Genomic DNA, 72,089 nt, shown 5'->3' with positions numbered 1-72,089 from the left:
TCGATCCCAGATTCACTTCATACATGTGTTATGTCACAGTGCTGCTGTCAGATCACTCTATCACGGTGCAGGTGTCACTGCTCTATATCACGGTGCTGGTGTCAGTGCTTTATGTCACGCTGCTGATGTCAGTGCTCTCTATCACGGTGCTGGTGTCAGTGCTGTATATCACTGTGCTGGTGTCAGTGCTTTATGTCACGCTGCTGATGTCAGTGCTCTCATTCACGGTGCTGGTGTCAGATCACTCTATCACGGTGCAGGTGTCATTGCTGTATGTCACGCTGCTGATGTCAGTGCAGTATATCACGGTGCTGGTGTCAGTGCTGTATATCACGGTGCTGGTGTCAGTGCTGTATATCACAGTGCTGGTGTCATTGCTGTATGTCATGCTGCTGATGTCAGTGCTCTCTATCACGGTGCTGGTGTCAGATCACTCTATCACGGTGCAGGGGTCATTGCTGTATGTCACGCTGCTGGTGATCATCTCCTGCACCCTCTTCTTTGCCTACCCAGACCTTCCCTCTCCTCCATTGCCTTCATGCGCTCCACAGTCTTGAATTGTCACAACAATTTCACATATAAAAAAAGAATGCTTGTAGTTGTCGATCCCAGATTCACCTCATACATGTTTTATGTCATTGGCCATGTGGTGGGACTATGTTTGCACAGCTAGTAATTATTTTGTGGCTGCAAATTTGACCTGTAGGTTTGCAAAGTTCGCCTCCCATTGAAGTCAATGGGGCCCACCGCGAACGTTACGGTTCGCGAACTATCGGCCGCGTTCGCGGTACGCGTTCGTGAAACGTCCCGTCGGAAGTTCGTCCATCACTAGTCACCATATAGTAAAGATCTAACCAATCATGGAGCACTACATGTGCCCTTCTAAAAGTCCACTACATGCCTCCTTCAACTCAGGCAATCTAGTTTCTGACCCACCCCTGCCTTATATACTGTATCTCAGTCAATTAAGCACTCTCTCAAGCAGGCTGTCTCAAGAAAAAAAAACTATAATCATTATCTTATATCGTCATGATATCATAGTGAGTAGATGAGTATTGACATTACAATGCCACCTTCACCAATGGTGAAAACGGTGAAAAGCATATAACAATATACAATAAGTATTGCGTCTCTTTCATTGTGCACTGGTTACATTTCTTCAGGATAGATGCAGGACAGGGCATGTCAGTGAAGCTGGTGGTGCTGCCCCATTTATTGCACCTTAATGATGGCTGACTGTTGTCTCTCCTTTTCAAAATGTGGCATACCAACAATTCTTAAATACTGCCTAGGCAGTGAGTACAATATTTTTAAAAATTTCTGGGAGATATATCATGTGATTGTGGATTTTGAGGGCTGAAGAACTACATGTCGTATGTCCTTTTGAAACTGTGACCCACTACAACTGTTTACATACTGCCTATGTAATATGTATGTACAGTGTACCCTTTAAAAGGGGTTTTGGCTCTCAATAGATGCGGAGAAGGCGTTCGACAGGGTCCAGTGGTAATATATGGAAGCGGCATTAAGGAAATTCAGCTTCCAAAATGAAGCCCTGTTGGCTATCTTGGCGCTTTACTCCAATCCTTCTGCCCAAGACTTTCCTCTAGGGCTCTTATCCAAAACCTTTATTATATCGAATGGCACCCGCCAGGGGTGTCCCTTGTCACCTCTCATTTTCAACCTGATGATAGAACCCCTGGCGGAGGCCATTAGATCCCACCCACACATTTCAGGACTCAAAGTCAAGCGAAAGGAACACATAGTTAACCTGTTCGCGGATTATATCATTCTTTTCTTATCGAATCCGGTAGTGTCTCTCCCGTTCACTCATGAAATGTTAGAAGCATTTGGACAGATATCTTATTATAAGGTAAATTTTACCAAGTCCCTCATATTAGATCTAGGCTTGAATCCCCACGTGAGCTCATACCTTAAACAAACATTCCCCTATGTATGGGCCGCTAAACAGATTCCCTATCTCGGCATACAGTTGACGACAAACCTGTCCCAGATAGCAGATGTCAACATAAAAGCTCTTCTACAAGACGTTAAAAAAACCCTTTCCAAAATCTCACTAACTGAATTATCGTGGACAGGGAGAATAGCATCATATAAAATGTTAATCCTACCGAAAATTCTCTACATATTCAGAACCCTCCCAATACCATATAAAGCCTCACACTTTCAAGAATTGACCAAACTTCTCAAGCAGTATATCTGGCAGGGTAAAAGAGCCAGATGCCCAATTAGCAAACTTATAATGCATAGGAAAGCGGGAGGCATGGGCCTTCCTGACATCAAGGAATATTATTGGGCAGCCATATTGGCATAAGCCAAACTTTGGTTTCTCCCGAATCCTGAACCATTATGGGTAAACATTGAAGCGTCTATAGCAAACACCCAACATAAAGTCTTCTCCTTTTAGCAGATACTTGGAAACCAAGATCTTTAACATGCTTATCCCCAACTATCACAGCGACCATAGTAGCATGGAGACATCTTCGACAGCAGCAACTGCTGGGAAATCTCCGCACTACTGTTAGAATCCCAATCCAATCTTTGGAAATACTGCTCCCGTACAGTACTGTTACTAATTGGAAAGAAAATGGAATAGAATGGGTGGATGATTTATATATACAGGGAACGCTAAGATCATTTGACTCCTTAAAATCTAGTTTCAATATACCCCAAACTAGTAAATTTCTATACAATCAGGTGTCATCTTTTCTATTGAGGTCTCCTCCACCAAATATTGAAATACATAACCTCATATGGCAATATTATATGTCTCCCAATACCAGAGATAAAGGCATCTCACTTTTATACAACACCTTGCAGCACAACTATTGGTGAAATCCTCCTCTATGCTCACTTGGGAGAAAACTTTAAACCAAATCTACGAAGTCAATCAATGGAGCAATGCCCTCAGATATAATTACAAAGCCTCACATTGCGTTAGCCACTGGGAGCTCACTCAGAAGATATTACATAAGTGGTATAGAACTCCTCATCAACTAGCAAGAATGTTTTCTACACACTCTTCTCTCTGTTGGAGAGACTGTGGCAGTGTAGGCACTATATTGCATATATTTTGGCATTGCAAAAACGTCTCTAGCTATTGGAGGAAGCTATTTAGCATACTTGCAGAAATCACGGGAGTGCTGCAGTCCCCAAACCCAGCTCTAGCAGTTCTCCACCTCGGTATTGATAATTACCCGCCTATGTTTCGCATAGTAGTGACACACATCCTGATCACGGCTAAATTAGTTATAGCCCGACATTGGAAAAGCGCATTGTCCCCAAACCCATCTGAAGTTCTAGTCCAGGTGAACCTAAACTTTCACTATGAAAGATTGTTAGCTCTTAGGAAATCTTGTGGCAAAAAATTTGACTCACAGTGGAAATGTTGGACAGAGTGGTACAAGAAATGATTTCTATGTTCCTTAGTAGTGGGAATCTCTGAACAGGTCCCAAAATAGACCCCCCACACCATGTTGTGTATAGATATCTACTCTTTGTATAGAGACTAGTCCCTTTCAATCACTACCCAATCTTGGACATTAATAGGATAAGAACCTGATTGATACAACTGACGTCATCCAGCTACACTCTGGATGGCCCCTCCGACACAGCGTGATCCCAATTTGGGGTGCGGAGGGAGCCACTCAGAGATCCAGGTGCCATAAGGTTGTTCTAATTACCTGAAAATATTGGTCCGATCTCCAATTTGAATGATTGAGTTCATAGTAATAGATACGTATGTAAAGCCAGTGGAAGGAGAATGTACTTACACTTGTGAGCGTATTTTTGATCTGTATCATTTATCGTTCTGTACCATTTATTGTAGCTTATTGCTACCTGTATTTGTTTTTTCTTTTTTTCCTTGTTGTATCGTTTGGAAAATTCTAATAAAAATGATTTAAAAAAAAAAAAAGGGGTTTTGGCTGAAAAGCTACAGGCAATGTCATTTTGAAAATGCTTTTTAATGTATGATGGTTTATGTCATTTTGAAAATGCTTGTTAATGCATGAGGGTTTCTGAAGATGGAGGGTAATAGTTTGCCAAGGGGAATATTCTATTAATTACTATTATATGTGAGAAGGCTTTTCACATATGCCTGAGTTTGTTTAACTGCTTAAGGACCACCTCCTGCACATATACGTCGGCAGAATGGCACGGCTGGGCACAATCACGTACCTGTATGTGGCTCTTTAAGTGCCCAGCCATGGGTCGACCCGGTCCTGAGCTCCATGACCGTGGCCGCGGGACCAGCGGACCCGATCGCCGCTGGTGTCCTGCGATCGGGTCACAGAGCTGAAGAACGAAGAGAGGTCTGTGTAAACAAACCTCTCCCCGTGCTTCCTACTGTGGCTGTCACCAATCATCTGTTCCCTGTTATAGGGAAAGACGATCAGTGACATCACATGCCAGGCCACGCCCCCTACAATAAAATAAAAACACATAACGTCACACATAACCCCTCCTCACCCCCTAGTGGTTAACTCCTTCACTGCCAGTGTCATTTACACAGGAATCAGTGCATTTAAATAGCACTGATTACTGTATAAACGACAATGGTCCCAAAAATGTGTCAAAAATGTCCGATGTATCCGCCATAATGTTGCAGTCACAATAAAAATTGCTGATCGCTGCCATTACTAGTAAAAAAAAATATTAATAAAAATGCTATAAAATGATCCCCTATTTTGTAAACGCTATAACTTTTGCGCAAACCAATCAATAATCGCTAATTGCGTTTTTTTTACCAAAAATATGTAGAAGAATACGAATCGACCTAAGCTGAGGAAAATAATTTTTTTATATATATTTTTGTGGATATTTATTATAGCAAAAAGTAAAAAATATTGCATTGTTTTCAACATTTTTGCTCTATTTTTGTTTATAGCGCAAAAAATACTGCAGAGGTGATCAAATACCACCAAAAGAAAGCTCTATTTGCGGGAAAATTTTGTTTGGGAGCCACATTGCACGCAATTGTCAGTTAAAGCAACGCAGTGCCGAATCGCAAAAAGGGGCTTGGTCCTTTGGCTGCAAATTGGTCCGGGGCTTAAGTGGTTAACTGAACAATGGAAACCAAACCTATTTTGTTTTACTTGTATCCGCTTCAAATGATCTCTCTGTTTAGATATGCAATGAGGATGGCCATCCTTTCATGAATACCTAATTTTCCCACCATAAAGGTCATGAACTTGTGCATGCTTAATTTTCCCTCCAAAAAGATTGTGTTAAGGATTTGTCTTAAAGGGGGTGGCTTATGCTTACTACAGGGGATTGGTCCAAACAGTCCAATCCTTGAGAGATTAGACATATTTGAACAGATGAATTAGATACGCCCCCCAATCAGGATTGCCCCATGCAAACCAATTTAGGTGAGGCTGATTTCAGTCCAGACAGTTAAAGTATTGGGAGGGTGTTTGGAACACCAGTTACCATAATATGGCCCTCATGCACAGTTTAATGGTAATTATGAAATATATCCCTGCCACTTATCTAAATATTTGCCATATGTATTTTCTTTATTACTGTTTGTATATGGTACTAAGTTAGAGTTTGCTTAAAAGAGATGAGCCCTATGTTTGGTATGGACTTCCCCCAGGTACGAAATTTAACCACTTGAGATCCGTGCTATAGCCAAATGACGGCTACAGCGCGGATCTCCTTTTCCGGGACTACGTCTATTGACGTAGTCCCGTGTACGAGCGGCCTGCGTGACCCCTGAGGGGCGCGCGCGGCGCGCTCTGTGATCGGCGAGTCCATGAGACTCGCCTGATCACCGATCCGTGCAAGGGGTCGATCCCGACCCTTATCACGTGATCAGCTGTCAGCCAATGACAGCTGATCAGGTGACATAACGGAGCCGGCAATCGGCTAGTATTCCTCCTCGCACTGACAGCGCGAGGAGAAAAAAAAAAGCCGATCACCGGCGGCCAGCAATGCAAGCGCCCACCTGCCCCCTGCCAGTGCCCACCTGCCCCCTGCAGTGCCACCCTAATAAAAAGTAAGTGCCCCCCGTCAGTGCCACCCAGCAGTGCCACCCACAGTGCCCACAATCTGCCTCAAAGGTGCTGCACCCCAGTGCCGCCCATCAGTGCCCAGCAGTGCCGCCCATCAGTGCCCAGCAGTGCCGCCCATCAGTGCCCAGCAGTGCCACCTATCAGAGCCACCTATCAGTGCCCATCAGTCCCATCTATCAGTGGTACATATCAATGCCCATCCGTGCCACCCATCCGTGCCACCCATCCGTGCCATCTTATCTGTGCCCATCTTTGCCCATCAGTGCCGCCTTATCTGTGCCCATCGTTGCCGCCTTATCTGTGCCTATTAGTGCCGCCTTAACTATGCCTATCAGTGCCCACCAGTGCAGCCTATCAGTGCCCACCAATGCAGCCTATCAGTGCCCACCAATGCAGCCTATCAGTGCCGCCTAATCAGCGCACTTCAATGAAGGAGAAAAATGACCCGTTTGCAAAATTTTATAACAAACTCCGAGCTGTAACTAAATACCACCAAAAGAAAGCTCTATTTGTGGGAAAAAAATGATAAAAATTTCATTTGGGTACAGTGTTGTATGCCCGCGCAATTGTCATTCAAAGTGCATCAGCGCTGAAAGCTGAAAATTGGTCTGGGACTGAGGGGGGTTTAAGTGCCCAGTAAGCAAGTGGTTAAAGTAACATTTCACTTTTATTGTTTCACTTTAAGCATTATTAAAATCACTGCTCCCGTAAAATGGCCATTTTTAAAACTTTTTTTGCATTGATACGTATGTGACCTGGGCCGGACCCAGGTCCCCAAACACATTTTATGACAATAACATGCATATTAGCCTTTCAAATTAGCACTTTTGATTATTCATTAACGTGTCATGTTCGTGTCCCATAGACTTTAGCGATGTTTGCGCGTTCAAACACATTTTTTGCCTGTTCACATGTTCTGCTGTGAACCGAACTGGGGGGGTGTTCGACTCACCCCTGTGGAGCTTTTTACTATTTGCCAATACATTTCTATTGTCATGCTGAACCGTAAACTCTCCAGCCACTGTAATGTGTGGATATTTTTTCTGGAATGTGGGGATGTTCTTTTGAAAATGTTTAAATTTTTGCCACTGGCCAAGTTGAGTGCTTTGACATTATTTAGCATATTAAACTTTTATAGATTTTAGATCTGTTGTGGTTGGTACTTTCACTGTTCAATCCTACTAAATAAAAAATTAGGCATCACAGCAAAAAGTATCTAACATGTTTTTTATTTTTTCAATTTGAAATGGGCGTCCTGCTGCTTTATTTATGTCATGCAATAATGTAACAGAAAAAAAGTAATATGCAAAACATGTAATGACACAATACAGTGTCACTAACACTGTCCATGAGCATCGTACTGTTCCGTAACACCACATTAAGCTTACAGGCATCTCCCAAGCATTCATTAGAAAGGAATGGTGCTTTTCCTAAGTCAGGTAAGAAGAAGCACCCTCTCTGCATTGGCACTCTATAGTATTAAAAAAAAACGTACAAGTAACTATTCCTTTTTCATACCATTCCAATAGTTATCTCCAAAGGTACTTACATAAGCTTCAATCCCTTTGCGCCCAATTTATTTGGCAGGGGAAAAAACCAAGATGAGTCCTCTCAATCTTGGAGAAACGTACTATAGTAGATGGTATGACCTCACCTAATCTTTACTATTGCTATATTTCAACTCTTCTAGACCAATCATGCTACTGATGGAATGGTGATCCAAATAAAATGTGGTCCTCCCTCAAAACAACAGCTCCTCTACCCTTAGACCCAAAGAATTTACTATTGGCAGTCTTGAACAATGATGTCATACCTAAAACCCTCTACCCGGCCATTACAGCCACAATATACACCTTTCACATACTTGCTAAATCCTTTCCATGTTCTCTTACAACCAATAAATGATCTCTCCTTTTTTACTTACTGTATATCCCAAACCATATACCTCATCTTATTCTACATAATTGGACACGGCTTGGCATCCTTTACGTAGCAGACATCTTACAAGATAGTACTCTTGTTCATTTTTACATACTAAGTTTGGGCTGCCACTATAATAATTCTATAGTTATATTCACATAAAAAGCTTAATTCAACGTAAGAATTTCTCCACAACTCTTCATATGCTGACTTGTCTAGTCCATTTTTTTGACCTATGACATATAGTGAATGGGGGTATTTCTCTCATTTTTTTTTTTGAAAATTATTGAGTGGTTCATTTAACTTTACCAAAACTACAACACTGTCTAAATGGGAACATGACCTAAATATGACATTTCCTGACCAAAGCTGGCAATCAGCTATAAAGCAAACTTTCTGTGTGTAGACCACAAGGAATTATATCTTTAATAAAAAGATTGATATTAAAAATCAACATGTGCCTCATGGCAATGCCCAGTTCCCAGGCCTTTTTCTGGACATCCCCTTCCTTATTAACTGGCCCATGAATTAAATGGCCAGAAATCATTTTCAATTTTCACCCCTTATTGCCTTTAATCGGGTTCTGAATAAAGTAGGTCTTTTACAATAGGTTTGATGAACAGCCCATGAGGTTAAACCAAGCCAATTTGTTCTTCCCTATTATTGTCCATTTGATTACTTGCTCATCTTTTTATTTTTACCAAGAAAATCAATGTGACACTGACTTTGAAACAGGATATCCCTTACCATCTTTATATATTTCTTTTTACCAGTTTCCACTAGCACATACTTCAAAAACTGGAAAAAGATTGGGAATTAAAGGGAACACATTGATGTGGTGATGAATGAGGGAGCTTTACAGCTCAAACAGTTGTCTTATGGGCTCATGGTAAGTCTGACCATAAAAAAGGCAAGGCAGGAAAGGCAGGCATAGATTCTGTAAGTCTCCATAGTAAAGCAAGTTGAAATGAGCAAATTGAATTCAGTTTTGGGTCAGTATAATCGATGAAAAATGAAAATAAACATTTCCTAACCCAGTGATGTTTAATCTACATAGTTTTTTTTTTTTACATTTCCCACCAATAGGCAAAGCAGCTTTGCACACTAGGTACTGTATCTGTTCTATTTTGAGAGCTCATGCAATAGTTTAGTTAACTGGTGAACTAGTAATCGATTTATTCTATAGGAAACTATTTGGTTACATTCAAAAGTATTAAATTATATTAAAATATAAAAAAATATAAGTATTAAAGTTTTTTTTTCTAATAAAATAATGTCATACTTACCTGCTCTGTGCAATGGTTTTGCTTAACCACTTGCCGCCCGCCCTATAGGCAATTGACGGTGGCAAAGTGGTTGCATAATCCTGATCGGATGTCATATGACGTGATCAGGATTATGAGCCGCTGCGCGCCCCCGGGGACGCGCATCGCAGCGATCGTTGTTGCGGGGTGTCAGTCTGACACCCGGTAACTACGATCTTGGTAAAGAGTCTCCAACGGAGACTCTTTACCACGTGATCAGCCGTGTCCAATCACGGCTGATCACAGTGTAAATAGGAAGAGCCAGTGATCGGCTTTTCCTCACTCGCGTCTGTCACACGCGAGTAGAGGAGAGCCGATCGGCTGCTCCTCTGACAGGGGGGTCTGTGCTGATCGATTATTAGCACAGCCCCCCCCGAGGATGCCCACACTGGACCACCAGGGATGCCACCAGACCACCAGGGATGCCAAGCAAGAGGTAATCCTCCCTAGACCACCAGGGATGCCAGTCAGTGCCACAATGGATGCCAATCAGTGTCCATAATGGATGCCAATCAGTGCCCACAATGGGCATCACTGATTGGCATGCATTATTGTTTGGCACTGATTGGCATCCATTAGTACAGTAAAACACCAATGCCGCCTATGAGTGCCCACCTGTGCCGCCTATGAGTGCCAACCTGCGCCGCCTATCAGTGCCCACCTGTGCCGCCTATCAGTGCCCATCTGTGCCACCTATCAGTGCCCACTCATGCCCATCTGTGCCGCCTATCCATGCCCATCTGTTCCGCCTATCCATGCCCACCTGTGCCACCCATCCATGCCAATCTGTGCCAGCTATCAGTGCCAATTTGTGCCACCTATCAGTGCCCATCTGTGTCCCCAATCAGTGCCACCCATCAGTGCCGCTTATCAGTGCCCATCAGTGCCACCTATCAGTGCCACATATCAGTGTCCATCAATGCCACCTCATCAGTGCCACTTCATTGGTGCCACATCATTGGTGCCCATCAGTGCCACCTTATCAGTGCCCATCAGTGTAGCCTCATCAGTGCCCATCAGTGAAGGAGAAAACGTACTTATTTACAAAGTTTTGAAACTGAAACAAAAAAAACATTTTTTTTCAAAATTTTCGGTATTTTTTTTATTTGTAGCGCAAAAAATAAAAACCGTAGAGGTGATCAAATACCACCAAAAGAAAGCTCTATTTGTGGGAAAAAATTATAGAAATTTAATTTGGGTACAGTGTAGCATGACCGCGCAATTGTCATTCAAATTGCGACAGCGCAGAAAGTTCAAAATTGGTCTGGGCAGGAAGGTGTTTAACCACTTAACAACCGCCCATTGCCGATTAACGGCTTCAGGGCGGTTGTTTAACTCTGAGAGGCTGTTAATTAACGGCCTCCCAGAATTCTGCTCTCGCGCGCCCCCTGGGGCGCGCACACGAGAGCATCCGTGACCGCTGGGTCCAGTGGACCCGGCGCATCACGAATCACGGTAAACGGCCGCTCATCGCGGCCGTTTACCACGTGATCGCTCCGTCAAATGACGGAGTGATCACTTGTAAACAAGCCGATCGGTACAGCGGAGGGGGAAGAGATCGGTGTCAGCAGCGATGTGGGCTGCATCTGCAGTGCCCACATCGCTGCTCACCGAAAATTAACCCCTCGATTCCCTGCATTACTCTGCAATACCCTGCCATTACTCTGCATTACTCTGCAATGCCCTGCAACACTCTGCAATGCCCTGCAACACTCCGCAATGCCCTGCAACACTCCGCAATACCTTGCAACACTCCGCAATGCCCTGCAACACTCTGCAATACCCTGCAACACTCCGCAACACCTTGCAACACTCCGCAATACCCTGCAACACTCCGCAACACTCTGCAATACTCCGCAACACTCTGCAACACCCTGCAACACTCTGCAACACCTTGCAACACTCCGCAATACCCTGCAATACTCTGCAACACTCTGCAATACTCTGCAACACTCTGCAACACCCTGCAACACCCTGCAACACCTTGCAACACTCCGCAATACCCTGCAATACTCTGCAATACTCTGCAACACTCTGCAATACTCTGCAACACTCTGCAATACTCTGCAACACCCTGCAACACCCTGCAACACTCTGCAACACTCTGCAATACCCTGCAACACTCTGCAATACCCTGCAACACTCTGCAACACTCCGCAATACCCTGCAACACTCTGCAACACCCGCCAATACCCTGCAACACTCTGCAATGCTCTGCAACACCCGCCAATACCCTGCAACACTCTGCAATGCTCTGCAACACCCGCCAATACCCTGCAACACTCTGCAATGCTCTGCAACACCCGCCAATACCCTGCAACACTCTGCAATGCTCTGCAACACCCGCCAATACCCTGCAATGCTCTGCAACGCAGTACTCTGCAACGCCATACTCTGAGATACCCAGCCATACTCTGAGATACCCAGCCATAGTCGGTGATACCCTGCAATACCCAGCCATAGACACCCCCCCCCTCCCGCCGCCCTCCGCCCTCCGGTGCTTCTACCGAATCGCTAATACGATCAAAGCCAGAATCTTTTTTTTTTTTTCAGGCTTCCCAGCTTAGAGGTGAGATGCGGGGTCTTATTGACCCCACATCTCACTGTAAAGAGGACCTGTCATGCCATATTCCTATTACAAGGGATGTTTACATTCCTTGTAATAGGAATAAAAGGGAAAAGGGAAAAAAATGTCAAACTAAAATAAATAAAGTAAAATGAACAATAAAAAAAAATGTTTTCTTTAAAGCGCCCCTGTCCCCATGTGCTCGCATGCAGAAGCGAACGCATACGTAAGTCCCGCCCACATATGAAAACGGTGTTCAAACCACACATGTGAGGTATCGCTGCGAACGTTAGAGCGAGAGCAATAATTCTAGCCCTACACCTCCTCTGTAACTCAAAACATATAACCAGTAAAAAAAATTAAATCCTCGCCTATGGGGATTTTTAAGTAGCGACGTTTGGCGCCATTCCACGAGCGTGTGCAATTTTGAAGAGTGACATATTAGGTATCTATTTACTCAGCGTAACTTCATCTTTCACATTATGCAAAAATTGGGCTAACTTTACTGTGTTTTTTTTTTTAAGCACAAAACTGTTTTTTTTCCAAAAAAAAGCATTCGAAAAATTACTGCGCAAATACCGTGCGAGATAAAAAGTTGCAAAGACCACCATTGTATTCTCCAGGGTGTTTGCTAAAAAAAACATATATAATGTTTCGGAGTTCTATGTAATTTTCTAGCAAATAAATGATGATTTTTACATGTAGGAGAGAAATGTCAGAATTGTCCTGGGTGCTCCAGAACACCTGATGGCGCTCCATGCATGTTGGGCCTCTGTATGTGGCCACACTGTGTAAAAGTCTCACACATGTGGTATCGCCATACTCGGGAGTAATAGCAGAATGTGTTTTGGGGTGTAATTTGTGGTATGCATATGCTGTGTGTGAGAAATAACCTGATAATATGACAATTTTGTGAAAAAAAAAGTAGAAAGAATCTTGATTTTGCAAAGAATTTTGGGAAAAAATGACAACTTCAAAAAACTCATCATGCCTCTTACTAAATACCTTGGAATGTCTTCTTTCCAAAAAGGGGTCATTTGGGGGGTATTTGTACTTTTCTGGCATGTTAGGGTCTCAAGAATTGAAATAGGCCGTCAGTACTTCAGGTGTGATCAATTTTCAGATATTGGCACCATAGCTTGTGGACTCTATAACTTTCACAAAGACCAAATAATATCCACCAATTTGTACTTATTTTTACCAAAGATATGTAGTGGTATAAATTTTGGCCAAAATTTATGAAGAAAAAATTACTAATCTGCTAAATTTTCTAACAGAAACAAAGAAAAATTCATTTTTTTACAGAATTTTCGGTATTTTTTCTTTTATAGCACAAAAAATAAAAAAACCCAGCGGTGATTAAATACCACCAAAAGAAAGCTCTATTTGTGTGAAAAAAAGGACAAAAATTTCATATAGGTCCAGTGTTGCATGACTGAGTAATTGTCATTCAAAATGCGAGAGCACCGAAAGCTGAAAATTGGTCTGGTTATTAAGGGTGTTTAAGTGCCCAGTGATCAAGTGGTTAAGTGCCCTGTATTGAAGTGGTTAAAGCAGTCCAGTCCTCTTCTCAGGTCCCCTAGGTCCTCCACTTTGGCGAGTGTTCTCATAGAAATCCACTTTCTATGGGGGCACTGTGTTTCACAGACACAGCAGATCACAAGTTGGGGTACAGGGCTGCTGTGATTTGCCCTGTACCATGTGACCACTGTGACCAGTCATAGCGATCACATTACCAGTAGTAAGCAAATTCTGTCATTCATACATGCATTGTTTACTACGTTGATCGCTGTGATTGGTCAGATCAATCACATGGTACAGAACTAATCACAGTAACCTGGTACTATGTGATGGCTGTTAATAATCACAGTGATCACAGTAGTAAGGAAAGACTGCATGAATGACAGTCTTTAAGCAAATGGTGTTAGGGAATTGTAACAAAAGTGTAAAAAAAAAAAAGAATCTGGTCAACCCCTCTCCCATCCTAGAGCATAGTGACACTGAACTGCTCGGGTGACAGTATGTATTGAAAAAAAAAATGTACAATGGCTGGCTGCTCTGATTTCACTGTATGTCAGTCCTGCCACCATTGTCTCTGATCACTGCCACAGCAGTACAGCGTCACAAGACAGTGCTGCCAGTTCCTGCAGTGCCCCTAATCACCTCCGCACCAGTCAGTGTCCCTAATCACAGCCACACCAGTCACAGTGTACCTGATCACTACCACGCCACCGTGTCCCTAATCACTAGCAGTGTTCCTAATCACTGCCACACCACTCACAGGGTTTGATTTACTAAAACTGGAGCGTGCAAAATCTGGTGCAGCATAGAAACTTCCATCTTTCAGGATTTTTTTTTTGTCAAAGCTTAATTGAACAAGCTGAAATTAGAAGATGATTGGCTATCATGCACAGCTGCACCAGATTTTGCACAAACGGTTTTAGTAGATCAACCCCGCAATGTTCCTAATTACTGCCACAACAGTGACAGTGTCCATGATCACTGCCATACCAGTCACAATGTCCCTAATCACCATCCTACCAGTCATGGTGTCACCATAAGGACTTGTTCAATGCATTCTGAAGAGTGATTCATGTTTGAAATGCTCTTCGGAGAACATTTAAAAGGCAGTGAGTAGGTGTTGCACTGCTTCCTCACCATCTTTTTTAACCCTTTGGACACCACACAAGCACCCCCATTCACTTGAATGGGTTGTGATTAGCAGGGGTACAGGGGATATTCTCCGCAGTGGGGCCATATACAGGAATTGAAACCATTCAAGCATTCATAGATGCATAGTGCATCTTTCCCATTAAATACTAAAAACAGACATTTATTTAAATAGCTCCAAAAAAGTTTTCTGCATTTGCTTTATTGCTTTTGTGTCTTTATTTATTTTCACAATTATTAACACACCATGTTACTCCTAATGGATATTGGTGCAATATAAGAATATTACCCCAGCAGAGCCAAAATAAACTTTCCCTTCTCTTGGCTCACATATGCATGTCATCTCCATCTTACTGTATTACTATTTTACTCCAATGTCATCACTATTTTGACTCAATATTTCCTCTTTTATACTTGTTCTTAGACTTCTATTGCTGATAATTTCTTCTTTTGAAACATTCTCAGTAATATACCTCATATAGTGCTCCCCCAAAATCAATCCTACATTTCTCACCACTGTTCATGGCTCGATCAGGGTTACCAAGTGCTAAAGTGCAAGTGCATTGTACAAACAGTACATTAAAAGTGTAATATTAGTGAAGGCTCTTCTCCTATCTATAGTTCCCCCTCTATTTGAGTGCTCATCTCTGTCTTGCCTAACCATGTTGTGTGACTATGTACACATGATACGTCACTACAGATTATGTTTTGTAGTCTTTGTTCTGCTGGGGAGACCCCTTCACATCCTGATTTGGAGATGTAAAACAGAGTGATAGGAAATGTTTACAAAGTAAGGTGAATTCTCATCTCAGACAGTTGTCAGTGGAACATTGCAAGGTTTTCCTTCACAACTCAATTTTTAGAGGATTTTCCCTAACTTTCCTTCTAGCTGACCATGTTCACTGGAGTGATTCTACCTAGTGGGGACAATGAGAGCAATACAAACTTGGAAGAGGGTCTAACCGTTTACTACATTACCCAAATTATCCGAAAATAAAATCTTGGCTTAAAATCACTTTAAAGTACAGTTGTTATTTAACCATATTTGTTTTCTTTTGTAATATCCTTGAAAATAACGACTTTTCTGTTCAGTACTGAGAAGTGGAAAACCAGCTAAAACTTTTTCTAATTTTAGATAATTAGAGTATTATTATTAGTATTATTTGGATGCCCACACCTCTTTCTGGGTGAGGACACTTCCTTTTGTTTGTACAGTTATGGAGTTCTTTCAGGTCCAGAATACTGCAGCAGCATGCTGACATAACAAAGAGAGAAGTGATCAGGTAGGAATCTTAAATTTGCTTAGAAAGGGGAGTAAAGTGGTTCTAAAGGCAGAATTTTTTTTTAACTTAATGCATTAAGATAAAAAACCTTCGATGTGCAGCAACCACCCTTTAGTCCCCCTTATTCCTTACCTGAGCCCCATCTCGATCCAGCGATGTTACAAAAGAGCCTCAGCTGTCCAGGACTTTCCCTCCTGATTAGCTGATATAGCTGCTGTCAATTAAAGTCAGTGAGCCAATGAGGAGAGAGGGGGTGGGGCCAAGCCATGGCTTCATGTCTGAATGGACACACAGAGCAGTGGCTCGGCTTGGGTGCTCTCATAGCAAGCTACTTGCTATGGGGGCACTCGGCAGGAGGGAAGGGCCAAGAGCACCAGCGAGGGACCCAAGAAGAGGAGGATCCAGGTTGCTCTGTGCAAAACCACCAAAAAAAAACAAGACATTAATATCACTTTGTGATTCCTGTCAGTTTCCTGATGGCAACAGTTACTGCAAAGGAAACCCTGGACACTTAGTGAAAGGCCTGGAGCATATTCCTTGGGTGCCAGGGTTTAGCAATGGTCCTGCACTCAAACAAATAATTGTAAACAGCATTTGTATGTTGCCACCAGTGTTGCTTATAAGTGGATGTGGGAAAGAGGCTACTTCCATGTTATAACTGCAAAGTGAGAAGCTTCTTTCTAGTTCTAAACCCATTCTACATAACAATATTCACCACCATTTGTATGCAAAATGTATATATTTATTGTAAATAACTTTACAATGTGTCTGTTTTACTGTAGCTATATTTTTAACATCAGTGTACAGTATATAGCCTAAATGTAGTTAATGGCAAACATGTGTAAAACAAAAGAGCAGCTGCTACCAAAGTACAATCCCCAAACCATTATTTATAGCAACAGCTTTCTCTTGACTAAACCCTTGAGCAAGCTTTTAACAGTACACCATACAGCAGTCTCATTCACTCATATGTCAGCAAGCTGTGGGTGATAAATTAGAACAGAAAAAATGTTGAGTAAAAACACCTTGGTCTCAAATGAATCATTTTCCAGTAATTTTCTGGCAGATGGCCTGAAATGACCCTCTATTACTTTAGTGTTATTTGCACTGTTATTCTTTGAGTTGATTTTGTGGAGAGTGTAAAAAGGACCGAGCCTGAGTCAATCAGGCTGCATACAGGTATTGTGAATTAACCTCTGCTCATTTAAGGTGGTTTTAATACATCATTAACTGTGTGCCACCATGCTTTTCAGTTTGACTAAAATGTAATAGAGTGTGTGAGTATATTTAATAGAATGTTAACCTGAAATTCTGCTGGTGTTAATTAATTCTACTTGGACTGGAGATAAAAGCATGACATTTCGCAGTTATTTTCTTTCTGTAATAAATACATGTTGTTCATTTTAAATTGATATATACACCCATGTGTAGCTTTGACAAATGCTAAATTTAGCCTAAATTTGTTTTAGTTAACTGTATTAACATAATATAATGTATACAATATAAAATAATGCCAAAACACCTTCAATAGTACTGTTCCACAACCCAATCCCTGCTAAAGTAATATACTTGCTTAGAATGCTAAAGATTTGCAAATCATTAATAATAATGTTGCAACCAAAGCTGTAAACACATAATAACAAAAAAACTATGCATAATTGTAATTGTTTCTGCTCACTTTAAAAGGGAAGATGCACTTTGCAAGGGCATTTACCCCAGAGCTGGATGAGGTAAAGCTGCTAATGCCATCATTCAATCATGTGCAAGAAAAAAAAAAATCATCTTCCATACCCACAATCAGATATTCTTTTGCAAAGTGAAATTTTACCACATTCACCAAGCTGGGGAAAACTCCCTTGCAGTTATGCAACTTCCCTCACAAACGTAAAAGACTATTTGCCTTTACAACATCAACCCCAGTGTATTTACTTTATATACTGAAATGTCTAACTGCAAAACTGGGTTCAGAAAATTTGTTTTTCATTCTAAGCCCCTTTCACATGAATGGTTCAATGAGGTCCGCCTGTCAGTTTTTCAGGTTTGGACCCTCCATTTATTCCTATGGACTGGTGGATGTAAGCAGACTTGTTGTGCCTATTTATACCCACCTACCTCCAATCAGATCCAGTCTGAAAACAAATGGAAGGAGACCCCCCTCCCTTTGTCTAGGCTGATCGGAGGGCAGTCGGGTGTAAACGAACAGGCTGAGATGTCCACTGTGCAGAAACTGAGAGGACATGAACCTATCATCTGCCCGCTCTACTTTGATCAGCAGGGGATCAGCAGACAGATCCTCAGCTGATCTAATAGGAGTCAACCCTGTGTGGAATGGGCCTTAGATCCAAACTTTTAACAGTTACCAGAACATCAGCTGTAATTAAATAAAATGCTGCCCTTTTCTGTGTGCCTTGCAGCAATAAACATGTTTTCATATTCAAAAGATCTATTGCTACATGTATACTGTCAGGGTATTTTCTTAGTTCATGACATCATCTACTTCAGCCGCCTCTTCACTCCAACCAATCAGAGATTATGTGAATCGCTAAAACCACAGATGCTGGGGCTGAGAGCACTGGTATGATGACTCACAATGGTTGTAATTAAATAATAATAATAAGTTACACATATATTTTAAATCAGAACTGCCTCATAAGTAATACTGGTTGGTGAATCTGGAGGGATGGATCAGGATAATAAAATCGTCCTCACAAAGGGCTGCTCTTCTCCAAAGTGAAGTCAAATTGAGATCAATATATAAAAGCAAAAAAACAGAAAAGCGCCTCTGAGTGAAGTATTTATTCAATAAGGCAGAAAATTAATAAGCACTTACATTAAAATAAGTCTAGGAATATTCATCAGGAAGGGCAATGTCCTAAGGATCTGCTGGGGTCAGTGGCATGTTTCCTGGAGGTACAAAGTCCTGGCTCCATGAGCCACAAGGAGCTGGAGAGGAAGCTGCCTATGTCCTGTAGGGGAGAGGTAACAAACGGCTCATGGAAAACAGCAAATAGTGTGATACCCATCACATTCTGTTTCTCTGGTTCCTTGGGGCTCGCGGAGCCGGGACTTGATACCTCTGGGAAACATGCCAGTGACACTGGCCAGATCCTTAGGACATTGCCCTTTCTGAGGAGTATTCCTGTACTTATTTTAATGTAAGCATTTATTCATTTTCTGCCTTATTGAATAAATAATTCACTCAGAGGCACTTTTCTGTCTTTTGCTTTCCTGTGAGTGGCTGACCAGTTCTCAGCCTGTTTCAATGTTGGTCTGCCAGCAGACAGGAAGTCCCCAATCCCACTGTCAATACACAGCACTGTATACTGTATGTAGCTGATGCTACATACAGTTTATACAGTGCTCACAGTGGCCACATCAGTTAGTAAAGTAAATAGTTAATTTGGGCCAGTTTGGCCCAAACAAACAATTTGAAAATAACGTAAACATGGAGTTAGGTTTTAAATCTCCATGGACCAAACATTCCAAATTTAACTCATCACATAATGTATAAATAGGTGTGTTAACAATCTCCAGTATTGTTTTTCTTTTTTTCTTAGCAAATAATCAAATACTTTCTGAATGTAAAATGTTTAACTTCAAATTTGGAAAAATCCAAATAATCTAAACTGGCATTATATATAAAGGACAAATTCCAAATTATAATTAATAAGCTTCTATCAGTGACATAAGATAACATAATCATTCATTTTCATAACCAATTAAAATACATCTGTGTTTCTGGCAGTGACTTTAGCTTTTCCTCATTAGTGGGAGTTCTTAAATTGCTTTGTGGAAAGATTGTTATGCATTGATGACCTTTGTCTCCTTCATTATTGATGAAGTCTCTTCCATTGATGTCTAGAGCTTCCTTTAGAAAACAATGATGGTAAACTCTATTTTTAAATGATGCTTGTTTAAGGAGGCTGCCATTGCTGACCTCTTATTTTGAAAACACTAGTTCCCTGGCTGTTTTCCTGATCCAATATCTAGAGCACTTTCTGAATCACTGATTTGGAAAAAGTATGCACATTAGGAGTTCTGGCTTTATTCCCATTGTTCCAATCTGCTTGTTTCCAAATCAGTGTCTCAGAAAGTATTGGAAACAGAAACAGCCAGGCAACAAGCATCATTAGAAAGGGTTCTAAATTGCACTCTCCATGTTCCTCTTTGTATAGATGTTAACAAATCAAGATAAACATCACACCGTTATCAGTAGCCTTTGTTTCAATTATTTTTATTAAGCAGTTATGAAAATGTTTTACAAACAATAACATATTCAGCATTGCCGTAATTTCCAGAATATTATTCATGTTAAAACTATTGTAAACTGTATAGTAAAATATGTGTTTCTTTTTCCTTATCAAACATTACTTTCTGGATATGTCAAAATGTTACATTTAACGAATATATGAATAGAGAATAGAGAGGAACCTCCCTCCAAGGCACCTATGGAACCTAGCTGTGACCTTGGAAGGGGGTCTCCACCCTTTTTGTCATACTTGTAACTCTCTATGTGGTCAACTATTTTACAAAAGTAACACCATATATTGAATGCAAGTTGTTTATATCTACTTAAAGATAAAGAAGAAGGGTTTACATGAAAATTTTAACTACTACTCAGGTAGCCACGGTGTGAGAAGAAGGGGACCAGTTAGTTTCAAACTTGAGTGATATTCCATGTCTGTATGCTAATATCTGTTCATATTCAGCTATTGCGTCTATTTTAGCTGTGATGTCCCTTATGTTAGGGATGTCCAAATACTTCCATCTATACATTATTGCTAATCGAGCTGCCAGCAAAAAATGTGTAGCTATAGCTCTAATTGTGGCTGGAAATTAATCCATATTGGGGAATCGAAGCCGGAAGTGCTGAGAGATGGCCACGTGAAAGGAGAGCTCCTGAGCACTACAGCGGTTCCCGGCCAGACTTAGCAACTTCCATACCGACAGAACACACCTCCATGAGCCTGCTGGACAGAGGTACTAGGCTTCACACAATGGGGAAATGCAAAACTCAATGCCACAGAGGCCCGCTTGCTTAAAGATGGCGCCTATCTTGAACTGACACGCTCTCCAGTGAGGCACAGCACACCGATGGGAGCCCAAAACAGGAGCGCCAGCTGCTCTCCTTCAGGGGAATTGCCAAGCAACAGCCCTCTTAAGACAAATGCAAAGAAATCTCCAGAGCATCAATATGCAGGTGAGAGCTGAAACACTGTGACATGACAGAAGACTCCATGAGGGAGTTTATTGAATGCATAGATGATTACCCAGCGGTGGGGCAGCCCTTGTCAGACAAAACTTTAAAAGACATGCTGGTATCATTGAGAGGGTCTCTCCACAAAGACATGCTCTCTATTCTCAACCATATTAGAAAAGACATAGAAGAAATAAGAGAGAGAGTGCAACATGTGGAGGATAAAATGGGGGACTTTGAGGTGGTACACAACGAGTTGGTAGATGCGCATAATGAGGCAGAAGATGAGGCTACAAGCCATTAAAGCCAAACTTGTAGATTTAGAAGACCGTTCCAGGAGGAACAATCTCAAATTCAGGGGGGTTGCAGAGTCTGTTCTGCCTGCAGAATTATGCCATTACATTCAGAAACTGATTGTCTCTCTGCTGCCTGACATGCCAAAAAGGGAACTCATAGTGGATAGGGCTCATAGACTCCCCAAACCACCATTTCTGACAGACACGGTCCCACGGTATGTCATTGCCCATATTCACTTTTATCATGTGAAGGAAGAGATGATGCAGAGGGTCAGAAAGGAACCTAACCTACCGGAACTGTATATGGTTGTCACACTATTTGCCGACTTATCCAAATACACGATGCAAGCACGCAATAAATTGGTGCCACTTACCAAGCTTTATCGGAATGATTGGGTGATTTACCGCTGGGGCTTTCCGGCCAAACTGTTTGTCACCTGGAAAGGTAAGATCCATATGGTATTTAAAGTAGAAGCAGGCATGGAATTAGCGGAAGAATGGGGCCTTTTACCAAAGGACCAGCAACCGTTTCCAAGAGGTTCGTCCACACCTACGGTGGACCCCCTCTGGAACAGTGTTCCTGGATGAGTATTATGATGGCCATAACAGGAATATGCGCCATTTCAAATTCTGGGAACCCTGTAGCTCAGCTATGCTGATTCCCCCCAGTAAACTAGAAGCAGCTATGACTGCCTTTGTTCATTTTTACAACACTACCTATGTTATGACTTTCTCTTGTTGTTTTTTAGTTTTTTTTTTTAAGTTTGTGCGCTGCCACCTCCGATGCTACGCTTAATCTTGAGATCATTCAGACACCAGCAGCAACTCGTCTGAAACCTACAACCTACAGACCGAAGGAAGAAACCTTCGCTACCAGGTACTCAATGATTTACATACCACAATAATGCCGCTCAAGTTTGTCTCACTAAATGCTCATGGTTTAAATAGTCCATTTAAGAGCAAAGCTATGTGGCAAGAGGGAACCGCTTTACAAGGGGATGTCATCTGCATACAGGAGACTAATTTTTCTTCTTCTAACCCTCCCAAATGCACACATAAATTATTCCCACATGTATATATGGTGAATGCAGTGGTTAAAAAAAGAGGAACCATGATTGCAATAAGAAACTCTGTGACCTTCCAGCTACATTCGCAGATATCTGATCACAGTGGGCGATACCTTATTCTGGTGTGCAAAATAGACAATGTCACATATACAATAATGAATATATATGCACCCAGTACTCACCAGATCGCGTTTGTACACAAGCTACTAAAAAAAATCCGACAAGTCAGAGTGGGATCACTCCTCTGTCTCCAGCTGTGGAGACTTTAATGCCATAGTGGACAATCATATGGATATGACAGCTAAACTGCATAAACGCCCGACTTTACAACAAGTTTTACATAAGAAAGATATGTATGATGTGTGGCACTGTTTAAATCCTATGGAGAGGGATTTTACGTTTTACTCAGCCCTGCACAGGGTCTATACCCGGATTGACCTTTTTATCACGGATATACATTCCTTTACTAAAGTAACAGATGCAAAGATTCATTCTATCCTGTGGTCAGACCATGCCCCTATCACAATGGTAATCAAAGAGGCTCAAGCTTCCAAACCTGTGTATATATGGGGACACAATATAAGCCTTTTCTCTTGGCTGCCTTTCCGAAAAGACCTAGAGGAAAAAATTCAGGAATTATTTTCCAAAAATACCACACCAGACATACCCTTCTCAACAATTTGTAATATGTAAGGGGTCTATTATTGCAGAAGGCAGCCAGGGAGAAAAGATGGAAAGCTATAGCTATGTCCTCATTTTTGTCGAAAATCAAGTAGAATATCAACACAAAAATACACTGGCATTAGATAAGTGGCAAGAATTAACAAATTTAAGAAACCAATTCAAAGAATTACTAGAGAGGTAGCATGCGAACGCTTTGAGAAAACTGAAAGCTTTGCAATATTCCCAAGGGAATAAGGCGTGCAAATTCTTAGCCCAGTATCTTAAGCAAAGAAAATCCAAGGCTAAATTAACTTTGATTATAGACCCTAAAACTCAAACAAAGGTTTTCCACCCAGAGCATATTGCTGAGGCCTTTCATACATATTATGAGGGCCTCTACAATCTGTCTACAGATCCATCAATGCCCCAACCTACTGAGTCAATGATAACTACATTTCTAGACTCAATATCTTTGCCAAAGGGGAGACATTGTGCTCCCCTATTGGACAAGATTAGATTCTGGCTGTCATTAAATCTATGCAAAATAAAAAGGCACCTGGAGTGGATGGGTTCTCTGCAGAGTATTATAAAGCTTTTCAGAATATACTTGTCCCTCACTTAGATAAATTATTCAACCAAGCAGCATCTACTGCATCGTTTCCTCCTGAGATGCTCAATGCTACTATAGTGACACTGCCGAAACCAGGAAAGACCCCAGATTGCCCACAAAACTTTCACCCTATCTCACTGCTGAATTCAGATCTCAAGATCTATGCAAAGGTCTTGGCAAAGGATAGCAAAAGTTACACCAAACTTAATTAAAATAGATCAGGTTGGATTTGTCCAGGGCAGACAGGCCCCAGACGGTACCCGTCGCATGCTTAATCTTACTTTCCTGGCTCTCTATGCCGAAAAGGCATTTGATAGGGTGCACTGGGGGTATTTACAGGCTGTCCTGGACAAGTTCAGACTTTCAGGACCCATTCAAACAATCCCTCAGCAAACATTTATACCTCCAATACACTGTCTGCACCCTTCCGGGTCTCCAATGGGGCTCGGCAGGGATGCCTTCTGTCCCCCTTTATTTTTACCCTTATGATGGAGCCCTTAGCAGAAGCCGTTAGAATTAACCCCAAAATTTCAGGAATAAAGATTGCAGACCAACATCATAAGATAGGTCTTTTTGCGGCCGACGTAGTACTGACCCTCACCAACCCAGAAACATCGCTCAAAGCAGTGAAAACCACTATAGATGCATTTAGTAAAATTTCCTACTATAAACTAAACAAAACTAAATCCACTATTTTACCAATAAATATTAGCAATACAAAACTAGCCAGGCTAAAAACTAAATTCCCCTTTCCATGGGAGCGTAATAAATTACCCTACCTAGGTATATCCCCAACAACCCCCGCAGCTAACATGTATACATCCAATTTCCATCCACTTATACAAACCATTTCTCAGGATACCCAACGAATCGCAAATTACGAATTAAATAGGTTAGGTCGTATTGTGGCGTTTAAAATTATAATTCTCCCCAAGATATTTTATTTCTTCAGAACAATTTCCATTATATTACCACTTAGTTTTTTTTTTTAAGAAAATTTACTCCCTACTTAAAAAATTTATTTGGCAAGGGAAGATTCCTAGACTTACATACAAAACACTGCAGAAGTCGAGGCAGAATGGAGGAGTTGGTCTACCGGTCTTGAGTGAGTACCACACGGCAGCACTAGTGGACCAACTTCCTTCTTGGTTTGACAGTAACTCGGGTAAGTTCTGGGTAGAGATCAAGAAAAATATGACGACATCTTCGGATCTACCGGCGTTGCTACTTGCAGCTAGGACCGACCTATCAATACACATACCTAGTCTTTCAACAATTTAGGCCTCCATTTATGCTTGAAATAGAAGTCACCAAAAGCAGTGCACTAAGCAAGGGCATCTCAGGATTAAAACCCTGATCACTAGTTTGGAATACTTAATCCCATCCCTTAATGTGCGCCCCTGGCTCGCCCAGGGAATCTACCATATCAAGGACTTAAATACTAAACAACTAGAGTATAACTATTATGAAACCCTTCAGGTTAGGCACTTACTTAAGAACAGTGATATAAGGCATGTAGAAGTGGATAATGAGTTGTGGCAAGAACTTCAGAGTAGGCCATATAGAAAAGGAGGCATCTCTAGATTCTATACTAAACTACAGTTAAATTAGGAGAATATTAAAACAACTCATATGAGGACGTGGATGGGAGATTGCAGAAGTCAGTTTAGTAATGAAGAATGTAAACAAGCTAGACAGGCAACATTTGAACCCTCCATATGCGTTAATCAATGGGACAATTTATTGAAAATGTCCAATAGAAACTACTACAGTAGTCCCTCTTAAATTGTCCAAGATCTTCCCCTCTTCGGATTCTAGGTGCTGGAGAGGGTGTGGAGAAACTGGATCAGTGTCCTGGTTATGCAAATGCCTGCGTAGCTTTTGGAATGCGATATTCTCCTTAATTTCCACAGTTACGGGGTATCTTTATATCCCCACAAGCAGAGTTAGCCCTCCTTCATTTAAGGATAGAGAGTGTTCCCAAGCAATTTCGCCATTTTACCATACAAATCCTTACCGCAGCTCGAATGACAATACCATTACTCTGGAAATCCAACAAAGCCCCTAACATGTCAGATAAAATAAAAAGAGTACAAAACTCTGCCCTGCGTGAAAAAATGTTGGCGTGCAATCAGGGCTCTACAAAAAAATTTAATGATATCTGGAAATTCTGGTGAAGTGAATTCCCACAATCAAACAATTAGATAATGAGTCATAAGAGGAATTGACTTTGGTTATAAAAAAACTCAATAAATTCAGTGGAAGTGTCGAGTGGTGGTCAGCTTAAGTTGATTTTGTTTTAGTTAATACTGTTTACTTTCCTTTGTTATTTTTTTTTTCTTTTTTTCTTTTTTGTCTCTTTGTTTTTATGATCAAAGATGACTTGTTATCTATGCATAAGCAGTCTGGGAGAAATAGATCCGGGTGCCCGTGTGGGTACACTCATTTTGGGTGACCTGCAGTGAGTTGGATCAAAGAAGCTCCCAGGGATACAAAGGGTCAGCCTATTAATATAGAATGGATTTGCATTTGCTAGAAGTATAGGTGAACTGGGGGGGGGGGGGGGCATTGCTCTGCACTCCATGGCACCGTAAGTTCCCATTGGGGTAGCTGAGTGCATGGGGAGTGTCAACCTCAAACAGATCCGACATGCAATTAATAATTGGATATCAATGATGACTGTACCTGGTGTGTATCCAAGGTGATGTACATGTGCTTGTTTAATGTATAGTAATTGTGAGCTCTTAAACAACAATTCTACATTGTTATATATATGTATGTTAACCTTTGAAACCTTAATAAAAATGTATTTAAAAAAAAAGAAATTGATCCATATTTATACTAAGGATGGCTTGTTCTATGTTTGGTTTCAAATGGATTCCTGTTAGCTTTGATAATAAGTTGTAAATTGCTTGCCAGAAACTTTGAAGGTTAGGACAAGACCACATCATGTGTACCGGGGTACCCATCTGTCCACATCCCCTCCAGCACAGGTTTGAGATATTTTTTAAGAATTTTGCCATAATATAAGGAGTGAAATACCACCTCAACATAAGTTTTTGTGTCAGCTCTTCATAATTTGAGCATCTAGAGAACTAATTATTACATTTGAATGCTTTTTCCACTGGAGATTCGCAAATTCCTTACCAAGTTCTTTTTCCCAATTCACTAATGCCCTGTACACATGGTCGGACATTCTGATCACAAAATCTGTCTGATTTTTTCTGACGGATTTTGTCCAAAACTTGTGTTGCATACACACGGTCGAACAAAGTTGTCGGAAAATGCGATCGTTCAGAACGAGGTGACATTTGCGTACAACGGGACTTCATAGAGGCTAGTAGCCAATAGCTTTGGTCTCGTAATTTAATCTGAGCATGTGTGGCACTTTGTCCGTCAGAAAGCTCTACAAACGATTGGAAAAAGTCAGATCGGATTTTGTTGTCGGAAAATTTTAGATCCAGCTCTCAAACTTTTTCTTTCAGAAAATTTCCAACGGAAAAAGTCTGATAGAGCCCACAAGCCCTCGGATTTTCTGACAACATAATCCGATCTGACTTTTTCCATCTGAAAGTCCGACCGTGTGTACAGGGCATAAGGGTTTGTGCTTGGTAAATGCATCCTTTGAATTCAGTAAGTTGTAAATTAGTGTAATGTCTTTCAGTTTGGGGTTACATGACTGGGTGTATTTCCCTACTTTTTCTATAATCGAGATATGAGTGATCTTCGTCTTTTGGTAGTAGGAGGAAATTTGGGTGTAAGTAAGGTATTCTGAGTTTCAGATGTTGAATTTCTGTTATATGGTTATGAAGAGCAGCAGGTTATCTCCCCTGGTAATATTTGTTAAATTTAGGATGTTGTTTCTTAACCATTTATGTAGCCGTATGCTGGGCATCACCCATTGGAGTTATTTTAGAGGGATGGGGATATTAATCGTCAGGTAGAATTAATTCCCTTTGGATTTAAGTTCAGACCAGGCCTGAACCATTGCTTGTATAGTGGGGTGATTTGTAATTTTGTTATTTTTAGATACGTAGGATGCTGTACTAAGTGAAAGTGGAGTTTTACTGTTTAGCCATGCTAGTTCTACTTGACACCAGGGTTTTAAGGTGGGATTGGTGAACCAGTTTTGGAGTTGGTCAGAAACAGCTGCCATGTGGTAGTCTTTTCATAGTGGTAAACCCATACCATCCATAGATTTGTGTCTACTCTATAAGTGAGGAGAGCATCTGGCCCTCTTCCCCTCCCACACAAAGTTTGATATTTGTTTCTGCGTTGTGGTGAAGAATGAGGAGGGTATTTGAATTGGCAAAGCTCTGAAGTAGTATATCAGTTTTGGGAGTATTAACATTTTGTACACTGCTAAACGTCCAGACCAGGTTAGGAAAAAGTTTTGGATTCTAGAGAGTTCTTTTTGGAAGGTATTTACCAGTGGGGTGTAATTGATATTGTATATATTTGCGACGGGGGATGTGAGTTTAATTCCTAAATATGTGATGGAATCTTTGGTCCAGAGGTATGGAAGGTTAATTTTGAGGGACATTTCTAGCTTTTTATCTATATGCATTCCTAATATGTGAGATTTGGTTGCGTTACCTTGTAATAGGATACTGTGCTGAACAGGTTTAGTATATCGTGTGCTGCGGGTAATGATATGGCTAGGTTAGTCAAGGAGAGAATAACGTCATCCGCAAACAATGATTTTTTATGTTGGTGTTCTTGAGCCATAATGCCCTGTATTTTCGGGTCTGACCTTATTTTCTCCGCTAAAGGATCCATAAGCAGGGTAAAAATTATAGGGGACAGGGGACACCCGTGTCTGGTCCCATTCATGATTTGGAATGTTTTAGAAACCATTCCTTCTGTAAAAACCAATGCTTATGGTGAAGAATACAGTGCTAATATTGCTCTTTGTATTGGGCTGGTCATTCCAAATTTCTCCAATACTCTGCCCAGGTACCCCCAATGTACTCTATCGAAAGCCTTCTCTGCTTCTAATGTGAGAAGCAGAGAAGGCTCCCTTTTCTGTTCAACCAAAGTGCAAGAGGTTCAGAATTCTCCTGGTGGCATCCGTGGTCTGACGGCCCAACACAAAGCCCACTTGATCATAATTTATCAGTTTTGGTAACAAATTTGTTAGTGTATTTTCTATCAATTTGGCATGTAGTTTCACATCTACGCTTAATAAAGATATTGGCCTAAAGTTTTTTTGCAGTAAGTTAGATTCTTTGCCTGATTTGGGAAGGGTAATTATTGTGGCTGTGAGCATTTCCAAGGGAATTTTCTCCTTTCTCCTAGATGTAGCTGTTTCAAAGACTGGAGCTGAATGACTGGTAATATTCAGAAGAATATCCATCCGGTCCAGGGGCCTTGTTATGGAAGAGATTTTTAATAGTTGTTTCTTTTTCTTGTATTGTGAAGGGTTGGTTCAAGTAGGATAAGTCAATTTGAGAGATTTTAGGCAGATTCACTGAGGCTAAGAATTCAAATATTATGGTTGCATTGGGTTGAACCGTATCGGGGTTGTTTTTAAGATTGTAAAGTGTTTCATAGTAATCACTAAAAGCATCTGCAATTTCTTTGGGGTTCGTGACTTTCATTTTGGATTTAGGATTTGTGATGTAGGGAATTTTTTGTTTGATTGTTTTTTTTCTTTAAGTTGAGTAGCTAGAAGTGTTCCTGCTTTATTCCCATATCTGTATGACTGTGCTTTTAATGAATGCATCTGATAGTGATGTTGAGCTATCAGATGGGTTCTCAATTCCTGTCTTGTTTTGAACAGTAAATCCTTCATTTTTTGTGTTGTTTTCTGCTTGTTGAAAGTTTATAAATTAAGGATTCTAGCTAATAACTCATTTAGATGTTCTGTCCTTTGCTTCTTTATTTTTGCGCTTATCTGTATGATCAAGCCTCTGATATAGACTTTGTAGGTGTTCCACACCGTGAAAGGATCATCGACTGAGGGGGAATTAATGACAAAGAATTCTTTAAGAGCATTCTTAATTTGTTCTGAGTTGTGAGGTTGAGATAGGGTGTAGATGTCATTACGCCATCTGTTAGCCCTGGTCCCGGTACGATGATCCCCCATGCCAATGGATATCGGAACATGGTCCGACCGTGTAATACAATGTAGTTCTGATTTTAAAACTTTTTGCTAAATAAATTTGTCTACCAAAAACAGGTCTATGTAAGTGTATGAGTGATGTACACTAGAATAGAACATAAAGTCCTTTTCTAATGAATGTTGGCATCTCCACACATCATAAAGACCCGATGAGGTAATAAATCGGTCCAGAGTTGCTCTGGGCTGTTGGTGTCTTGTGTCACTGGATAAGTCCAGATCTTTGTCAGGGATTTCATTAAATTATATTTCCTTGTCTCATTGTGGAGACTTTCTTCTATCTTGTTTAAAAAAGATATTTGTTTAGTATTGGGGAGATACACATTAACTAATGTGTATTTGGTGTTGTTGAGATCACAAACAAGGATTATATATCTTCCCGACGTGTCCAAATGAACATTTAAGCTTTTAAATTGGATGTTTTTGTTGGCTATTGCCACGTCTATCTTTTTGGAAGGACTTTTCACTTGAAAAATGTGGGGAAATTAATGGTGTGGAAAGGTAGGTGGTTTGTGGGAAGCAAAGTGAGTTTCTTGGAAACATATCACATCACTGTGAAGTTTTTTGGCTTCCTTCCACGCCATTTGACTCTTATGAGAGCTGTTCAGTCCCTTAACATTGAAGGGTGTGATTCTGAGTGGCATGCTGAACTCATTTGGAAGTCAATGTATGGTTTGAGTGGTGAGTAACTGGTGTAGTATGAAATTACCTCGTTCTGGGTGAGATGTGGAGATGATCCTGGCAGCCAGATGGCCGTTTGATGATGATAGGCAGTCCACCGTAGCAATGCACCAAGATGATTGGGTCCTTAGGAAAAACTTTCAGGAAGAACAATTATATGAGGTTCAGAGAAAGATAACAAAATAACGTACGATTCTGGGGAGAATCTGTGCGGTAGTAACAACCGCTCAACTTGTGGGGGTAACTGAAAAAAAAGAAAAGAGAATGCGGCAATCCCCTGGGCCATCAGGGAACAGTTAGAAACATGGGATTTGTGAAAATTATTCAGCCTGTTTCAGCTACGTATTAGCTGCTGGTTGATGCTGGTGAGACGATATTCTTTTCATCCCTGCCGTCAGAAGAAATGATTTGCCATTCCCGCATGAGTTGGAGGCCTTCTTTAATTTTAGAGATTAGATGTATGGTGCCATCTTTTGTTACCAGGAGCTTTGCTGGGTGTAGCCAATGATAAGTGCTTTGGTGGTTTTTAAGGGGCTTAATAATAGTGGCCAGTTGTCTACACTGCTGCATGGTGAAGGCCGAAAGGTCGGCAAAGAAGGAAAGGTCTTTCAGGTCTGAGGGTAGCGAATCTTAGTATCTAGTTGCTGCCATAAAATGATATTTAGTGTGGTAAAAGTGGATTCTGACAATAGTGTTCCCTGGCAGATGGGAGGCAATATGTTCAGGTCTTGGTAGCCTGTGGATGCGGTCAATGAGGAATTCTTCTTGGGGTGCATCAGGGAGGACTACTTTCATAATGTTGATGAGATAGTCCTTCAGATCAGGAGGTTTAACCATCTCAATGATCCCCCCTTATTTTAACATTGTTCCTCCTTGATCTGTCCTCTAAATTTGGCAGTTTGATTTTTTTAATTGCAGCATTTCATCTTCCCTGTCATTATAGACATCCACTAAGTCATTAAATGTAGAGGCAAATTCATAAATTTTTGTCTCCACATGTGATACTCTCTTATTCACTGTGGAAATATCTGACTTGAATTGCCGGGTTAATGCTAAAATGTCTGCATGTAAAGTGGATCTTAGGGACACTAACAACTAACCTTCAGAGTTGTGTCCATAACTGGTGTATTAGCAGTGGGAAAGCCAGTTATTGAGTCCTGTAATTCCCTGGTATAATCTAGTGATACTCTAGATCTTCCTCTTCAGAACAGTCCAGCCTCTGTTTACTTTTGACCAGGCTAGAAGAAGCTGATGTAGGTGGAGAGAAGTTCCCCTTTCCAGGCTTGTTGTTTTAGCATCCGGTGAACATTGCTGGTGCCGTGCTGCACTGTGTGTGAGAGCCGTGTGCTCTCCCTGCATGCCACCACTATCTTGGTCTGGGTGATGGCGCTGCAGCATGAAGTAGTCTGGCAGTTTGCCTGGTTGTGTGCCCTCCTTTCTTTTTCGGGATGGCATCCTGGGATGCCCCCGGAGTCCTGCAGCGCTGTCGATGTCCAGAAACAAGTCTTTCAGTTGGCGCTATTATTCCTGATGGCCCGTGGCAGAGAGGAGCTCTCTCAGTGAGCGTGCATTCACTCCGCTGGCTAGCCACGCCCCCCCCCCCCCCCCCGTTATCAGTAGCTGTTGACTTGCAATAATTATGGGATTCTATGTCTTATAGAACTTAGTAGGAAAAAGGGAATATAATATTGACTCATGAGAAATTAACCCTTTCACACAGATAACCACCAAGATTGTCAGTTCTTAAAATACAACTAGATTTTGACTGGGGATAATTGTGAGGTTCAATGGCATTTTTGGATGGGGTAGGAAGAAAAGGTGTGGACAAAATATAGATCTATTAGGAAAATGTTGATAGTTTTCGATAGCTTAATACAGTATTTAGTGCAAACTAGATCCCTGATCTTTCAAAATACTGATGTTGTGACCTGAACATTTTTAAGATGAAAAAAAATATTTTGAGCTAAAAGAACAAATGCTATTAAAATAATTTATACAGCTTAATCAAATATTTTTTACTTAACAGGTATTTTTTAGTCTTGGATGACCTTCTAAATGAAAGTGAAATCTTTATGAACAAACTGCTTGAAATTCTTCACAAGGCTTGTATGAATGTGATGCTGTAGATGTAGAATACTGACAGGAAAATGCCTTCATGATTGTTTGGCAACAGGCTAGCTACTCCAGTGATGAAGTCCATAGCTGTTTCAGGGACTTTTATTGCTAAAATGTTGTAACATAGGAATATTGTGTGCCAACACCCAACAAATATCAAGGAACACCACCAATGTGATTTAACAAATGGTTAAAACCCCTTTTTGCTGGGCTTTAATAAAAATTTATAAATGTTGATGTTAGATTATTTAACCACTTACAGACCGGACCATTTTGCTGGTCAAAGACCAGACCACTTTTTGCGATTCGGCACTGCGTCACTTTAACTGACAATTGCGCGGTCGTGCGACGTGGCTCCCAAACAAAATTGACGTCCTTTTTTCCCCACAAATAGAGCTTCTTTTGGGGGTATTTGATCACCCCTGTGGGGTTTTTTTTGCGCTATAAACAAAAATAGAGCGACAATTTTGAAAAAAACGCATTATTTTTTACTTTTTGTTATAATAAATATCCTCCAAAAATATATATAAAAAAATTTTTTTCCCACAGTTTAAGCCGATATGTATTCTTCTACATATTTTTGGTAAAACAAATAAGCGATTATTGATTGGTTTTCGCAAAAGTTATAGCGTTTACAAAATATGGATAGTTTTATGGCATTTTTATTAATAATTTTTTATTATTTATTTTTACTAGTAATGGCGGCGATCAGCAATTTTTATTGGGACTGTGACATTATGACGGACACATCAGACATTTTTGACACATTTTTGGGACCATTGTCAGTTATACAGCAATCACTCCTATATAAATGCAGTGATTCCTGTGTAAATGACACTGGCAGTGAAGGGGTTAAGCAGTGGGTGGCAGTGTAGGGGTTAAGTGTTCCTAGGGTTGTGTTACTAACTTTGGGGGATTGGGCTTTCATTTAGTGAACACTGATCTCTGCTCCAATCACATGGAGCAGAGATCAACGTCACTAGTTGCTAGGCAGAATGGAGAAATGCTGTTTACAACAGCATTTCTCCATTCAGCCGTCCCGTGAGAAGATCGCGGGTATGCCTGTGGCGATCGAGTCCACGGGACCCGCGACCAGACTCACGGGGGTCCCGACCGGCACGCAAACGCGCCGCCGGCGGCACGCTCGCAATGGCAGGGCGGCATTGAAGATTGGACGTACCTGTACACCAATATGCCTGCCCGCGCCATTCTGCCGACGTACATCGGCGTGCGCTGGTCGGGAACCGGTTAATGCGGACAAGTCCACAGGTAGAAATCATTGAACTTCTTTCACCAGTATTTATATAGGCACTGCTGACCATTAAAAGATCATCCATAGTACTTGGGAGCACAGAACACCCTTCTGTTGAATAGAAGAGCTCAAAAGAAATTCCTCCATCCCTCAGATGTGCTCAGCTGAACTAGGAATATCATAATAGATAGATTCACCAGCTTCAGAGCTAAGACTCAAGCTGCCCATAGATAGATCAAAATCCAGCCAGTTTAGCAGGGACAGGCTGCATTTCGATCCAATTACAGGCACTATGGAAAATTGATCAGTGCTGCAGGCTATAGCCTGCATCATTGATCAGTGTATGCTGATTGTTAGGAAGCCTCCCCGCTGTCAGAATACAATGGCACAGCAGGAGGATTCCCCCCATCCACCTCAAATGTGTGTATGGGGGAATAAGGTCAGCTTTTTTCATTCAAGCCACTGGTTGATTGAAAAAAACGGACTCATCTATGGACAGCTCTAGACCATTATACTTGGGTGCATTAAAAGGTGTCAAGAGAACAAAGCAGCAGTTCTAACAAAATATTTGTAGTGATAGGCAGCAAAACAAGTGTTCAACACATTAGATAATAAAGGTGGACTAAGAACAGTAGCAGTGAATCAAAGGCTGAGTTGGAGTACCAGACCTCCAAAGCCAGATTCAATAAATGCATAAGTAACAGATTATAGCTTCAGTTGGGAGTGTATTCTAATTCATAAAGAAAATTAATATAACTCCTTTTAAAGTAACTGCAAAAAAATCAGCAAATTTTAGTAGGTGGGGGGGATGCTGAGGGTGTTGTTTGGGCAGCAGCTGGGATGGATATAAGAAACTAAATAGACACTGGATAAATATCAGCAGCCAGTACAGGAGTTTGGGCTGCCATCAGATAGGAACTAGAGTAAATAATGTATTATGTTGCTGGCAGCAGGGTGATAATCACACAGCATCTCGGGTACCATTGGAATTCGGTATTTTGGCTTACATTCTTTTGCATATACTGTAGAGGTTGCTAATAAATTCCACTCATCCTGGAAGGGGGAAAAGGTATTCTGAAGCTCATGCAACCATAGAAACAAGATTCAAATTAACTTTGGGACCTTCGCAAGCTGGGTATATGGATAGCGGATTGAGCAAAAAAACAAAGAGATCTATACATTAACAAAAGCAATGTTTATGCAGGAATCTCTTCCTGTTTTATTTTTTTCCAAAACCAGGGACTCCCCCATCTCTATCAGAATACACAGATCAGTGTTTGCAGCCATTGGCTGGGAGCACTGATGAAATGCTGGTTATCCAGCATGACTATTCGACAGAAACCAGTCATTAGACTGGCTTCTATTGAAAGGACAGCAGTGTAGCCTTATGAGTTTATGTGAAATCTCCATTAATACCTGTACAATATTGTAATTAGAAATATATTTCCATTAGATTTAAATATATATTTAAAGTATTGAGTGTTTGTGTTGGTGTTACTGTAATTGGTTCAACTTCAAAGCTTGGCCGTTTTTTTTCCCTGATAACATCTCACCTGGGAAGTAAACAACAGCTTTCGTTGACTCATCCAATCAGGCTGTTCTTTTGTACAAGATCTCTCAGATCTAGATATGTATATGTCCATACTACTACAATGATTGAGGTGTATGCACATAATCATAAATAATAGTCAACAAATGGCGACCACGAAGGGACAGGAAAAATTGGTGGTCTCTTTCAGCAATATCTCAAGGGGTTGCAATATCTACAAAAGGCACACTAGGAAAGGGTTTTTCATCTGAATGCTAAAAAGTAACATTGGGTGATCTATGTGCTCAATATAGAAATGGGCTATAAAAAAACAGCTGTGTTGTACAGTGTGTGATCATTAGGAAGCCTACTGTTAGTATACTAAGGAACACATCACTTATGTTAAAAGCTAAATATAATATAGAATTTGTACATGAAGAGTCCAGATACATTAGAAGGAGATGAAAACAGCTGTTGCCCAATGTTTCTATGCATGAAGATTCAGTCGATTAAAAAAAAAAAAAAAAGTTTAAAAGATGGTTCCTGCAGTGAATGAATGAATGAAGTGCATGTAACAGGAATGGAGAGTACAGCACAAAAGATGGATAGGGAGGACAGACAGTCTTTAGAAAATATGCTACTTGTAGCTAACAATATTGGCAAACTATTGCCAGGAGTGCACATAACATTTCATGCAGATAATGTCTTGCAACGATGTAAATTGCTGGGAGTTGCCAACTCCAGAGATCAGGTTAAAGTTTTACTATTAACAGTTAACTTAGACACATGGTCTTCCTTACCAGACCATGTTAAAGAAGGAAGAGCAGATTACAATGAAACTGTAGATGAACTGCTAAAAATATTATATCCCTTTGACCTAGGCTTAATAGCAGCGTTTAGAACAAAACAGGAAAATAATGAGAATCCACTTCTTTATGCAAACAGGCTATGGTCAGCTTACTATGTAGGCAAACGGAGAAATGTAAACAGAGAGGACCCAGAGTACAAAACCCTCCTAATATCTAATGCCCATCCAAAATTTAAAATTCAATGTGGATTTTTTATAAATCCTCTCAAAGATTCATATCAAAGTATCATGGATTGTATGCACAATTATTTTCATGTAGCCAGAAGGTCTAATTCTGTGAAATCAAAGATTTATCACCAGCGTACAAACAAAAATACCTATTTAGCAAGTCACACTACAGGAGAATTGGCCACCTTTTCAAACAGAAAGAGACATCATTACAATTACAATGCCTCCAAAGATAAGATCTATAGGCATGGCTCCACAGTTACTAGTCAAAGGCAAATAGCCTCATGCTCCCCTTTGAATGTAAATACCATGGAAAGCGATCTCAGATTACAGCACAGGAGATCAGTTCTGAAAGAACTTACGTTAATAACCACAATTACGTCTCTTGAAAATGAGATAGAGCTACTGAAGTCACATATTCATAATTGGGAAAATACCAATAAAATAATGGAAACATCACAACATGTTCTTAAGGAAAAATATGAAGCATGCCATGCAGATGTGGTACAGTGTAATAAAGAACTGAAAGAAATAAAACAATCTTTTGATCAAATTGTTAAGATCCCACAGAAAACCGTCTATTTCATTCAAACAGAAAATACAGGAGGGAGGCCCAATCTATCTATATTATCTGCTAGGACTTCCTCTTACGGGGAACAAAACTTAAATATAAGCAATGTAGAAACAGTGAAAGAAGTACCAGATCTAATGTGTCATTCAGATGTCTATGATCTGAGTAATTTATTTTCACCAGATCCAAGTGCGGATGCCAGTGAACATATACCAATGTAAATGTAACAATGTGGTAGTGTTTGCTTTCTTTGTGCCAAAGAAAGGGAAAAGGGTAATAACTTTTGTATAAGTTATATTTTCCAGGCGCAGGGAGCTCATGAAAAAGTATTTACATGTTAAGCAGATGTATCAATATAGATGTATATACATAAATACATACACCTAAGGTAATGTATAGTAGGCGAGGTATTCAAACATGGTTATTAGTAATATAAGTGTTTATCTTCCCCAAAGGATCAGAAGACTGCCATAAATATTCAAAGGTATAGGGTACAAGTGTTGCTTAGTACAGAAACTTACTCTTGCTTCAATTTATTTTTATTTCTTGTTTTTGGTTGGTGTTCTTGGTTGTTGTTTTTTTTTCTCTCTCTCCCGTTTGCAGAAACACATAACAATTAATTTGCAATTACCAAAGTGCTATACCTGTGGGTTATTAGGCCACATTTCTCAATTTTGTTTGTCTTCTGGTGAAATGATATTTAAACAGAAGCAATATACAACAAGGAGGCGGGACATAGAAGTGTACTCACCACGCTGGGGGGAAGGGCCTAGGAGTAATAAATATGAAAATACAAAATCATACATCCCTTCCTCAACTATTAAGGCTGAGAATGAGACCCTACAGCAGGAGATTAGGCAAATTAAACAGGAACGGGATGAATTTGTGAAAGAATTCCAATCTTTTAAAAGAAACGTCATTGACTCCCTGAATTTGAAAAATGGAGGGAGTAACTCGTCCACCGCAAACCAAACCAGTACACTAAAAGCGGGGATGAAATACAACATATAAATTCGTTGTAGAGGTCTATGGCATTTTAGTTTCATTAGATCAAAGTGGGAATGTCATTGTCCATTTACCAATGTACACATAAGAATGATGTATTTTTAATTTTTTGTTTTGCTTTAAATAGGTTAAATAAATAAAAAGGGGGAAAGATTAATAACTGTCTTCTACAAAGTAATCTGTTTGCAGGTTTAAGTGAGTTCAGGAAAGTATATGTCCATACAAATTAGCTGTACATATGCGTAAAAACACGCCTAACAAAGGTAAGGTATAACAGTCCATTGTTTTTTGGGGTTTTTTTTCTCTCTTCCTCTCACTTTCCTTTGTATTCTCCCAGAGGCCAGAAACGCCTAACAATTCATTTGCAAATACCAAAGTGCTATCCAGGATGTATGGGATGCAATCGAAATGAATGTGTATGTGTGAGTGATGGAATGCATGGGTATGAACTGTCCATGTGTAAACAAAGATTTTTTTTTTTTCTCTTAGGGGGTGTACTCAACATTGTTTTATGGCCATAAATAAGTGTGATCACACTAATGCGCATGCGTTGTACTGTTTATGATTATTTTATAATTTTTTTTTCATTGGAAATGAGCTCAATACTGGTACCAGTTTAAATTTATAATTTTTTTTTTTACAAGTTTAAATGTACTTGCGAATAAATAACCTGTGCACAAATATGAAATCTCAATCCCTATAACTATGAGGAACTGTAGGGATGTTGTGTATATTTTTGTTTTCTCCTTTCCTGTGGCTTAGAGTGAAAGTTCTTTCACTCTGACACTCGGAAACTACATGATACATTACTTTGCACCTTGTGACATCTTATGGATTCAGTAGGTCTTATGTTTTGTTTTGTTTTTCCTTCCAAATTAACTCATGTGATGCTAACATGTGTGAAGGTTATAGATCTACATGTTGTCATTTTAGAATTTAAGTATTTACAAACCCTCCCAGTTTTTCCATATTTGGTCTGTCAAAGTATAGACTCATTACCTTGGCTGGAAGTCTGTTCCAAGCATCCACTACTATTGTAGACCATTATGAACCTCTCAGAGAGGTACGGTGAGGTGTTATTAATGATTTTTAAGTTTTGTATTTTAGGGTAATTGCCCAAACAAGGATGGATGATTGGACTCAGACGGGGCAAAGTATTGTGAAACACAGATGAGGACCTTAAAACATAATTTTATGTTGGTTTTAAGGAGAAGCCTTGAATGGAATTAATTACAGTCAGGCCTAACTAAATTCTAAAAAAATAAAAAAAAAATGTTTTGGGGGCGGTCTGTTTCAATAAACAGAGGTCCTGCGCTCTCTAATACAAATTTTTGTGGCCTGCTTGACTTGCAAATTGTTTTGCACGGAGAGTCAATTAATATGTTAATCACCACCAAGAGAGGGTGTTGCGCAATGTTTAAAGGCAAATTCAATCATTTTGTTTAACACAATTACAGATTCAAGGCTCTTTAACAAATTAAAGGTTGAGGCAGCATTCAATCTGAATAGTTTTTTTTTTTTTTTTTCTTTATTGTTTAGTTTTTTCCTTCAACTTTTTCTCTTAAGGAAAACTTTTTTTTTTCTTTACTTCCTATATCACCTTATTTTTTTGGGTGATTCTTCAGTTTGGCTTGCCTATGGTGAAATAAAAAAAAAAAGAGGGGAGTATGGGGAACATTATATGGAGAATATTCAAAGCAATTACAAATGTTGATATAGAATATTAAAAGCTTCCCGTTAGCATTTTGGGGATGGGTCGAGTATCCGACAGTTTTTGTTTTTCTTTTATGACATTGGATAATTGTTTTATATGAATTTAGGTCATTGTAGCTATTATCATGACAATAGTAACATTAGGGTTTAGCTACAACCATGTGACTATTTTCTGTGTATATGTGACATACAATCCTCTCTACAGTTCTAATATTGGGCAGTCCTCAGATGTGGTCATTGATCATTTTACTTTTTTTTATGTTGCTCAGTTTTTCCTTTTTGTGCCATAATAAGTTCAAAGAGCATTGCGTGAATATCATATAGATATACTGGGACTGGTGAGACTCATAGTGATTGGCAAATATCAGGGAGTATAGTACAATTGTACTTAAGAGTATTTTAGTTAGATTTTTCCTGAAGCCACGAGTGACTGGTGACATCACACCTACCTGTATTCTGAACTCAAGTTATGTTTGTCTGCGTAGGCGACACTGCCTAATCTGCAATGAGAACTCTTAAAGTGATGACCTCTTCCGTAGCCTGCTAAAGGCAGGGCTCGTACAGTAGCTACACATGGTAACCAAGGATGGAGCGATATGGCCAAATATTGCACTGAACACAGCTTCAGTAACAGCAGTTAGTGGTGAGTTGCGATGGCAACAAGATCCTCCTGGACACTTGAAGGGTCATACACAGACACACAGTGGTATACAGCAGAAGGCAGAACAGAGTTACGTGCAGGCATATGACCATGGAGGAAGAAAGATGGGGGGTGGAAATCAGACACCTGGCTGAAGGGCGTAACCAAATTGTTACACATGTCACTGAGAAAGGGGTCTTATTAGTATGTCACAGTATATCTATGGTAATTCTAATAAAAGGTCCTAACTGCTCAGACTTACCAGACAAGCATTAATTTGAATGCATGTGTCTCAAATGTACTGGTGGTGTTCTTTCTCTACCTCTGTCCACATTAACAAAGTATAATCTTAGCCGGGAAAGCTGGTCCAAAGGCCATTACTGTATGCAGTATCCAACGGGAATCACCATGGAAGGCTGTCCCAGAAGCAAGGGCAACATGACCAGATTGACATTATTGACTTTCGCACTATTATTATTGGACGGTTGAGAACAAGGATCCTCATGTTTTTTTTTTTTTATCCCTCTTGTTTTTTTTATTGTGTTTTGTATCCTATGATTTTATTATGGACTGATTACATTCAGAACAAGTGAGGACTACCGATACGGGGATCCAGAAATGTGAACTGTAGAGATGGGGATTTTAAAAGTTTTTTTTCTTCTCAAAGAGTTTTATTTCATTTCAGAGGGCAAAGCCAAACGTTCAAAATATTAAAGAAGATTGCACATAAACCATTATTCTATGTGTGGCCGAGTCTCATATTCTCAACTGGCCACAAGGGGCCATCTGTAGCCTTATGAGTTTATGTGAAATCTCCATTAATACCTGTACAATATTGTAATTAGAAATATATTTCCATTAGATTTAAATATATATTTAAAGTATTGAGTGTTTGTGTTGGTGTTACTGTAATTGGTTCAACTTCAAAGCTTGGCCTTTTGTTTTCCCTGATAACATCTCACCTGGGAAGTAAACAACAGCTTTCGTTGACTCATCCAATCAGGCTGTTCCCAATATACATTGACTAGGTACAGTGACCAATTAGGGAGAATTAGATTAGCCACACTACAGGAAGTAGGGGGGGGGATATAATGCTTTGTGAGCAAGCCAGCTCACTCTGGTGTGGGAGCACACGGCAGTGACCATGGGCTGACCTGAAGTTAACAGGTAATCTAACTCTGAACTTGCACCTTATATTGTATTGTAAATATGGTTCTGTGAGTAATTTGTAAATATCATGTAAGCCAGGGGACCTACACTGTATATTGTGATGTAAATACTGTCTGGTGTGTAATTTGTATATATTATGTAACCCTATAAATAAATGTGTATTGCTGATTGAACTATCTCTTTTGTACAAGATCTCTCAGATCTAGATATGTATATGTCCATACTACTGCAATGATTGAGGTGTATGCACATAATCATAAATACTAGTCAACAGCAGTAAACTAAACAAGTATCAAAATGTAGCCACTTCCTGCTGATCCACATACATTTTGGTATGTGTGTACTGGGCTTAAGATATAGAGTTGTGACAGCTCAGGCTCCATATGGCAACATGGACTTGAGAACAGCTACATCATGTGTTCATAGTTTTTTCCACTTTAGTTGTGAAATAAGATTACACTCAGTTGATTTGAAAAACCTTCCAAGCAGCACAGTAAAGTTGGATACACAATTATTGAAATTCATATGGTTAAGCAGGACCTGGCCAACTTTCAGTCTGTGTGTATTCCTCTGTGTTCAACAGAAGCCAATCTAAAGACTAGCTTCTGTTGAGCAGTCCTGCTGGAAAACCACAGTTTGACCAGTGTTTGTATTCAATAGCTGCAGTGCGGATCAGTGTATTCTGACGGGGGAGCCTCTGCTGTCAGAATACAATAGCACGTGCGGGAGATCCCTGCATCCACATTGCTTGTGTGGATGTAGGGATCTGCAAGTTTTTTTCGTTCAGACCATTGTTTGAAAAAAAAAACTGTGGAATTTATTTACTAAAACTGGAGAGTGCAAAGCCTGGTGCATCTCTTCACAGAAACCAATCAGCTTCCTGTTTTTTACCATGCACGGCTGCACCAGATTTCCAGTCTCTCCAGTTTTTTTTTTTTCCAGAAGATGGCCATCTAGCTTACTGATTAAAAAGAATATCATTGCTGTTTTATTTCAAATAATTTTTATTAAAAAAAATTCTGAGAAAACAACAGGAATTGCATGAAGATTATGAAAAATGCAATATATCTGAGCACAAGTAGTTTCTAAACAGTTCGACAGTAATCAAATATCTAACATATGCTTGTTAGTAGAGTAGTATTCAGTGTAAATATTATTGTCTATCTGTTGTACTACCTGAAGTCTACAAAGTAACGTGTTCAGCTAGAATTAACTTATAATAATATATCTATGATATTTTCATTCCTGCACTGAAGTAAGGGACAGGGGGCAATAGGAAAGGGAGTATAGGAGGAAACATTATAAAAGGTGGGTGGTACAGTCCCATTGCTCCAGCCTTCTTTAATATTGGGGAGGGGAGAGACTCTTTGAGGAAGGCTTTCCAAGCACTTTATTATTAATGGAATTTGGAGAGACAACCATGTTTATATGCCATAATCTGCTCTAGGTAGTATGTTTCAGAGATGAGATTTACTACTTCTCCTACATTAGGGGCTGAGTTAGATTTCCACTTTCTAATAAGGATCAAGCGTGCTGCGAATAATACCTGCATGACCATCTGTCAGGTGGGTACATTTCTATTCCAATATTAAGAATAGCTAGCCTTACATTGTATCTGGAGATAATTCCCGTCAGCTTTGATATGAGCCTAAAGGATGGGTTCCAAAAACTACAGATGTTAGGGTAGAGCCACAGCATATGGGACAATGTGCCCACTATTACACAGTCTCTCCATCATAGGTTGGAATGGTTAGAGTTAAAGTTAGTGAGTATGTACAGAGTATAGTACCATCGAAGGCGTATTTTATGTGTCATCTCCCAATATGTGGAACTTTTTGAGGCCGATAGATTATTTGCAATAGATTTATGCCATTGTTGGTCAGTAATGACGATTGTTAGTTTGACCGGCCATTTATTCAATGGATTGGATGGGGAGAAGGTAAGTTTATCATGTAGACAATTATACCAGAAGGCACTTCCCCTCAGTTTAGGGTTTGGTTTGGTCCAGAATCGCCATGCTTCAGGGGAGAGCTTTAACACACAAGAGGGAATGTGGGATAAGGGGGATTGTAGTTGAGCATATGTCAGAAATTCTTCTTTTGGTAGATTATATTTCAAAGAATGGGAAAAGCTTGTCATTTCTGAGTATCAAGGAGACCTCATTAATCCCCTGGGCAATCCAACTAATAACCGCCATATCTGGGTTTATGAATTTGAGCATTTTCATGGTAATTTAAATCATTACTGGGTTAGCAGAGTGGTTACCACATTGTAAAAAGCTATTCCATTGCAAATCGTACTTTAGGGTGTTTTCAACATTTATCCCCATAATACAAGATTTAGATTCGTTCACCTTGTAAAAGGAAACTAAGTTAAACTCATGTAAGATTTGGTGTACAGCTGAAAGGGACCATTCCAGGTCAGCTAGGGTCAATATGATGTCATCTGCAAAGAGCGTTATAGCATTGGATTGTCCTTTAGAGGATATGCCTTTAATGGAATCATGGGACCTAATCTTCTCCGCTAGAGGCTCCATTATTAGGGCAACTATGACTGGGGACAGGGGGCATCCCTGTCATGTTCCATTAGTGATAGTAACATTTTTAGAAAATATGCCCTCTGTGTAAACAAATGCTGAGGTAACCAAAGACATGGCAGTAATAGCAAAAAAATGTCACCCTGAACTCCGATTTTTCCAAGACTCGGGACAGGTAACCTCAATGCACTCTGTCGTAGGCCTTCTCCGCATCCAATGTTAAGAGCAGAGACAGCCTCCGACAGGTCTCAGCCTGGTGGATGAGGTCTATGACCCTCCTGGTAGCATCCAGGGCTTGGCATCCTGGCACAAATTCCACCTGGTCAGATCTTACAAGATTGGGTAGGTAGCATTGAAGTCTGATGGAATTTAGTTTTGAATAAAATTTCAGATTCACACCAAGAAGTGAAATAGGTCTAAATTTCTGTACATACGTGGGGTCTTTTCCCGGTTTCGGTATTGTGATTATATTTGCATTTAACATTTCAGCTGGAAAGGAAGCATTGAACATATCCTCCATATGAGGGGAGAGAATATGGTGGAATAATTGGTAATATTCAAATGAGAGTCCATCGGGACCTGGGGCTTTATCATGTGGGAGTGACTGTATAACAGTGAGTATCTCTTTTTTGTGAATGGTTGATTGAGGGTTTCTCTGTCTTCTGCAGACAGAGTGAACAAAGAGACTGAGTTTAGAAACTTAGCAATTAGTTCTGGAGTGGGTTGTGGGGTACCTGGGTCATGTTGTAGAATATATAATGAGCTGTAAGATGTGCTGAAGGCATCAGCCACATCTTGAGGGTTTAAAAGCTTTTTACCTGATTGTGGATGAAAGATATGGGATAGTTTTTGCCTAGCAGTCTTGTCCTTGAGCTGTTGGCCCAATAATTTACCAGCTTTATTGCCATGGAAATACAATTTAGCTTTTAAGGATTTCACCTGTGTGTGATACTGGTCCAGGAGAAGGTTTCTACGGTTAAACCTCAGTTCACTTTGTCTAGAATGTGTGGATGAGGTGTTTGTTTGTGGGAGTGTTCTATTTTTTTATGCAGGTCAGGATATCATCTAGCCGTTGTGTCCTAGACTTTTTAGCAATAGAACTTTGTTTCATCAGAATACCCCAAATGAAGGCCTTGTGTGTATTCCACAGTGTAAAGGGGTCGCCGGCAGCCGGAGCATTCAGAACAAAGAATTCTCGCAAGGTTTGTTGTATATGTTGTTTATGTTCAGGTTGAGACATTAGTAGGACATTGTTGTGCCATCTGTTTGCTCTTGTCCCCAGCCCACCCATCCCCACCGTGATCGATACACAGGCATGGTTTAACCATGTAATGTTTCCTATTTCTGATTTAGAAATATTTTGCAGAAGAAATGTATCTGTCAAGAAAAGGTCTATACAAGTATAAGTCTTATGAGCATGGGAAAAAAAGGAAAAGTCTTTCTCTGTTGTGTGTTGACAGCACCAGACATCTAGGAGTGAGGATGAGTCAAGGAAAGTTGATAGGGAGGCTTTGTAGAATGGTTCAACGCAGAGGAAGAGGTATACATCTGACGGTCCACCACTGTGTTGAAATCTCCACATTAAATGACATGCCCTTGGCAAAGGTGATGAACCTTCCTTCATTATTTCTTAATTCAGGAGATTGGTTTGATGCCCAGTAAGTATATGTTAATAATGGAGTAGGTAATATTATTTATCTTGCATACCAGGACTAAGTATCTCCCCTGCCTTTCAGATTCGTGTGAGATATAGGTAAAAGCGACCAAATATGATGTTAATACTCCTCTCTTTTTTGAAGATGCACTAGCTTGGAATATGTGAGGAAAGTTCTTCTGTTTGAATGTAGGATTTTGGGAGGCAAAGTGTGTTTCCTGTAGACAGAAAATATCACATTTAAGCATCTGTGCTTCTTTCCATGCCATCTGTCATTTTGCTGGGGCTATTTAGGCCCTTTACAATTAATGAGGCGAGTTTAAACTACATCTTGATGGCTGGTGTTCTTGCTGGGATCAGTTTGGTGAGCAAGTTAGATGTAGAAGGCGTACAGCAGATAAACCTTCTGAGCTCAGAGGTTTCAAATAGACAGGACTGGTGAACTGCTTACATTACATTCAGGGCTGTAATGACCCACTATGTGTCAGATGGAAGGGGAGTGCGATGGAGACGTTATTGGTTTTGAAATATAGTAACTGGTTAATCAGGTGGGTAAAGGAATTTGAAGAAGCGAAGTATGAAAGAGAAAAGTTAAAGTGTCCAAGGGTAAAAGTCAAAAAGTGTGATTCCAACTTGAATCTAAACAGAGTATTCACCGCAAAGTGTTGGGATGCAACTGTGAAAGTTATAGGCAGCATGTGAACAACTTTAGCTCGCCAGAGGTACTTTTTCTAGTTTTAAGGGTTACTGAACTAGGCCTTCAACTGGAGGGAGAATACCTTTGTTCTGGAGGGTCCAGTTGGGGTGAAAGTGGCCGAGCTGCAGTATGAGTGTCCGGTCCCAAGATTTACCAGTCCCGGAGTAGGCAGAGACCATCTGCAAGGGATGTAACCATGAAGATTTGATAATTTTTTGTAATGAGAAGTTTTGCAGGATATTTCCATTGATAGGAGATACAGTGATTTCTTAAGGGTTTTGTTAGGGTGGCTAGTTTCCTGCGCTGTTTCATAGTGTGCGCAGATAGGTCAACTAATAGATATAATGGTTGTAGAAGTTCTGGCATTTGGTCTCCTTGCCTAAAGGCCGCAATTAATTTTTCTTTTGTATGAAAGATGTGGATATGAGTGATGGTATCTCTTGGTAAGTGGGCAGGATGTGTTTTGGTTTAGGAAGTCTATGGATGCAGTCTATTAATAGATCTTCTAGTGGCACTCAGTAAAGTAGGCTAACAAATCAGTCTGCTTGATTGGTTCGGGGATGCCCCTTATTTTTATATTATTGCGCCTGGACCTGTCCTCCAGGTCTACTATCTTTGACTTTATCCATGAGATGTCATCCTCATGAGAGCTTTCAGCGTTTATCAGGTCATTGAATGTAGAGGCAAACTTGCCCATTTTGTCTTCTATATGTGTGACTCTGTTGTTCACTTCCACCACCTCTGATTTGAATTGTTGTATCAGTGATATGATATCAGCATGGATAGTGCTCCTCAGTGAAACCAGCATATCTTTTAATGTGGTATCAAGCACTGGCTGGCCAGTAGTAGGAAACTCCAGTATGGAATCTTGTAGCTCTCTAGTGTCCTCAAGGGTTAATGACAGGTCACCCACCTCTAGGTCTGTGTTGGATGCAACATGCATCTTAAGCTTAGCAGCATGCATCTTAAGCTTAGCCTTCATAGGGCTGGAGGAGCTGGAGAAGGATTTGGATGTTTGGTGAGGAGAATTTCTGCCGCCCTGCTTTCATGCTGCTATGCGAGACATGAGAGGAGCCGCCAGCTCCATCTTGGCTGGAGATGCGGTGGGGCTGTGTGAAGAAATCCATGATTTTCCCCGGACAAGATCTTTCTTTCCTTTTGTGGGGCATGCAGCCAGTGGATGCCCAGTATGGGAGAGATGAAATCACAGTTTTTTCAGGCTCTGTGTGTCCGATATTTGTTCCAGCGTGCTGACTGGGTGCAGAGCAGTCTGTTTAAGTAGCCATCTTCTGTGCCAGCTGGCTACTCCCCCACTGCTATTACTGTTTTAGAACACTGCTTGCACTGACTCCCCTCTTCCTACTTTTGATATTTTCTGCTTAAGGCACAGTTCAACAATTCATAGGGAATTATTGAAGTGTGTAAGTTAACTAAAAACTTGTGCTGACAAGAGCATTCATTTCATTTGTATCTCCTTGCGCTTGTTAAATCATTTATTTAAGAAGAAAATATTTTGTATTACTTTTGCAGCCTTATTTTTGCTTTTCTCAGAGTTATTCTATTTAATTGCTTACAGATACCCTGAGTTAAAAAAATCAGGCACATTAGAGTTAATTTGCTAAAGCACTAATTTTCACTCCTGGGGTTCCCTTCACCAACACATGATTAGAATTTTGAAGTTCATAGAGGTTTACTCTACCATACGTGAAAATAATTCAAGGCTCATTCATGCAAGATGTGATTATATACAATTAGCTGCATTTAGATGCAGGCAAACTGTTTGATACCCTAAAGACCCATATATGTCAATGTTACCTATTTTCAAAAGTTGTGGTTTCATTAAAAACAAAATACATGCTGGATTTGGGGAATGCTGACCTACAGTTTCAAGCCAATTGAGTGGAGAATTTCAAAACACATTGCCACATGTCTAAAACCTGATGGCAACCTTGTGTTCATAAATATCTACATGTGTTGTCAATCACATGTTGCATGAATAAATAAATAAATAAATCCTTAGTACCTTTAGTATTAGTAAATCATCCCTGTTATGTTCAGAAACACAGAGATATCTGAAGCACCCATGAAACATATTGTCCCTTAAAGAAGGTTTTTAACAGGATTTATTTTCTGTTGCTAAGGTCTCAAGAGCTTCTCTGCGTGATCCTGTTTCAGCTTTCCTAGTCAAAGAAGAGGGAGAAGGGGGGAGACCATTTGAATGAATAGCTAAGTAAACACAGTTATTTCAATAAAAAAAATGTATATTATAGCACTCATGTACTCTTAGCGGTTTAAGGTTAAGCCATCAGTCATGTTTATGCATATGACATTTATAAAGCTAACATAAATATTTATACATTATCATGCATATGTAAAGGTTGTTAGTAAGGTGTTAAAATATGAATTCACATCATTTATATTTGCATGACTGATTTGATGCTGTTGAAGTATGTAGCGTTGAATACATTGTTTAGAATCCTGAACTCTAATTTCCACTGAGAATTGAGCCTGGTAATAAATGTTCTCTGAGAAAGGAAACAAGAGTATTATAGAAGGAAGCATGCTGTTACTGTTGCCAGAACAAGCCTTATCTACAAACAAGTCACGTTAGGATCTTTTCCTGGTATGTCCTCAAGGATAGAAATCAAGATTCAATCTGTTTGTTCCAGATATTTGTGCATTATATCATACATTTTAAAGCAATAAAATGTATTTGGAGACAAAAGCCTTTGTTTTCATAATTTCTCTCAACATTAATAGCTGCTTCAGTTCTAGTATACAAATGGAGAAGAATTTAAAACATTATTCATTGTCTTATGTGTTATGTATATTTTATTTCTGATGTAAAAAAGAAAAGAAAAACACATTAGTATATCTGAAATATCCTATACAGTACTGAGAATTATACCTTCAGTGGAGATGAGTAAACCGATAAGTGCAGATTGGGGGATTTGACCCATGAAGATTTAATTTCATTCATAGTGTTAAAAAACACACACACCATGATTAATAACTGGATTGCTAGAATTATAACAAGTGCAACTCTTGCTGTAATTGGGTCAAAATATGTGGCTTGTAAATAATGGGAATAAAAGGAATAATAAGTTCAAATTTCAAAGAAAATGAAACATAGGGTCAGATGAGAATGAGTGCTTATAGGATTTATTAATTAGCTTCCAACTCTCATATCAATAATACAAAGTTGCAGTATCAGATTGTGTCTTAAAACATCCAGCTCTTTATTTAACAAAGCTTTAAAGTGGTTGTAAACCCTTACAAACCACTTTGACCTACAGGTAAGCCCCGATTAAGGCTTACCTGTAGGTCCAAGCAATATCTCCTAAACCTATATGGTTTAGGAGATATTTGCCCGAAAACGGGCACCGCTGTCTAAGGCGCATGCACCGTAGACAGCGGCGTGCAGGTGCACTGAGCGTGGCATTCTCAGCGACGGAGCTGCCGCGCGTGTCGGCTCCCGTGCGCATGCGCGGGAGTGAAGGCATCGCGGCTTCGCCGAATGACAGCGGCGGAGCTGCGAGACCCCACCAACAAGATGGATGCGGCGGACTACAGGGGACAGCGGCGACTTCGCTGGCTCCTGTGTCAGGTAAGTGACACATAATGGGCTACTATGCGATGCATAGTAGTCCATTATGCTTTGCCTTTGCAGGGAATGAAAGAGGAAGTAAACTCATCAGGGTTTACTTCCTCTTTAAGTTTAAACTAATGTAAATACATTCCAGGTACAATAAATTAAAAGTTTGTATAAAGTGTTTCGTTTTGTTTTCTTTAGAAAGTAGCCACAGCCTGGGTAGAAAAGCCTGACTGCTGCTAGCATGTGCATCTCTGCAGAGGAGAACCTCCCTCCTCCTCCTGAGTAAGACCCAAAGGTCTACAATTAAAGGTGTTGTAAAGGTTCCTTTTTTTAACACACATGTCATACTTACCTCCGCTGTGCAGTTGGTTATGCACAGAGTGGCCCGATCCTCCTTTTCTGGGGTCCCTCAGCGGTGCTGCTAGCTCCTCCTCTTCTCGAGGTCCCGTTGGAGAAAAGCTCTCCTTCAGGACACCCATGTGGGTGCGCTCCTATATCCTGCTGCTGCATCTGTTGACACAGACAGCGGTACTCGGCTCCACCCCCCGGCTCCCGCGTCATTGGATTTGATTGACAGCAGTGGGAGCCAATAACTGCGCTGCTATCTATCCAATCAGGACACGAGACACCGGCCAGAGCTAGTGTGCTGGTTCCCGTTGTGGGAATTATGGGGTTCAGATAAGTATAAGGGAGGTTCGGGGTGCTGCTGCATTAAAGAAGGTTTTCACCTAAATGCATTCTATGCATTTAGGTGAAAAACGCTGAAGGTTTACAACCCCTTTAACTGATGCTGCTTATTGATTGGAGAGCTCTAGCTCTGACTTATCAGGGTATCAGATGTCTGTATAGAGACTTCTGCTTCAATGTAGATAGCAAAGGTCCTTTTCTGAATCATGCTGATAGAGGACCAGAATTTCTACTGTGTCTGCTTTCTAAAGAGAACTAACTGTAAAACTTTGTCTTTGCACTCCTTTTATTTTGATACACCTGGAATATATTAAGCTGATTTAGGCTAGGTTCATATTTATGCAATGCACAAAGCATCACAATCTGTGTGTGTTTCCCACACCCCATTGCAATCGGACTGCCCTTGCAATCTACTGCGGGTATCAATACAAAGTTAACAACACCCAGATTGCATGGTACAAAACGACCATGTGATCTGATTCAGTGCAGCTCCAAAAAAAGAGCATCACGCTGAATCACATGTTAATTGCACAGGAATGCAGTGCAGTTCCTGTGCGATTGACATGTGGTGTACAGCATGAACCGAGCCTTAAACCAAAAGTTAAGTTGGGCTTCGAGGATGCATCCAAGCAGTTTTATATCCAGATTCACAGAACTGTCACTACATAAACATTACCAGATGGTTTCTTGGCTACTCAGGCAAGGCTAAACTCTAAATATGCACACATACCTGTGTGTCTAATTGCAGGCATGCTTCAGGTCTATCTTTGACCATAGAAAAACAGAAAAGGGGCACTAGACCAGAACTGGCTAAAAGAGTCCAAAATAATTTTAATTCTCTGTAGAAGAACAGCCAACACATTTCAGGGTAACGTCACTATTTGCTTATTTGTGTAGCTCTGATGAATTGGGGGTTATGTTGGCTTGAGGCCAAATTCACACTAGCTGCGGCCGCGGCTCGCAACAGGGCGTCCAGTGCATTCCTGTTCTTTCTTTTAGGTGCGAATCAGGTCCACATTTTTGCATGAATTTGGACCTGAACCAGAGCCAAAGATGCACAGGACCCTTTTCCAGTGTGGACTGCGGCCGGCCTTGAGCTGTGTAAACCGGCTAGATTGAGAGCCGGTCCCAGTCTCCTGTCATGCAAATTGGATGCAGGGAAACCTGTATCCAATTTGCATGAGTGTGAAGCCAGTTTAAACCACATTGTCAATTTTCATATTACTTTTTTATCAACAATTAAAGTTATCTTGAACTTTTTTATTTTCAATAAATTTTTATTAGTTTGAAAGAGAGATAATCAAGTTACATCAACCAGACATCAACATGTGGTAAAACAGCATTTAGAATCAGATAACATAGTACATTCGAACGAGTAACATATGGTATCGAATAGTTCAGCCGGAAAAAGAATATATCAGACTGTGTTAGTAGATAAAGCCGGGGTCTAATTTGATCACAAAAACATTGAGGCAAATTACAGGGAGTAAATACCCCCAATAAAGGTAAATTGGAAGATTATAGATGGCCTAAGTAACAACCCGTCCAAAAGCACATAGACAGTTGAGAGTGTATCTCACACCTACACCCTATTGCGTGAGGACAGAGGAGGAATGACAGAGGATCCCCTACCACCCCGAAAAGGGCAATCTTTAAATTTTTATTAAATTTGGCTCTCCTGTTCATTTCTGTATTTCTATGGTTTGAGCTACCGTTGGTTGCTCATTGAGGGAAGAAAGAATGCTGTGGTAAAAAATAATAATAATTAATAATTAATATATTTATGACTGCTCAAACAAATAAATCATGATATCATGAAAAGTTCAAAACAGCTCCAAAATTCTTTCTAAATGATTCCACTCCAACACCACGTGAGAAATAAAATCTGTTTTCCAAATAATATTTGTGACTTTTCACCCAAAGTGACAACAAATTGGGCTCACCAGATGACCCTCGCCAACAAGACATGAAATACCTCCTCGAATCCTGGAAACCATTCAGCGATCTTTTTCCAATCGATCGTTCACATGTATAGTGAACTTGGTCGAATGAGCCCAGGAACAGCCAGATCAAATCTTTGTTATCTATCATCCGCTCCAATCTCCCACATCTGAAAATCTAGCTCCACTAAATAAGCCAGGGAAGGCAGATAGTAGAGTATCATTTGTTTATTGTTAAAAAATGCAACTTACAATATTTCAGGTAGGGTAACGCATCAAAATATCGGAAACACCTAGTGCCATGGAAGTCCATTCAGACAGAGCTTATCTGACCAGCGGTGTATGCTATGCTGTGCTTCTAAAAGTTCTTAATGCCTCTTTGAGTATGTTAATCTAAAGTTTGTCTTTAACCATTATATTATCATTCACTGCCTAATTTTTTAGACACACCCATAACAAAGTCTATTTTTCATTGACACAAAATTGGAGATTATTAATCGCAGACTAGGAGACCACATTGATATTGATATCTTCATTAACACAATCAATCTACAGCATATGGATCCACTTCCATATAAACAGTCAGCACTTTGCATATAACAAAATGGAAGAAAGAGCAGTGCCATCTAAGTGCAGCAATAAGCTGCATTTATTACAAGGTGAGAAATGGAACTCACAATGTAGTAGAGCATCAGCGCATGTATATATTTTAGGGTTCAGCCACTCTGGGGAAAGACGTGGTGCGGTGTATGGTGGTAAGGTGAGCGCTGGTCTCGGCCGAGCTGGTGACTTCTGATGCTTCCTGGAACTTGGGTACACACTCAAGAGGAGCCGCTGATGTCACGGTGGAAGGTGGAGCGGCCAGGGCGTGAGTACGGAGCATGCGTGCTCCTTCATCAGGAACAAAGGCACTTTGCATATACACTACTCTGATAGATGTCTGACACCTACAGACAATGTTTAGAAGATCAGTCAAGGAGTGCCCTAAAAAGTCAGGAAATATTTTTTTTAATATTCTACTCCAAAAAATACATACAGTAATACTAGCCATTGTGGCCTCCATTATGCTTAGGAGGGTCTACAATACTTATACAGTTCTGGGTTTCTTAACTCCCCACCACAAAAAAGTAAAAAATCTGAGAAATGATATTCAGATAGACATTTTCCTAAAAGCCCCCATTTTTTTTTTAGTTGTATCTTCATTTTCCTGTTGCATCAGTTGTGTACAGTGCATAAATATAACTGCAGTCCAATAAGAATGAAAGTTAGAAAAAGTGCTCTCAGTAATCAAAACTTAGTATGGATGGATCTGGTCTTGCATACTCTGTCTCTTTCAGTTCAATACAAATCTATGTAACTTACCATAAAAATGTTTTCATGGGGTCCACTGAGGAAAACTGGACCAATATAAATCATATATGCAATATGCTGCCCTTAGGATGACTGTACACTGGGAAAAAAGAAAATAAGGCCAGTCCATTGTATATCCCCTCCTTCAACAGTCATGCCTCAGTTTTGTGCACCAGACTTACACTTTATCACCAAAAGTATTGGGATGCCTGCCTTTACACACAAATTAAATTTAATGGCATCCCAGTCTTAGGGTTCAATATTAATTTGGCCCACCCTTTGCAGCTATAATAGCTTCAACTCTTCTGGGAAGGCTGTCCACCTAGAGGGGGGACACAACACATTGACTGTAAGTGACACCCAGTGTGTTGCTTTTTTTTAAAAAACATTTTTTGACTAAACATATATTTTAAAATAAAAATGGGATTAGGGGAAACAGCAAAGACAGAAGTTAGTTAGTAAATCTAACAGAGCAGAAGTGGCAAGCTTAAGAATGCTTGACAAATAATGTCTAGAGTAGAAGCCACAGGGAAAATCTGGGTGTGCAAATTGACAGGAAGCAAAAATGGTTCATAAAACAGCAAAATCAAATTAAATAGGAACTTCAATCAAAGATTAAAAATAAAAAAAAGACCCGCAGAAGCCAAAGATATTGTTTATGTTATTTAGAGACTTAATTTTGAAAAACAGTTTTATTTTCCATGTGAAACTTTTATTAGTACAGCACTTACCCGATGTCTGTTAGTGACCATTCTGAGTGGAGCAGCTAAAGCCATGCCCTCCTCCACCCTCCTCTGCCCTCATCTTCCCCCTCCCCCACCTTCCTCTATCCTTTCTCCCCTTCCAGGGATAGAAATCTCACACTAACAAAAACACAAGGGTGGCTGAAGTCTCCAGGGATTTGTAACACTATTCCAGGATTCTATGGCAGTAAGAGCTATGTCGAAGGTATTTGGAATGAAAAAACAATGTATATCTAATTGCGTTATATGAGGGGGAGAGAATTCTAATAAGAGTAACATTAAAAATAGGCTGAAGGTCTGCCTTAAATAAGTGGGGTAGCTGTTCATTCCATTAGGGGAAATTAAAGTGCTGTATGCATAAGGACAGAATCATAGTCATTTGAGACATTAATTTAGATAACTTTAAGCTTCAAGCTCTAAAACCGTAGCTCCCTGATTGGAATGGAAAATTTCACTCTGAAAGAGTTATGAAACATCCAAGTTAAACTAAAGAATCCATCCACCTTATTGTACTACATGCACTGTTCTGCAGAAACGACATTTCCCAGATAGAAATGCACCCAGTGATTCTTCTGCGCATTAATCCCCATTGTTACATTCCTGTTCTCACTATCTCACAGAAGTTTGTGGGAAATGGGTGGCAACATAATACTGTGATACATTCAGGGAGCAAGCAGAGAAGGGTGACTACATTCCCACGTAACAGTGGGGACCATGTAGAGTGAAAGTAGCCACCCTCAAAAATAAATTTGCATTTGTGCAGGATTTAAAGTTATTTATGTGCCTGGTGAGTAAACTACTTTCCACTCCTGTTTCTCTCTGCTTGTTAGCCTAGCAGTCTACTAAGAAAACTGCTACTGCCATTGGCTCTTCCTGCTTGTTAATCCAACAGTCTGGTGAGAAAACTGATACTGCTCCTGGCTCGTCCTGCTTTTTAATTCATCTTGTTAGTCCAGCTATTTTTCAGCCCATCTACTTGCTGAGAGTAGCACTTCAGTCCTCAGCTTTCCTGCTTTTCAGTTCAACAGCTTGTTGGGAGTTGCCCCCCCCCCCCCTGCTTGTTAATCTAAACAGTCTGTGTGAGCAGTAGTCCAGAGTCTGACTCCCCTGTTTGTCAGCCTAAATAGTCTGCTGGTGGAGTGCTTCAGCCATTGGCTCCCCAGCTTGCCAGCTAGCTGCTGAGATCTGCCTCAACAGCCATAGAAAACCTCACTAGGCCCTCCAGTTAGACAGCTCATGGTTGTTAATGGCAATTTAATACCCTTTGAGAATAACGCTTTGGATCCTTCACCACACCACATATTACTCCACATACCTGTTGCCAACTAGCTGATTGCAAGGACTGAGGAATAGAGCGAAGCACGGTGGGGTTAAGACAGAATCTCATGGCTCAAGTGCAGGAAATTTACAGCAATATTTAAAACCTGAGAGTAGCCAGATGGAGGAAACAATGAATATGCCAAAGTAGTAAACACCAGAATGCTTGGGTAGGACCAAGTAGTGGACACTAACGGGAGGATCTCTGACAGCCCAGGTGATAGTGTCAGACAAGTTACTCACGGCACTCAGGAGGAACCTTGGAAAAACCTTGAGAAGAAGCCAGAGACCCAGCAGCGGGGGCCTGGAGTGAGCTCCTAATCGTCGCTGGGAATCCCATGGAGCCACTAGAGGAGATGCAGATAAGTACTAAAAAGGATATTTCAGGCTTGTTGCTTAAATTGGAGCAGTCCTTAAAGACTGATATTGCTGTAATACACGCAGATCTTGGGCATGTCCTTAACAGTGTGGAGGAGATAGAGAAAGGGTTGGACTTACAAGCCCAGCAGACTGAACAATTACAGGATCGAGTGAGAGACACGCAGAGAGCACAAAGATCTAAATTTTATAAAAGAGAAGAGTGGGAAAATTAAAGCCACCACAATAACTTTTGGATACAGGGGCTACTTGAGAAATATAAGGATGAGGAGCTGACTGTTATAATGGAGGAAATTTTCAACCCATTAATGGGGAGAACTGATGGAGAATTCATGAAAATAGATAGTGTACACAGTGTTGCAAAGTTCACTGGTTTATCTTTAGAAAAAGCAAGGGATGTAATTGTAAAATTTCACTATGCCTTAATCATGGAAAAATTAAGATGATTCCCGGAAATCTCATACAATGGGAACATGCTCCAAATTTTATCAGACTTAGCTAGAGAAACTTTGACAAGAAGAAGACAGCTGGAGATATTGCATTCTGAAGGCATTCAGTACCACTGGGGCTTCCCATCTTGCTTAAAGAGGTTGTAAACCATAAAAAAAACAAAAAAAAACAATAAAAACAAAAACCTGTAAGACAATGGCATAATGAGCTAGTATGCATTGTATACTAGTTTATTATGAAATACTTACCTTAGAACAAAGCCCCACAGCGGTGCCTGCACACTGCTGAGACATCTGACATCTTCCCTGGTGTTTCTTCCGGGTTTGTGGGCTCCGGCGATATGATTGGCTGGAGCCGCAACAATGTCACTCCCACACTGCACGGCACAGGGCGCTGAAGAAACGGCAAGGGTAACTGTTTCTTCAGAGCACATGTGCCGATGACATCATTAGCGCTGTATAAAGTAAATATCTCCTAAATGGTGCAAGTTGAGGACATAGTTACAATACCTACAGGTAAGCCTTATTATAGGCTTACCTGTAGGTACAATTAAACAAGAAGACTTTACTTCCTCTTTAATAGCAAAGAGGGAAGGTCTAACAGCGGTGTTGATATTTCTAGAGAACCTACAATATGTCTGTACCAAGTAGGACTCCACCATGCCAGAATTGAGTGAATTTAAAGATTCAAAGTCCATATCAGGGGGAAATCAATAGATTCAGTCCTAAAAAAAGATCAGAGAGGAGAGGTAGAATACATTTAAAACTAGCAATGGGCAGGTATTTCTAACCTTTAGAAGAAAAAAGGAGGAAGGAGGTAGAGAGGGGAAATGAGGGAAAGGACGCAATTAGGTAAAAAGGGCGGGAAAGCAAGAGAAGGAGAGAAAGCAAAGGAGGGGAGGGGAATGAAGCAAAAAAAGTAGAGGAGAAGAAGGGGGTGGGAGAAGAGGGGGAAGGAGGGCAAAGGAAGGGAAAAAAGGAAAAGCTGAGAGGTTTTTATGCCTTCTTTTTCCAAGGAACCAATAAATAAAGGATGCAGGTTGCAATCAGGGCCTACAGCTTAGGCCAGGAAAGGATCTTGGAGGTTATGGTGGTGACAGAGGCCCTAGAAGGAGAGAAAGAAAGTGACTTTTAAAAGTGAATATGAGTAAGATTTCCCTTCTATGAATACAGGTTATTAAAGTCTCAGGATGTTAATAAATATTTGCTGTTTATTTTCCCTTTTTTAGAGATGCTGATCTATGCCCTTGTACACACGGTCGGACATTCCAGCAACCAATACGTTGGATTTTGTCCGAAGGAATTTTGTCCGAAACTGTTGCATACACACGGTCGGACAAAGTTGTCAGAAAATCAGATTGTACATAACGTGATGACGTTATTTAATTAGGGCGGGACTACGTTCAGGCTAGTAGCCAATAGCTTTGGTCTAGGAATTTGATCTGAGCATGCGTGGCACTTTGTCCGTCGGAGTAGGTTACACATGATCGGAGTATGTCCGATCGGAGCATTTTGTCGGAAAATTTTACCGGCAAGTTGGAAAAGTTGGTCCGTCGGATATTCCGACGGAAACAGTCCGATGGAGACCACACACAGTCGGAATATCCGACAAAATGGTCCGATAGGACACATTCCGTCAGAATCTCCGACCGTGTATACAAGTGCTAAAATATACGCATAATAGGAGAGAGGGCGGTTGGGGGTGGATGGGACATGCTCGCAGAGCTTTTCTCTAGGGAAATTTGATTCCTGGTGATGAGCTTGGTGGAAGCTCATGTGCAGGGGGGTCCTCCCAAATAGTTAGGGAAGAGGGGCGATACAAATAATGTATATAAAATAAAATTGCTGAACAGTGAAAATGATGTACCTGATTTATAGCTGGGAGGCTTTGGGGGATAGAAAAGGTTGGACTGAGGGGATGAAGAGGATGGTTTGTGTAGGTTTTTTTCTTCCCTGGATCTTATTTAGCAGCAGGGTATGACAATTGCTCCTATTTCATCTCCTTTCTGATCTCTATCAGTCATGGCTCCACTTAACTTATTAATATATAACGTACAAGGCTTAAATACCCTAGGTAAAAATATTATCAGTACGCAGCAAATATAGTATTCCTGCAAGAAATGTGCATATCGCATGACAAAGATTGGGTTGGCATCTATTGCCAAGGGGACTCAACTTTGAGTTGCTCAAAAGGTGTAGGCATTGGATTGGATTAGAGTGTTTCTTTTCAGTTGAAGGAAAGATTGGCAGACCCAGAAGGTCAATATTTGTTTATAAAAGGGATGCTGCTCAATGTTAAGTGTAAGTTTGCTAGCATTTACTGCCCCAATAAATCTCTATGTGGCTACTTAAAGAAAACTCTGAATAAAGTGTAGAGGGTAAGTTAATAGTAGCAAGAGATTTTAATCTTTATGTAGACTCACAGCTAGATACTTCATCAATAAAGTCATGTATATCTTTACAAAATCAGACTATGCTAAAGAAGGTTCTCCACAAACATCAATTAGTCAATACTTGAATAACCAAGCATCCAGGAAGTAAATATTATACTTATTACTCGTTGGTTCATAAGTCATATTCAAAGGCTAAAGGTTTGCTCATGCGCAGTAGGAAACGGGCTGTGAAGCCGCAAGGCTTCACTTCCTGTCTCCCCTAATAGAAATGCTGGCACCTTTACCAGAAACGATTGAAGAATTGGATCATGTGAGGATATCGCTGGATCTCTGGACAGGTAAGTGTCCTTGTAATAAAAGTCAACAGATACAGTATTTGTAACTCCTGACTTTTACCAGTTTTGAGGGAAGCCCGCAGTTCCTCTTTAACAACCACGTCTATTAAGCCTAACTATCTCAGATCATGCCCCAGTGGCTGTAACATTAAAATTGTCAGAAGAACAAAATAATTTCTCTTGGAAATTGAATGTGTTATTATTGCAAGTACCCAAAGTGATAGAGAGTTGAGTTAGAAATAGATACGTATTCTCCTCTCAATGCTACAGCAGAGGTTTCACAGTTTTCTATTTGGGAGGCCCATAAGACTTACATTAGAGCAGGCATGTCCAAAGTCCGGCCTGCGGGCTAATCGCAACCCGCGGTCCTGTTTTAAATGGCCCGCCTGGTTATTTAAACATGTATATCTTTTGTTGCCCCCAGACGATCTCCCAGCATAAAAGATATATAGGCAGGCTGCCTCGGAGGAAGGAGGTGGGATGAGTGCCATGCACACAGGAGGAGTATTTCCTGTTTACATGGCAGCCTCTGTAATAGGAAGTCCTGTCTCCGGCGCTGCCATTGGACCACTGTTCTGTCCATCAAAGGAGGTGGGACTTTCTCTGAGGAGGCCACTGTGTAAACAGGAGATTCTCCTGTAGAATATCATTGGCACTCATCCTGCCCCTCCATGTCCCCTCCAAGGCTGCAGTAATGGTAATGGTGAGTGCATTCCTGGCAATTGTGAGGCTGTATTCCTGGCAATGGTGAGCTAATTCCTAGCAATGATGGCTGCATTCCTGACAATGGTGAATGAATTCATGGCAATGGTAAATGAATTCCTAGCAATGGTGGGTGGATTCTTGACAATGGTGGGTGTATTTCTGGCAATAGTGCGTGCATTCCTGGCAATGGTGGGTGCATTCCTGGCAATGGTGAGTGCATTCCTCGCAATGGTGAGTGCATTCCCGGCAATGGTGGGTGTATTCCCGGCAATGGTGGGTGTACTCCTGGCAATGGTGAGTGCATTCCTGGTAATGGCGGTGCATTCCTGGCAATGATGGGTGCATTCCTGGCAATGGTGAGTGCATTCCTGGCAATGATGGTGCATTTGTGGCAATAGTGGGTGCATTCCTGGCAATGGTGAGTGCATTCCTGGCAATGTTGGGGCTGCATTCCTAACAATGGTAAGTGCATTCCTGGCAATGGTGAGTGCATTCCTGGCAATGGTGGCTGCATTCCTGGCAATGGTGAGTAAATTCCTGGCAATGGTGGGGCTGTATTCCTGGCAATGGTGGGTCTGCATTCCTGGCAATGCTGGGTGCTGCATTCCTAGCAAAAAAAGCTGTGACTTTCATACAAAAATTCAAAAAAGAGGGTTGGAACACCAAACTAGACACCACATCCCAATTTAGGAAACAGAACAAGAAAAGGGGACTTTGGGGTCACCAACCCCAGGGACTTTTAAGGTGTCACAAACAGGATAAATAAATATTAAAATAGTATCAGTAAAAAAATATATATTTTATTACATAAATTCATAATACACAGACAAGTTTAAAAATACATGAACATATCAGATTAAGAAGCACAAAGCACAAAAAATTCTTGATTGAATCAATTGTTAGCATTTATACATATACCACTCAAAATGCTTCACTCATTTGAGCTTCCTCAGGAGTTTAGGTACATGGTCTGATGAGCTAGAAATAATAAATACAGAATAGATAAAGCTTCAAATCATATATAGAGTGTCATAAAATACATATATACAAATGAATACATTTATATCAGTCGGCTATGTACCATAGTCAAATTAACATACAAAACATGTATATCGACATGGAATCTTACCAGCAATATCAAGAAAAATGACTAAAATATGTGCCGAACAGGAACGGTATTAATACTTATACAGCCAGCAGTATTTTAAACAGGACATCACTGCAACAAAAGTGGAAACTCCCTTCGCCACCCACAAACACGAGTCCATCAAATTGAGACCATAGGAGAATTAAAGGTACCGTAAATTGATCCCAACACTATGGATGAGAATAAATGAAATTAATAAGATTGACCAAATGATTACTAAAGGTATCAAGAAAAAATAATAATAATGGCATTCGCCGCTACTCTGATGCTGGCCAATGCCCTCTGGGAGAATGGGGGGGGGGGGGGGTTTCTGTCCTCCATTGTGACTTGCCACCAGACTTATCTCTCATCACCAGGTAGTGTATACTTGCACCTAACTGCTGTTAGTCTTTATTTCATGGACTATGCAGATTGGCCATTCATTCAATCATTTTATAATGAGCAAATGTTCTTTAAATTCTAGATGCTTGTCCTTTTTGGCAAAGATCCCTGGTTGCTAGATGTCTAGCCGTTTAAAGAAAAAACTATACATTTTAGATTGCGGTGAGGAATTTATCTTAATTGACCTCACTATTGGATTTAATTAATTCAATTAAATGAATTAAGTATTAATTTTACTATATATTGTTTCCCATGATGTATAATAGAAAAAAATATTATTATTTGTTCTTGATACCTTTAGTAATCATTTGGTCAATCTTATTAATATAATTTATTGTACCATTCTCATGGGCAGGTGCTGTAGCTGCCCTTGCATCATATTTGGTCCGTCCGACCAGCATACAAACAAACGGGTTTCCCGCTAGGAACTGGGTGCGGGAAGATTTAAAACATGTTCTATTTCTAAAGTCCGTTGGATTTTTGGACAGCAAAGGTCCGATGGAGCCCACACACGATCGAATTGTCCGATGGATTCGTTCCGTCGGACCTTTGCTGTCAAAAAGTCTGGTCGTGTGTATGTGGCATAAGTGTTATACCAATCTAACTAAGGTTTCCAGTTTTTCTGTTGTGATTGGTTATTACCTTGTAAAGTTGCGAACATAACTTCGTATGTGATATGTAAATTAGTAGTTCTTAGTACTTCAATGAGGGATGGAGCCTCCTTTTGTTTCCAATTTTTAGCAATTTCCAATCTAACACTTAGGAGTATATGAGAAAATATTTTTCTTAGTGGCATTGGGATTGATTCTATTCCTAATGACCGAATGGCCAACCCTGGGTTTTTAGAAATTGAATATAGCTGAACAGAGAGGTTGCAATGAAGGGCATTTCCAAAATATGTGAATCAGTGACCCTCTGTTACCGCATTGTCTCCAGCACAGTGGAGATGATTGTGGGATAAAACCTGCTATTCTTGTGGGTGTTAGGTACCATCTTAATAATAATTTTTGATAAAGTTCCCCTAGGTTGACACCCCTAATGCCTCCGTAGGTCAATGAAATAGCTTTTATCCATTGTTTATTGGAGTAGGAAGTCGTCAAATCATTTTCCCACATCCTCATAAAAGGGCATTTGGTGAATACAGATTTTTGATTTAGAATATCATAAAATAAGGAGACTCCTTTGATTGAGGTACTAAGGTTTGTAAGGAATAGAGATATTCTCCAAGGTATTGTAATTGAGGGGTTAGGAATTGTAGGGTTAGGAATTGTACTAATAAGTGTGAAATTTGGATGAAGGTCAACATGTCACTAGATTTTAATCCACATTCTATTTGGATTGCCCTAAAGGTTTTGAGTGAAGGGCCAATTTGTAAATCTTTGACAGTTGTAATACTGTCAGAAACCATGAACCAGACCGAGACAGAAGTACAATTAAATCACACTTGTTTATTAATAAAAAATAAAAGGTAAATAGAGTAAGCATAGTCAAAGCATAGCCGGAGTTCAGTAACCGGTTTGAGTAGTCAGCCAGTCCAGAGTTCAATAACCAGTTTGGGTAATCAGCCAGGCCAGAAGTCAGGGATCCAAGGGGAGCAACAGCAAGTAGGGTAAGGAGCCAGGAGGGATGTCAGCAAGCCAGTCTTTAAACAGAACCGCAGGAGATGGTTTCTTGTGATGTGACCAAGGCGAAGGCAGAGATGAAGTGAGCTGTAGTAGGTAGGTCAGACGAATAGGATCAGGAACAGCTGGGTGACTGTGGAGAGAGATGAGAGCTGGCAATTAGAGGACAGCTGAGCAGCCAGCCCAGAGAAGGAAGGGCTAGGCCAGCCCTGACATATACCTTTGGGTATCCAATGTCTAATTTTTAAATTTGGTATTAAGAGTTGTAGGCTAGAGATAGGTAGGGGAATTGCTTGTGATTTTTAAGAGTATTTTCCACGCTTGTAATATAGCTTTCATGGTAGGTGAGATCTGTATGGGGATTCGTGTCATGCAGTTACTGGCCGTGAGTAAATCAAATATGTTTTTATGTTTTTATGTGGACTTTGGTGATTTTCTAGTTCATACCATCTGGATATGTGGTTCTGGGGGAACCACTGCCGTACTTGTCCTCCAAGAATTGCTGCTATATAATAGTCTTTTATGAGAACTTGCCCCCCCCCCCCCCCCACACACACACACACACACACTTCTTGCTTTAATCAGTTTTTGGAAACCACATATGGCTTTTTTCCCTTGCCATAGAAAGGCATGAATTATGGATTGAGCTTTGGAAAAAAATTATTCTGGGACTGGAATGGGAAGAGTTCGGAATAAATATATGAATTGTGGCAATATGGTAATTTTAAAGGCTGCCGGCCTGCCAGACCAGGACAGCTCCGTTTTAGATTTGGTTGTAAGTTTGAGTTGAGTTCAGTGATAAATGGGGTATAGTTTGCATCTATCAATTGGTCAACCTTCGCTGTCAGTTTTATGCCTAGGTATAGTTCAGTGAATATGGGTATTGTGATTTGAGCTTAGCTTCTATGGTGTTTTTAATTCCCAAGCCTAGTACGTGAGATTTACTCTCATTTACCTTATAATAGGAAATATGATTAAACATGTCTAGGGTTTCATGCGCAGCAGCCAGGGAAGAGCTCACATCAGTCATGATTTAAAATAATGTCATCTGCAAAGAAGCTGATAGTATGTACCTTGTCACCTTCTGTGAATCCTTTAATATCAGGATGATTTCTGATGTAAATAGCCAGGGGTTCCATCAGTAGATTGAATTTCAAAGGTGACAGCGGACACCCCTGTCTTGTTCCATTCGATATATTAAAAGGCCTAGACAGAACTCCAGATAAATATACCCTGGCTGATGGTTTGGAATATAAAGCCATTATGGCTGTAAAGATGTTGCCAACAAATACAAATAATCTCAATTAGTGATGGACGAACTTCCGACGGGACGTTTCGCGAACGCGAAACGCGAACGGACACAAACGTTCGCGAAAACGACCGTTCGCCGCGGGCTCCATTGACTTCAATGGGAGGCGAATTTCGCAAACCTTTAGGTCGAATTTGCGGCCACGGGGTAATTATTAGGGGGTAGCACGTAGTCCCACCACCTGGACAATAGCATAATACATGTATGAGGTGAATTTGGGATCGATAACTACAAGCATTTTTTTTTTATTTGGGAAATTGTTCTGACAATTCAGGACTATGGAGCTAATGAAGGCAATGGAGGAGAGGGAAGGTCAGGGACCAGGGTAGGCAAACAAGAGGGTGCAGGAGATACAGAGCACTGACAGCAGCACCGTAATACAGAGCACTGACATCAGCACCGTGACATACAGCGCTGACAGCAGCTCCGTGACATACAGCGCTGACAGCAGCTCCGTGACATACAGCGCTGACAGCAGCTCCGTGACATACAGCGCTGACAGCAGCTCCGTGACATACAGCGCTGACAGCAGCTCCGTGACATACAGCGCTGACAGCAGCACCGTGACATACAGCGCTGACAGCAGCTCCGTGACATACAGCGCTGACAGCAGCTCCGTGACATACAGCGCTGACAGCAGCTCCGTGACATACAGCACTGACAGCAGCTCCGTGACATACAGCGCTGACAGCAGCTCCGTGACATACAGCGCTGACAGCAGCACCGTGACATACAGCGCTGACAGCAGCTCCGTGACATACAGCGCTGACAGCAGCTCCGTGACATACAGCGCTGACAGCAGCTCCGTGACATACAGCGCTGACAGCAGCTCCGTGACATACAGCGCTGACAGCAGCTCCGTGACATACAGCGCTGACAGCAGCTCCGTGACATACAGCGCTGACAGCAGCACCGTGACATACAGCGCTGACAGCAGCTCCGTGACATACAGCGCTGACAGCAGCTCCGTGACATACAGCGCTGACAGCAGCTCCGTGACATACAGCGCTGACAGCAGCTCCGTGACATACAGCGCTGACAGCAGCTCCGTGACATACAGCGCTGACAGCAGCTCCGTGACATACAGCGCTGACAGCAGCTCCGTGACATACAGCGCTGACAGCAGCTCCGTGACATACAGCGCTGACAGCAGCACCGTAAGCAGCCCCAGGAGGAAGTCAGCACAGCACAGGGATGGTGTGATCCCCTCATAATAAGAACCCCCAGGAGGAAGTCAGCACAGCACAGGGATGGTGGGAGCCCCTCATAATAAGAACACCCAGGAGGAAGTCAGCACAGCACAGGGATGGTGGGAACCCCTCATAATAAGCAGCCCCAGTAGAAATATGACACCGCTCAACCTCTTCAAAGAGGAGGGTAGGGGCATATAGTACGGTGTGCTTTTTTGGGTCAGGGAAGTGAGCCAAATGAATTAAGAAGGTCTGTGTGCTTGATTCCAAAAATTGTTTATAGACATATACATGGTCTACTGATCACATGTGTTGAATTCCTCCGAGATCCATGCCTCATTCATTTTTAGAAATGTGAGGTAGTTAACACTGTCGTGAGCTAGGCGAGTACGCTTATCGGTCACAATCCCCCCTGCTGCGCTGAACGTCCTTTCGGACAGGACACTGGATGAGGGGCAAGCCAACAGTTCGATTGCAAATTGGGCAAGCTCTGGCCAGAGGTCAAGCCTGCCCACCCAGTAGTCTAGGGGTTCATCACTCCTCAGAGCGTCCACATCGGCCGTTAACCCAATGTAGTCGGACACCTGACGGTCTAGGCGTTCCCTGATGCTGGATCCGGATGACACCTGTCGATGGGTCGGCTGAAAGAATGACCTCATATCCGAAGTCACCAACACATCTTCAAACCGGCCTCTTCTTGCAGGCGCTGTTGGATTGGTACCCGCAAATCCTTCTCTGGGAGTGGGAATTGCTCCTCTGCCAGCGCACGCAAAAGCAGAATGCAGCATTTCTCGAAGCAAGGCCTGGAAGTGCTGCATTCTGACAGCCCTCTGCGACGGCGGTAACATTTCCGCCATTTTGTGTTTGTACCGGGGATCTAAGTACGTTGCCACCCAGTACTGGTCCTTGACCCTCATGCTTTTTATACGGGGGTCCCTATTAAAACACTGGAGCATGAAGGCCCCCATTTGCACTCAAGCGGAAGGTATGTGGTGGTGGTGGTGTTGTTGGTGGTAGTGTCTTTGGGGGTGCACATAGCAGAGAGTGAAGAAGAGGGTGCAGATCGAGAGGATGAGGAGGGTGCAGAAGAATAAGGCTGAGTGAGCCACTCAACCAAGTCTGGTGCGTCCTTTAAAGTAATTGAACGCACCTTCTGCAACTTCCCACTTTGGCTCAAGGCTGTTGCTCCTGCCCTACCCCTACCACCCCTGCGGAAGGGCCTGCCTCTTCCTCTGCCTGTCATTTTTTAAATCACCCTGTGACAAAACTCTTAGTCCCTATACCGCTGAAGGACTGCTGCAGTATAGGGCAGCGGTCAGCAGTAGTGCACGTCAACCCTATGTATTGTGGACCGATAGCGGTCCTTACAGAACAGCAGACTGTACTGCACTCAGGCCTATGTACCGTAGCACCCTATACCAAGTTACCAGTCCTTATAAAAACTTTTGTGGACCAAGCAGGTTGTGTGTTAGTGTTTAGCAGACTGTGCGTCAGTCCCTATACCGCTGAAGGACTGCTGCAGTATAGGGCAGCGGTCAGCAGTAGTGCACGGCAACCCTATGTATTGTGGACCGATAGCGGTCCTTACAGAACAGCAGACTGTAACGCACTCAGGCCTATGTACCGTAGCACCCTATACCAAGTTACCAGTCCTTATAAGAACTTTTGTGGACCAAGCAGGTTGTGTGTTAGTGATTAGCAGACTGTACGTCAGTCCCTATACCAATGAAGGACTGCTGCAGTATAGGGCAGCGGTCAGCAGTAGTGCACGGCAACCCTATGTATTGTGGACCGATAGCGGTCCTTACAGAACAGCAGACTGTACTGCACTCAGGCCTATGTACCGTAGCACCCTATACCAAGTTACCAGTCCTTATAAAAACTTTTGTGGACCAAGCAGGTTGTGTGTTAGTGTTTAGCAGACTGTGCGTCAGTCCCTATACCGCTGAAGGACTGCTGCAGTATAGGGCAGCGGTCAGCAGTAGTGCACGGCAACCCTATGTATTGTGGACCGATAGCGGTCCTTACAGAACAGCAGACTGTAACGCACTCAGGCCTATGTACCGTAGCACCCTATACCAAGTTACCAGTCCTTATAAGAACTTTTGTGGACCAAGCAGGTTGTGTGTTAGTGATTAGCAGACTGTACGTCAGTCCCTATACCAATGAAGGACTGCTGCAGTATAGGGCAGCGGTCAGCAGTAGTGCACGGCAACCCTATGTATTGTGGACCGATAGCGGTCCTTACAGAACAGCAGACTGTACTGCACTCAGGCCTATGTACCGTAGCACCCTATACCAAGTTACCAGTCCTTATAAGAACTTTTGTGGACCAAGCAGGTTGTGTATTAGTGTTTAGCAGACTGTGCGTCAGTCCCTATACCGCTGAAGGACTGCTGCAGTATAGGGCAGCGGTCAGCAGTAGTGCACGGCAACCCTATGTATTGTGGACCGATAGCAGTCCTTACAGAACAGCAGACTGTACTGCACTCAGGCCTATGTACCGTAGCACCCTATACCAAGTTACCAGTCCTTATAAAAACTTTTGTGGACCAAGCAGGTTGTGTGTTAGTGTTTAGCAGACTGTGCGTCAGTCCCTATACCGCTGAAGGACTGCTGCAGTATAGGGCAGCGGTCAGCAGTAGTGCACGTCAACCCTATGTATTGTGGACCGATAGCGGTCCTTACAGAACAGCAGACTGTAACGCACTCAGGCCTATGTACCGTAGCACCCTATACCAAGTTACCAGTCCTTATAAGAACTTTTGTGGACCAAGCAGGTTGTGTATTAGTGTTTAGCAGACTGTGCGTCAGTCCCTATACCGCTGAAGGACTGCTGCAGTATAGGGCAGCGGTCAGCAGTAGTGCACGGCAACCCTATGTATTGTGGACCGATAGCGGTCCTTACAGAACAGCAGACTGTACCGCACCCAAGCCTATGTACCGTAGCACCCTAGACAGACCAAGTTACCAGTCCTGATAAAGAGCTTTGTGGAACAAGTGAGTTGTGAATGATTAGCAGACTGCAGCAGAAGGGCAGCAGTCAAGTATAATATTCTTTCTATATTTGGAAGAAAGAATATTATACGTGTACAAGCCTATTACCGTACCACTGATACCAGTCCTGAAAAGAACCTTTGTGGAACTAATAGTAACAGCAAGTCTTTAAAATTATCCTCACTGCCTGACACACTGCTTCCTGCCTGTCCCTATACAAATTGGCAAAAAAGAGTAGGCTGGAACGATTAGCTGGAATAGCTCTTTTGTGGACCTGATAGTAACAGCTAATGATGATGATGATGATGATGATGAAGAAAGACTAATCTGGCTGAGCTGTCCCTAAAATAGCAGCATACAGCGCTCTGTCCCTTTATCTAAACTGACAAAAGAAACTCAGGCTGCTGACCTAACACCTATACCAGTCCTGAAAAGAACTTTTGTGTACCAAATAGCTAGCGTTTTCTCTGTCCCTACTCCACACAGGATCCTTTCCCTACAGTGACAGAAGAAAGAATGTAAAATGGCCACCGGATCGGGTGTATTTATAGGTTAGGGGGAATGTCCAAGTGTCCATGAGCTGTCATGTCTCAATTGGTTGTCCTGTAACACATGATAAACGTGTCACGAAAGGTTAAAGTTCTTGTATACATTAAACACGTAAGTCCGCCGGGGCGAACGACGGAAAAAGGCGTTCGAACCCGCGGACGGCGAAAGTCGGAAATTCGCCGCGAAACGACCGCCGGGCGAAACGTTCGTCCATCACTAATCTCAATACCTTGGCCAAATATAGCCAGTGTATACAGTCAAATGCCTTCTCTGCATCCAGGGGCAGAAGCAGAGAAGGTATCCACTACACCTCAGCCATGTGAATGATTTTCACTAATCTGTGGGTAGCATCCGAGGTTTGTCTGTTTTGGGTAAAACTCATTTGATCGGGATGAATGTGTGTAGGCAGAATGGTGACGAGGCGCCCAGCTATCAACTTAGCATAACGTTTCAAGTCAATATTTAGGAGCGAAATCGGTCTAAAATTTGCAGGTGAGTCTGGGTTCTTCCCTGGCTTTGGCAGAGTAACAACCAATGCTTCTAACATTTAAGGTGGGGAAGGAGGCAGAGGCTGTATCAAAAATGTGTAGGGTCATAAATTCCTTATATTATTCTCCACTTGTTGATTGCTTCGGAGTTTGGTTGGTGTTTCCTTGGGTCATCCTTCAGCCCTATATAGAGCCCTGTAATAAAATCTAAATGCATCTGCTATCTTCTGTGGGTGGAATTCATTTTGTTTAGTACTTGGATGAATTATATAGGGTATTTTAGTTCTATATCTAGGACCCTTAAGGTTCTGTGCCAGGAGTTTATCAGCTGTATTACTTTGTGCATAATAGTTAATTTTTAGCTTACATGAAGCTTTCTCAAAATTGTCTAGCAATAACAGTCTAAGGTCGTACGTAAGTTGTGTTCATTTTGTGGAGAGAGTTGGCGTAGTTGTACTTTTGTTTTGGATTTCTAATATCAAAATTCCTTTGGTAAGTTCTGCTAATCGCTTTGCCTCTGCCTATTTGCTCTAGCTCCTAATTGCACCAATATGCCTGTTATGAATGCTTTATGGGCATTACACAAAATGCAGGGGTCTTGAACTGAGCACACATTAGTAGAAAAAAATTCTTCCAGATGAGCTCTGAGAATTGTCTTTGATTCCTCTTGTTGCATTAAGTATGGGTTTATTTGCCATACTGGTCTTTGTTTAATGGATGATAAGTCTGTTATAGAAAGGACAATGGAGGCATGATCAGACCAAGGAATTGGATTGATGTTGGCAGATGTGGTTTGGAGTAGAACTCTTTGGTCTACTAAAAAAAGATAAATTCTAGTATAGACTTGATGCGGTTTAGAGAAATAGGTGAAGTCCCTTTCACCAGCATGGAAGCAACGCCATGCTTCGTATAAATTGTGGTTTTGAATAGAAGGGAGTAGCGTAGAAGTAGATCGCTTAGGGTGAGATGTGGAGTCCAGTAACAGGTCTGGTGTGACACTGAAATCCCCGCAGATCATTAGCAAGCCTTTGAGGTGGATTTGGACCTTTTTCATTTGTTTATTGAAAAAATGGACCTGGTGTATGGAGTACACCATAACTAATGTGTATGTAGTTGAATTTAGCTCACAAACAAGTATTAATAATCTGCCTTGTGGGTCTTTTATCTCTTCATGAAGCTGAAACGCTATTGTGTCCCTGATAGTGATAAGCACCCCCTTGGTTTTGGAGTCTGAGTTTGCAGTGAAGATAAAGGGGTAGTTCCTATGTGTGCATTTAGGTGGAGCTGATGAGGTGAAATGAGTCTCCTGTGCACAACGTATGTTACTGTTATGCAGAAGAGCTTCCCTCCATACAGATTTATGCTTTACTGGGTGATTGAGTCCCTTAGCGTTAATAGAAAGAACTTTAAATGCCATCTTTTGTGGGGAATGTAAATGCTAAGGTTTTATAAGGGTCCTTCCTTAAGATTCTTGTTCTTTTTCCAGATTAAGTAAACTCAAGATAGTCACTATGAGTGTGTTTGTTGATCTTATTTCTGTAGATTATCCGAGGAGAAGTCCCGTTATGGCAGTTTGTGGTTATCTCCACCCAAAGCTGAAAGGTTCCTTTCAGAAACTTGGTTCTGTCAACATCCCAAAAATTGAAAAATAAGCTTGAAAAGAGAAAACAACATGAACAATGAAACTAGTAAAACAAGTTTGGGGCACCTAACATGGTGCAACAAGTAGAACTGGTGTGAAGCACCTATGGGCAGCTGAATGTTGCTAGACAAAACTGGGGGGATTAGTTCAACCTGACAGTTCCTGTCTTCACAGGGACTGGGGAGCTAAGAGAAGACCATCCGGTCCTATTCCCATGTGCGATTTTGCATTCTTGACTGTGACTTCCTTACACCCACGCTCAAGTTGGAGCTGTGTGCTAGTAGTGGGGTTAACCCTGTCTGGTTCTGGGAGAATACTCCATTCCTTCAGGAGAGCAATTCCTTTATCCAAGGAGGGTATCACATAGGTATGGTTCTCTCTGGTCACAGATATTTTTGTCGGGTATCCCCATCTGTATGCAATTTTGTGGTTTCTTAGGACTTTGGTCACTGTGTTTAGATTCTTCCTTTTCTGGAGCGTATATTGCAAGATATCTGCAAAAAATTGTAAGCTCTGATACTGTGCTGGAATTTGATCCT

The sequence above is a fragment of the Lithobates pipiens genome, unplaced genomic scaffold (genome assembly GCF_037356315.1).
Source record: "Lithobates pipiens isolate NorthernLeopardFrog02 unplaced genomic scaffold, aLitPip1_a1.2 Scaffold_3, whole genome shotgun sequence".
In the NCBI taxonomy this organism is placed as follows: Eukaryota; Metazoa; Chordata; class Amphibia; order Anura; family Ranidae; genus Lithobates; species Lithobates pipiens.
This window is presented reverse-complemented; position numbering follows the sequence as displayed.